This window comes from Panthera leo, chromosome E2 (assembly GCF_018350215.1).
Source record: "Panthera leo isolate Ple1 chromosome E2, P.leo_Ple1_pat1.1, whole genome shotgun sequence".
NCBI classification, from domain to species: Eukaryota; Metazoa; Chordata; class Mammalia; order Carnivora; family Felidae; genus Panthera; species Panthera leo.
Window position 1 is genome coordinate 60,456,685 of NC_056693.1, and position 65,011 is coordinate 60,521,695.

General features: G+C 65.0%; 6 protein-coding genes and 1 long non-coding RNA gene across 15 annotated transcripts in view; 3 read left to right on the plus strand and 4 right to left on the minus strand.

Moving 5' to 3' along the window:
• Positions 1 to 2,756: 2,756 nt before the first annotated feature.
• Positions 2,757 to 7,228, plus strand: CDT1 (chromatin licensing and DNA replication factor 1). The gene is made up of 10 exons (XM_042918845.1): positions 2,757 to 3,081; positions 3,640 to 3,735; positions 3,810 to 3,964; positions 4,473 to 4,670; positions 4,765 to 4,910; positions 5,075 to 5,175; positions 5,607 to 5,795; positions 6,047 to 6,187; positions 6,260 to 6,461; positions 6,897 to 7,228. The coding sequence occupies exons 1-10, from the start codon at positions 2,851 to 2,853 to the stop codon at positions 7,058 to 7,060; spliced, it is 1,623 nt and encodes a 540-aa protein (XP_042774779.1). The 5' UTR covers positions 2,757 to 2,850; the 3' UTR covers positions 7,061 to 7,228.
• Positions 7,229 to 7,657: 429 nt separating this feature from the next.
• Positions 7,658 to 10,242, minus strand: APRT (adenine phosphoribosyltransferase). Its single transcript, XM_042917923.1, has 5 exons — positions 10,061 to 10,242; positions 9,823 to 9,929; positions 8,602 to 8,735; positions 8,293 to 8,371; positions 7,658 to 8,047 (listed from the first exon to the last, which is right to left on the minus strand). The coding sequence occupies exons 1-5, from the start codon at positions 10,138 to 10,140 to the stop codon at positions 7,905 to 7,907; spliced, it is 543 nt and encodes a 180-aa protein (XP_042773857.1). The 5' UTR covers positions 10,141 to 10,242; the 3' UTR covers positions 7,658 to 7,904.
• Positions 10,243 to 10,648: 406 nt separating this feature from the next.
• GALNS (galactosamine (N-acetyl)-6-sulfatase) lies at positions 10,649 to 35,791 on the minus strand. 2 transcript variants are annotated; one of them, XM_042917922.1, is made up of 14 exons: positions 35,591 to 35,791; positions 31,176 to 31,299; positions 30,787 to 30,861; positions 29,806 to 29,908; positions 27,075 to 27,218; positions 26,108 to 26,174; positions 25,896 to 26,023; positions 25,436 to 25,575; positions 23,594 to 23,697; positions 20,409 to 20,545; positions 19,636 to 19,738; positions 15,447 to 15,568; positions 13,637 to 13,754; positions 10,649 to 11,469 (listed from the first exon to the last, which is right to left on the minus strand). In XM_042917922.1, exons 1-14 carry the CDS (start codon positions 35,729 to 35,731, stop codon positions 11,383 to 11,385), a joined length of 1,593 nt encoding a protein of 530 aa, XP_042773856.1. In that variant the 5' UTR covers positions 35,732 to 35,791; the 3' UTR covers positions 10,649 to 11,382. The 2 variants fall into 2 exon arrangements, with proteins under 2 accessions (XP_042773856.1, XP_042773855.1); XM_042917921.1 differs by lacking the exon at positions 10,649 to 11,469 and adding an exon at positions 11,476 to 12,292.
• On the plus strand, positions 35,785 to 39,775 carry TRAPPC2L (trafficking protein particle complex subunit 2L). Of its 3 annotated transcripts, none has more exons than XM_042917924.1 (5): positions 35,785 to 35,892; positions 37,350 to 37,522; positions 38,474 to 38,561; positions 38,700 to 38,779; positions 39,573 to 39,775. In XM_042917924.1, exons 1-5 carry the CDS (start codon positions 35,860 to 35,862, stop codon positions 39,616 to 39,618), a joined length of 420 nt encoding a protein of 139 aa, XP_042773858.1. In that variant the 5' UTR covers positions 35,785 to 35,859; the 3' UTR covers positions 39,619 to 39,775. The 3 variants fall into 3 exon arrangements, with proteins under 3 accessions (XP_042773858.1, XP_042773859.1, XP_042773860.1); XM_042917925.1 differs by having other exon boundaries at positions 35,804 to 35,892; positions 37,373 to 37,522; XM_042917926.1 differs by lacking the exon at positions 35,785 to 35,892 and having other exon boundaries at positions 37,435 to 37,520; positions 38,330 to 38,561.
• Positions 39,776 to 43,451: 3,676 nt separating this feature from the next.
• On the minus strand, positions 43,452 to 46,181 carry PABPN1L (PABPN1 like, cytoplasmic). Its single transcript, XM_042919906.1, has 7 exons — positions 45,933 to 46,181; positions 45,468 to 45,606; positions 45,098 to 45,165; positions 44,570 to 44,676; positions 44,347 to 44,434; positions 43,695 to 43,837; positions 43,452 to 43,491 (listed from the first exon to the last, which is right to left on the minus strand). The coding sequence occupies exons 1-7, from the start codon at positions 46,179 to 46,181 to the stop codon at positions 43,452 to 43,454; spliced, it is 834 nt and encodes a 277-aa protein (XP_042775840.1).
• Positions 43,773 to 48,974, plus strand: LOC122208641. The gene is made up of 3 exons (XR_006197310.1): positions 43,773 to 43,981; positions 48,016 to 48,062; positions 48,435 to 48,974. It is a non-coding gene; the product is annotated as an uncharacterized LOC122208641 (long non-coding RNA).
• A 5,003-nt stretch (positions 48,975 to 53,977) lies between these two features.
• Positions 53,978 to 65,011, minus strand: part of CBFA2T3 (CBFA2/RUNX1 partner transcriptional co-repressor 3) — an 81,735-nt gene continuing 70,701 nt past the window's right edge. For all 6 annotated transcript variants that reach the window (XM_042918591.1, XM_042918590.1, XM_042918592.1 and 3 more), the window contains 7 exons: positions 63,173 to 63,354; positions 62,306 to 62,532; positions 59,264 to 59,349; positions 58,474 to 58,672; positions 57,936 to 58,004; positions 56,450 to 56,640; positions 53,978 to 54,277 (listed from right to left, as the gene is read on the minus strand). In XM_042918591.1, the coding sequence (XP_042774525.1) occupies positions 53,978 to 54,277; positions 56,450 to 56,640; positions 57,936 to 58,004; positions 58,474 to 58,672; positions 59,264 to 59,349; positions 62,306 to 62,532; positions 63,173 to 63,354 (1,254 nt within the window). The remainder of the gene's footprint in view (positions 54,278 to 56,449; positions 56,641 to 57,935; positions 58,005 to 58,473; positions 58,673 to 59,263; positions 59,350 to 62,305; positions 62,533 to 63,172; positions 63,355 to 65,011) is intronic.

The following is a 65,011-nucleotide window of genomic DNA, read 5'->3' on the forward strand; positions in this document are numbered from 1 at the left end:
ACAGAAGGGTGAGCTCTCCCTGCAGAGTCTTGGGTCCCAGGAGAGGATCTGATTGGTTCAGCTGTGCACCTCTCGTCCAATCAGCTGTGACCGAAAGGTAGGGGTCATACCTTACAGAGGTGGCTGTGGACTGCATTATTGTAGGTGGGTGGGCAATTTCTTAAGAAGGAGCTGCCCCGAGCCTTAAGTCACCGCAAAAGGCCTAATCTCCGGTAATGACATTAAAAGTAACAGAGGCACAGCCAGACGCAGCGCCGTGGCATGGACACTGGCCACAGCACTGGAGGTGGTCCTCAGGCCCCTGCTGTATGGCATGCGTCCCTCCGGCTGCTGGCTGGCCTTTGAAGACCATGTGTCCCTTTGCTGCTGGCAGTGCATGCAGACAGCACTGTTCAGTCCCCAGACTCCCCCCTCACACGGGCAGACTCATTTTAGATTCACGTTCCTGATCCCACAACAGCCTGTGAAGGGTCCTTTAGGACGCAGCTATCCCCAGAGCCATTCGGGCCTCCCACGGCCTGCTTCTGCCTCTGCTTGTGCCCCAGGGAGCCGGCCAGAGCACAGCAAGGCCACGCATGTCCCTCCCAGGAGTTTCCCTGAGGAGAATGTGCCTGGGAGTGCGTGGCCGAGTCACGCAGCCATGTGGTGGCCAGGCAGGCAGGGAGTTCTCTCTTATGGGGGTGTTCCCGGATTTGTCACGAGCCTAGGGCCTGCCTCCCATCCCCTCACACAGCTCTCTTGGGAAGCACGAGCCTAGCCAGCACGCTGTGGTTCCAGGCGGGTGGGTAGGCAGGTGCAAGACAAATGAAATGCTGGCAGAAATTCCTAAGCATTTTGGAGGCTCTGGGAAGGCTCCTGCTTCTCAGCTTATCTACGGAGGGCAGGGACTGGGCCAAACCACCGGCTGGGAGCCAGATATCGGAGTCACTTGCGGTTAGATTCAGCTGCCTGTACCTCTCCAAGACCAGGATTGTTTACCTTCTAAACGTGAAACAGAGCATAGAGAACCACAGTGTATTTGGGAGAGAAGACAGTTCCCGCCCTCCTGATGAGCAGCTATGAGCAGAAATATTTACAAAGTCCCCTTATCACCATTGGTCTGAAAAAGAGGCTGTGCCTAGAATTCGTGATGCCATTACAGTCCCAGAATCCTACGCTCTCCCTCTAGAATGCATAGCAAGCTTACATTTGGAGTGTTCCCTTCTGACTGAGGTCAATTCTTTTTTTTTTATTTTTTTATTTTTTAAGTTTATTTATTTTCAGAGAGACCGTGTGAGCAGGGAGGGGCAGAGAGAAAGAGACATAGCATCCCAAGCAGGCTCCACACTGTCAGCACAGGGCCTGACGTGGGGCTCAAACTCACAAAACCGTGAGATCGTGACCTGAGCTGATACCAAGAGGTGGATGCTTGACTGACTGAGCCACCCAGGCACCCCTCAACTGAGGTCAGTTCTTGCCTCTAACCCCCAACCACTGTTTTGATTACAAAATCTATTTCACCAGGGCGCCTGGGTGGCTCAGTGGGTTAAGCATCCAACTTCGGTTCAGGTCATGATCTAGTGGTTCGTGGGTTCCAGTCCCCCACATCCGGCTCTGTGCTGACAGCTCAGAGCCTAGAGCCTGCTTCCAATTCTGTGTCTCCCTCTCTCTCTGCCCCTCCCCTGCTCACACTCTGTCTGTATGTCTCTTTCAAAAATAGATAAACATTAAAAAAAATTTTTTTTAATAATAAAAAAAAGAAAACTATCTTACAGGGCCACCGGGGTGGCTCAGTTAGTTCAGCGTCTAATTCATGGTTTCGGCTCAGATCATGATCTCGCGGTTTCGGTTTTGTGGATTCAAGCCTAGCATCCACTTGGGACTCTCTCTCCCCCTGCCTCTCCCCTGCTCGGTGCTCTCTCTCTCTCAAAATAAATAGTCTTAAAAACAAAACAAAACAAAACAAAACAAAACAAAACAAAACGACACGACACATATTTTAGGTGGTGGCCTAGAGCACAAATAGCAAAACGGAAATGGAACAGCACTTAGCCTTAAAAATGCTGGTTGCAACCCTGTCCGCGGATCCCTGGGTGGCCGATAACTTGCTACAGGCCGTCCACAAAGTATGAACCTGGGACATACGGGAAACGGTCGTTTCTGTTTTCCCAACGCTCGGCTCCTTACGGAAAGCCTGGAGAAGACGGAGGAACAAAGCCCCCAAGCCGGCGCTGGGCCTTCGGAGGACACCCCGCCGGCTGCGCCCTCGCGCCTCCCGGGCAGCGGGGTCTCCAGGACTCCAGACGACCGCGGCCGTAGGCTCTGGGGACTAACACGCCCTTTCTTGCCACTGATCCCGTTCTGAAAGCCGCTCTTCCTTTTAAAAACATGGCAGCGGGACTGACATACGATTCGCACCCAGAGCCGACGCAGGGGTCTTCGTGCGGGGGTCTGGCTGCCCCGGGGCGCCTCGCCGCGGAGGGCCAGTGTCGTCCAACGCGCACCGCTTGCAATTCAAGCAGGAAGTACGTAGCATGTCTCTCCGCTCCGGGACCGCACTGGCTCGACGACCGCCGCCGGCCGGGGAGGGTCGTCAAATCCCTAAGCCCTGCGGAGGCGGCCGGCTCTACGGCGCATGCGCGCTGCGGCCCGGCAAAAGAGCACCAGTGCGCATGCGCCCCGGCGAGTCCATTTCCCGGCCTCCCCCGCATCCCGTCCTGGCGCCGAAGGTTCCGCCCGCGGAGGGGCGGGGCCACGCGCGGCGGGAAAATCGGCGCGGAGCGCGGCCCCATTTCCGGCCCCGGACTGTACCCTGCTCGGTCTCGGTCCCGCCGGGTCCCCGGCCCCCGGCCCCCGGCCCCGGGTCCCACCATGGCACAGCCCCGTCTCACCGACTTCTTCGCGCGCCGCCGCCCCGGACCCCGCGCCGCGCCGCCGCGGGCCAAGCCGGCCTGGCGCACCCCGAGCCCCGCCAAGCCGGCACCCCCCACCCCGGCCCGGACCCCGGGAGGCAGCCGCAAGCGCGCCCGCCCGCCCGCCGAGCCCACGCGCGACCACCCCGCGCCGCCCGCGCGCAGGCGGCTGCGGCTACCGGCCGACACGGTGAGGCCGCGGCGGGGAGAGGGGGGAAACTGAGGCAGGCGCGGGGGGCGGGGTGAGTGGATGGGCACCGACGGGAGAAAACACTTGGAGGGGAGAGCCGGGAAACAGGGCGGGGTGGCCCCCAAAAAGACTTGCCCTGGAGGGAGGGCGCAGACCAGGGGGTTGCATGCACACGGTAAACCGAAGCCTCGAGAGGGAGGACTCGACCATTCGGAGAATGGGCCTGGAGCCGCTGAGGGAGACAGTGGAGAAAGCGCGGGGCCGGGTCACTTGAGACCCGGCAGGTGGGCCGGCCTGCTGGAGAGCACGTCAGTGGGGGTGGGGACAGAAGGCACTGGAGTTAGCAGGGCCGGAGGGCCCCAGCGCAGTGGGCGGCTGTGTGTCTAGCTTGCCAGCAAGGCTGGACAAGGGGTCAGGCCTGGCCCCTCTGACTTGACTCCAGCAGAAACTGTCATTGGTGCCCCCAGCAGCTGGTGTGTAGCCAGCTGAGGGAAGTAGGAAACCCTCTCTTACCGCAGGGTGTCCTCACTCGTTCTCCTTTGCGGTCCTGTCCACCAGGTCTCGAGCCCCAGTGCCCTGGCTGCCCCAGGCTCCCCAGAGGAGGCCACTCTCTCAGCAGGTCAGCTGTCCTGCTTGGCAGCCCAGGAGGACAAGGTGAGGCTGGCCCCGGGGGGGAGGGAGAGCGGTGTGGGGGTGACGGGTCAGCTGATGGCATCTTGTGTCCACAGGCCTCCTCAAAAGTCACACTTTCTGAGCTCAAGTCGTGCCTACAGCGGGCACGGGAGCTAGGGGCCCGGGCCCAGGAGCTGAAAGCAAGTGCCAAGAGGAAGGATGCTGGGGAACCACGCGTGCTGGAGGACCAGGGGCAGCCAGCAGGGCCATGGTGAGTCCTGGGTGGGCAGACAGGCACCCAGGGAAAGGCTAGGCAGGCGGGACAAGGCTGGGGGGGCTGCTCCCCTTCCAGTCCCTGCCACTCACTTGCTCTGCACCTCAGCCTCCATCCATAAGAGGGTGCCCGTTCTTGCCTCAGTGGCCCTTGTGACTTTGGAATGCCGTCTACAGCTGCCATTTGTTGGGTATTTGTCTCCTGCGCCCATGTCTGTCCTCCCCAGCTCCTGAGGTCATATGTGCCTCGTAGAGATAAGGAGCCAGGACTTCCCTAGGTGACCGGGCGAGATGTGAGGCCACGCTTTTCTGGTTCCAGGCCTAGTGCTGGTGACGGGAGACTGGGCGCGCCGGGGCTTTGGGACTGGTGTGTGGTGTGTCACGGGAACAGGGACGGTTTTCAGGCCCCGGCTCCGGGGTCTCCCTGGCCATTTGGCCTGCCTGCCGTTGGTGTTGGAGGGTGTGGGTCTGGTGCTTCTCCTGAGGTCTCGCTCCCCTCCTGGCAGTGGACAGAAGGCACCCGCCTACCAGCGCTTCCACGCCTTGGCCCAGCCGGGGCCCCCGGGGCTTGTGCTGCCCTACAAGTACCAGGTGCTGGCCGAGATGTTCCGCAGCATGGACACCATCGTGGGCATGCTCTACAACCGCTCCGAGACCGCGACCTTTGCCAAGGTTAAGCAGGGCGTCCAGGACATGATGCGCAAGTGAGTGGCCCGCAGAGGGTGGGGGCCTCACCCTGCCTGTACGGTCTGAGTGTGCCCTTCCCGGCGCGCTCTGACCCAGCACCTTGTCCCGCAGGCGCTTTGAGGAGCGCAACGTGGGCCAGATCAGAACCGTGTACCCCGCTTCTTACCGCTTCCGCCAGGAGCGCGATGTCCCCACCTTCAAGGATGGCGTCAAGAGGTCCGATTACCAGCTTACCATTGAGCCGCTGCTAGACCAGGGTGAGCGCGCTCTGACTGAGGTCACGCGTGTCCGAGCCTCGGTTTCCCCGCCAGTGACACTGCGTGGTTTTGGGCGTGGCGTGAGGTGTCGGAGACCAGCAGTCTGGGTCCTGGGTGACGGGGCGGGCCCGGGCTGGGGGCTCAGGCCTGAAGTCTTCCCGCAGAGGCTGGCAGCACGGCTCCCCAGCTCACGGCCTCGCACCTCCTGCGGCGCAGACAGGTCTTCGGCCAGAATCTGGTGGAGCGCGTCCGGGAGCACCACAGGGTGAGTGACTGGGGCGACCGGCTCCGTCCTCGGAGGAAGCACCTCCCCGGCAGGCCCTGGGCTGGGCCCCGAACCGTCCCTGTCATAGCTCCGTCTCACCCTGCAGGAGACGGGCCCTCGTGAGAGGCTGACTCTTCGAGTTCTCTTCACCCGTCTCTGTGGCTGCCTCGTGGGGTGGGTGCAGGGCTGGGCGAGAGCCCCGCTCCTGGTTCCCCAGTGGAGGGCCGGGAGCTCAGGGCTGCAGCCTCAGGCCCTGGGGGCGTGTGATGGGCTCAGTGCTGCTCTGTGCCGGGTGTCGTGCCCTTTGGCCCAGCTGAGCACCTGAGCCCAAGATGGCCCGACTGGGCGGGCTAGGAACGGAGCAGCCCTGCCCGGCCCCGCCCAATGCAGATGTGCCTGGGCTCACCTGGCACTCGCGTCTCCTCACACAGGCCTTCCTCGCCTCCCTGAGCCCGCCCATGGTGGTGCCTGAGGACCAGCTGACACGTTGGCACCCCCACTTCAATGTGGACGAAGTGCCTGACATCGAGCCGGCCGAGCTGCCCCAGCCCCCCACCACGGAGAAGCTGGCCACCGCCCAGGAGGTGCTGGCCCGTGCCCGTAGCCTGATGTCACCCAGGGTGAGGTCGCCTTAGGGCTTGCGGGGCGGGCACCTGACAGGATCCATGCTTGGCCCAGCGCCTCCGGGGTGGTGGGACGTGCCCTCCCCCCTTACGGAGCGCTGCCTACTTGGCAGGCTGCGCCCTGGGCACCGGCCACCTGCCGTGACGCTCAGGGCGAGCCTAGGCCGGCAGACAGTGACCTCCCTGGGGCCGGGCCGGGTTGGGGGGGGGGGGGGGGCCTTCTGATTCTCCCCTCTGAACTGCCTCAGATGGAAAAGGCCCTGAGCGACCTGGCTCTGCGTACGGCCAAGTCCGGCAGCCCCGGGTCCCCCGGCCCTGCCCCGCCGGCCGCCCCGCCTGCTGCCCCGCCTGCCGCCCTGAAGGGGGTGTCCCAGGACCTGCTGGAGCGGGTGAGTGTCCGGGGTCCTGGCAGGGGCCCGTGGGACCAGCTCCCCACTGACCGTTCTCGGGGCCTACCGCAGGTCCGCCGCAAGCAGGCGCAGAAGCAGCTGGCGCAGATGACGCGGCAGCCGGAGCAGGAGCGGCGGCTGCAGCGGCTGGAGCGCCTGCCTGAGCTGGCCCGCGTGCTGCGTGGCATCTTCGTGTCGGAGCGCAAGCCCGCCCTCACCATGGAGGTGGCCTGCGCCAGGATGGCAGGCAGCTACCGTGCGGCCCTGAGCCCTGGTGTGTGCAGGGGCGGGGCCGGGCCCTCCCTGTGCCCCCTCCCTGTGTTCCCCGCTCAGGATGAGGCTGGGCACGGTGTCCTCGAGCCCCCCACCCGGCCCCCAGACCCCCTCAGACAGCGCCGGGCCCCACGGAACTGTGGGTTCCCTCCAGGCTGCAGGGCGACCCCACACCCCCCCCTCCAGGCCCGGTGTTGGGCTCAGTGGGAGGGTCAGCTCCTCAGCAAGGCCGTTCTGTCACTGCCCTGGCCCGAGCCCTTTCACCTTCCCACCGTTGGGTCTGCTGCTTGGAGGCTTGGACAGGCCTGCCGGGGGGGGGGGGGGGGGAAGAGGGGGTGGTCCTAAGGCAGGCCCGCTGACTGGTCTGGACCCCCCCATAAGGGGTCAGTACCCACTCCCAGGCACACGGCCCTGCTCACATCCTGTCTGTCTGCAGGGGAGATGGAGAAGCACGTACAGCTGCTCTCTGAGCTGCTGCCCGACTGGCTCAGCCTCCATCGCATCCGCGCCGACACCTATGTCAAGCTGGACAAGGCTGCTGACCTGGCAGGTGTCCTCGCCCGGCTGGCCCACCTTGCCCGTGCCGAGGCGGCGCTGTGAGCCTCGCTGGCCTGGGCTTAGGTCCTTGGCCTGCCGTGTCTCTTTTATTCCCTTTAGGAACACAATGCACTTTTCTTCCCCTCCTAACTCCCCACCAGGGTCCCTGGCCAGTGCGGGTGGTGGGCCCACCCTCTTGCAGAATATTGTCATTAAACTGGTTTCTGTTGGTGACTGTCGTCGTTGGTGTCTTTGGGGGCGTGGCGGAGCGGGGTGGCTTTGCAGTTCTGCGCAAGCTTGGGTGAGGCGGTTGGCACAATGCCCCCGATATGTCCACATGGGAATCCCTGGTGACCCAGTAAGCTCGGTGTCACCGCTGGACCCGTACAAGAGGGAGGCGGACTGCAGGACCGGGGGATGCAGGGGGGACCCGGAGCCCGATTTTTCCTGGAACCTTCAGGAGCCAGCCCCTGACAGTGTCGTGGGCCACCCTGCTGGTGTGACTGACCACAGCAACTGAGAGGCCGTTTGGTCAGCACCTGCCTCCTGAGAGGCAGCTGGGAGCAGAGAGCCACAGGATGCCAGACACACGTCCGCCCAACCCGCCAAGTGGGATTCCCGCACCTCTTGGCCATAAAGATAAAGATAAAAAACAGCCACTCTAGCAAAGCACTTTATTCACTTCTTTTCAGTGTTCGTAGGTGGCCCTGCAGTGGCCGGGGCTCCGGCCTGAGCTACCGGCTCCAGGCCTCGGCACCTCCAGAACCTGCAGGAAGGGCCCCAGGTGGTAGAAAAGGGCAAGTGCAAAAGAGTTAAAAAGAAGTCCAGACGGGTGGCCGGCGCCCCCTGGCGGCCATCGGCCAGCCACGAGGCCGGAAGGCGTCTCCACCAGAGGGGGGAGGGTGGGTCAGTCGTACTGCAGAAGAGAGAAGACCGGCACGGCCCCCAGCTTCTCCCTGCCCTTCAGCGAGGTCAGCTCCACCAGGCTCACGCACTCCAGCACCTCCGCCCGCAGCTGGCCCAGCAGCTCACAGGCCGCACGCATGGTTCCTGAGTGGGTCGGCAGAGGGCACACGATGAGGCCCCACCCAGCCGGGGGGCGGGGAGGGGGAGGAGGTGGTGTGGGGACCAGGCTCCCACCTGCGCACACAGGGTCTCGCCGCTCACGCGTAAACTGTACAGTGCTGAGGCCCCAACCCACGTCTCACATGTGGTCTGAGCCACTTTCCTGCACCCCCAGCAGTCCTAGCGCCAGGCCCTGTGTGCCGGGGGCGGGGGGGGGGAAGGACCCTCACCCCCAGTGGCCAGCAGATCGTCCACGACAACCACCTTCTGCCCTGGCTCCAAGGCGTCTCTCTGGATTTCCAGCTCAGCCTGCAGATGGGAAGCAGGCACTCGGTCTGCACGTCTCCAGACGCGGCCCTGGTGTGCAGAGCCCGGGAGGTGGTGCCGACGAGAGCCCAACCCACCCAGCTGCCGCTTGGCTGCGTGAGCTAGGCTGGCGTCTCGGGCAGAGTTGGCATCAGCCGCGGCAGCGACACCCGACCCAGGGGATATCCTCAGGAAACCCAAGGGTCACGGGTGGCGGTGCCCAGCCCGCTCACCTTCCCGTATTCCAACGTGTATGAGGCGGACACCGTGGGGCCGGGCAGCTTCCCTCGCTTTCGGATGAGCACGCAGCCCAAGCCAAGCTCCTGGGCCAGGGAGGGGCCGAACAGAAAGCCTCGGGAGTCTAGGCCTGTTGGTCAGAGGTGGGGTGTCAGGGGTGGCTGTGTGGCACGGGAGCACGAGGGTCCCCAGGGGCAAGAAGCCCCTGGCTTTGTTGGCTCCAGCTAAAAGTCCTTGACTGAGCACCTACCTCTGTGCACAGGGCCTGCTGGGTGCTGCAGGGCAGGAGACGGGGACCCAGAAGCGGAAATAACTGTGTGGCCTCTGGGAATTTACCTGCCTTCTCCCCACAGCCCTGCCGCCAGCCTGTCACTGGGCTGCTAGTAACTAAGGAGCAGACTCAGACGGCTCTTGTCATTCTTGTGGCTCTTGTCATTCTTGCGGCAGCATCTGCCCTGGAGGGGCTGGCCCCGGGCTATCTCCTGCTACTCCCGAGGTCACTCACGGGGAAGTGCAGGCCCCACCCTCTAGGGGTGCAGCGAGGGAGGGCTTCCAAAGGAAGGAGCCCTCTGAAGGACACAGTCAAGTGAAAAGCCATGGTCCCGCAGGGCAGCGGGGAGCCATGGGCGGGCCGGGGCATGGCCTTGTCACGGAGACCTGGCCTGCTAGAGTCCTCCCTGAAGCCCCGTGCTGGGCAGAGGGCCTGGCCCACAGCTCAACACACAGACGGGCAACAAGAGTGTTCTTGGCCCAGTGGACTCTGGTCAGACACCCCTGGGGATACTCAGCCCGTAGCCCCACCAGTCCAGAACGGAGGACCAGGAAGTCGGCGAGAGGGAGGGGCACGGCAATGGGGTGACCTTGCCCTCAGCCGGCCACCACAAGGACGCGCCCACCCTCAGGCGGCCAAGTGCCGCTCAGCAGGTCCATCCTTACAACCTACTCGAGGGTCGGCAGCCAAGCACGGTGCGACGTTCAGCGTGTCCCCGACGGACGTCCCCCAAGCCTCTCCTAAGCTAACGTGGGTCGCCCCTCGGTCCGCGCCGCTCAGGGGGGAGGAACGCCCACGGTACCCTCAAGGAGCCTGGCACAGACCCGGCGACCTCTCCGGGCCTCTCGAGACACCCCAGGGCACAGCATCGGCGCCGGGGGCAGGCAGGAGGCCCGGGGAGGGTCCACCCGGGATTCGAGGACCCGCCCCTGCCCCCTCCACTTACCCACGATGTAGTCGATCTTGCCGCCGTGGGTCTCTTTCAGGTGGTTCGACAGGAGGCGGATGGACGCGCGGAAGGAGTCGGGGTCCTTCAGGACGGGCGAGATATCCCTGGCACGCGAGGGCAGGCCTGGTGACCCCCGGGGTCGGGTCCGGGCCCCGCACGGGGACGAAGTGCTCGCTGGCCTGGCCCCGCGCGGTCGCCCCCCCGCCCCGCCCCGCGCCCGACCCCGCCCCCGCACCTGAACAGCACGCCGGGCACGGGGAAGTCCGGGAAGCTGCGGATGCGCCGCGCCACCAACTGCAGGTCGGCGTCCGCCATCGCGGGGTGAGCGCGTGTCCGCGAGCGGCAGGGGTGCGCCGGCGGCTCTGCGCCTGCGCGAGCGGGCGGGGCGCCTACGCTAGGCGCCAGTGGGCGGGGCCGCCGTCGCCCGCAGGGACTACCGTATTCCACCGAATCTTGGGTGCCGCGTTGTTGCTCTAGCTCCCTGAACAGGCGCGCCCGGTCCGGCTCGTCGCCGCCGCCGCGCTCGCTCTCCTACCGCGCGGTGCGAGGGGCGGACGCGCGCGGCCACCAACATGCGGGGCCCAGCCCGAGCGTCCCCTGCAGGAGTACGCCGGTGGACGGGGACGGCGGCGGGGGTGCCGAGTCCTGGAGGGGACGGGCCGGCTCCGCCAGACCCTCCGGGAGCGCGCGGGAGTTGGGAGTGCCGGGGCCACCGAGAGTCCAGCCCCGGCATCAGCGACGGGGCGGGGCAGAGGGAAACCCACCCGCCCACTTCCGCAAAGGGTCAAATCCTTAGAAACCAAAAAAAAAAAAAAAAAAAAAAAAGGAAAAAGGCCTGTTAACTTTATTCTAGAACTTTTCACCATCATTTCCCAAGTCTTAGAACGGTACAGCTCTGGCATACAACGGCAGAGACGTGAAAACCCCACTAGAAGGCGGCTCCACACGCCTTCCGGGCGGGCAAGCTTGGCGTCCACACCCGCTCGCTGTCTCTCCGCACCGTGCCACAGCAGGTAACGGGTGGCTGGAAGGCAGGCACCCGCTCGCCATGCAGGGCACCAGGACAGCATCCCTAAGGTAGGTGTTAAAACGAAGGTGCTAGCATCCCTCTGTCCTCACCGGACCAGGGAGGCCTTCCCTGGCTGCTGCCAAACCCCCTTCCACATTCACAACTCCCTCCTAGTAGGATGGTGCCAGGGGCTCAAGCAGGAAGGGCATGGCCAACTTTGACAGTGGGACTCACACATGGGAGGGGACAGCTCCGCCTTTTGGATCCCGGGATGGAGGCAGGGCCCTGAGCGAGCGCATTCGGCTTTGGGGCTGGGCCGAGGCTGTGGGCTGCCGTGGCAAGCTGGGGTGGGCCAGGAGGAGGGCTGGGAGACTGCGGGCACGTGCAGGTCCTGCTGTCACCTGCAGGTAATGTCTGTCTGGCGCGGGCAGGGCAGAGAACAGTTGGGGCTCTTCCAGCTCAGGAGCCCTGAGGCCAGAGCCTTCCTCCCCGCGGGCATTTGCAGGGCCAGTAGGAGAGCCCAGGCCTGGCTGGAACACGAGCAGGTGCTAGTGGGGCCAGAAGCACTTCTCCGGGATGGACTCCGGGGGTGTCAGGCACTTCCCTAACTTTTCACAGCCTGGGGGCGCCCAATTCTGGCAAGGAGAATTAAGAGAGAACATTGAGTTATTCTTAACACTTCTAGGCTCAGTAGTGTCCCGACTCCTGCCCTGCCCCATCTCCTCCTTGGCCTCAGGCCCAGGGTATGGGCGGCCACAGGCCAGGTTGCCACCTGTCCCCGCCGTAGCGCCACATTTCAGGAAGGGCTAACAGAGGAGACTCCTTACAGCCTTAAGGTTCTCTACAGAAAGCCGTCACCTGGGGAAGAGCTGGCCTGTCTCAGCACAACGATTCAATGTGGCAACTTGGCCATGCATATTCACGTCCAGACTTTCTCTTTATGGCCATAGTTCTCCAGCAAGAGACACCCGCCAGAGAGGGAGGCTCCCTTGTTTTCCTGTGTCCTCCCACTGCCCATGGGGTGCTTCTGTGCCTTGGTAGGGAGACTCAGAATCATGCTGGGGGCACTCTTCTGAGAGGGGGCCCCAGAGGGTGTTACTGAATCAGAGATTCGATGGCAGGGAGAACCCCGGGGAAGTCCCCTCCTGCCCCAGATGGCATCACATGGCCCCTGGTTGCCCATGCAGGGTGCGGCCAGCCACCAGGACAGGGCAAGCTTTGGAGAAAGCAGCTCTTCTCAACCTTTGAGGCCGAGCAAAGCGACAGGGTGTGCAGAATGGAAAATCTGGGTGCAGACTGCCAGTCTGGGGTGCCAGGAGGAGCCAGCACCCACGATTCTTAAAGGCACCTTGGTGTCTCATGTGTACCAGGACAGCAGGCTCTACTCAAGGGCTGTGATAGACTGCACAGGACTGATCTTGTCAGAGGACACCACATCGAATCTTCGTCCCCACTGGCCTGACAGAGTGGAGGCAGGGCTGAGCTGGGGGTTGAGGGCAGAAGGCAGGACCTCCCCTCCGCCCAGGGTGTGGCGAGGGCCGAGGGCTTTGCACAGGCGTGTAGATCCGTGCAGTGTTCCAGGGGCAGTGCTCCCTTGGGAGTCTGGGGGCCACTGCACACTGCTCCAGTCTGTCTTCGGTTCACTTGTGAGGTGTGTGGGGCTGAGAGGGTCGCCCTCACCCCCAGTGCAGAGGCAGCCAGCTGCGACAGTGCCCCAGCCAGGTCCCTCCACCCCCAGGCGGTGGGAAAGGACGCTGCCACCCTAAGACCCAGTGTGCGTCCGCACAGCATTCCCCAGTGGACAGCATGTCGCGGGTGGGGGCAGCTGTCTTACACAGAAAGATTAAAGCTGGGGCTTGGAGTGGGCACCGTGGCTCCTCCGTGGGCGGGGCATGAGGGGGGCTCTCAGGCTCCTGGGACCCAAGGCTCCGTGGTGGTCCTGAGACGGGGACATTCCTGCCCCACTGCTATGACTTCAGAAGCCGGACAGCCCCTGGCGCCCTCGAGGGAAGGAGGCGGCCCTGCTGGCTCCTGCCCCGAGTGTCTTTCCTTGGGGAGCCTCAGGACACACAGCCCCAGATGGGGACAACAGCGACAAAACCACCCCTGCACTGACCCCGGCTGATGAGGCAGCCTTGTCCGCACTATGATCATTCTCGCCGCCAGGAAAGGTCGGCATGCTTTGTCACTGTCGGCCCCACCCTGCACTTTGACTCCCCCAACCCTGCTGGGCTCCAGGCCACAGCTTCCTCAAAATCACGTGGTAGGTCTGGGGAATGGGGTGCTTGGGAGGAGGAGCTGACAGCCTGGGAAGCCAGGCTAAGCCATCCCGATGGTGCTCTGTGGGTTTCGGGGTGCTGCCGACACCGGGACACTTGAATCGCCCATCTCTGTGGAGCAGGGCGTGCACAGACACGTTCCGTCACAGGGACAGGACTTGCAGGCGGGTCCCACGGGAGCCAAGGTCTGTCCCCGACAGGACCTCCAGGTCATCAGCCCGGCATGTCCCTGCCCCACACGAGTCTGGCGTCTCTGTCGTGCACAACAGTCACACCTGTGAGGCCCGAGCGGGAGCCACAGGGGGGCTCTGGCAGCCTCTGGAGACGTGCGGTCTGCCGGAGTCCTGCCACGTCTCCCAGGGATCGCCCGGCTGCTGGAACCCACGGCGGCCCCAGACGGCTCCGTGGGGGGGGGGGGGGGGGGGGGGGGGGGGGAGGACGGCGATGCCCTGGGGGGTGCAGACCTCACGGGGCCCTCGGGACACCCCCGGCACCGGCAGCCCGTGGCCTGCCAGCCCCTTACCATGACCGCCTGGTTGCACACGTTGAGCTGAGGCTGTCCGGGGACCAAGGCCTTCTGGTGCTGCTGGACGACCGGGGTGATCCCGCGAAGCGCATCCAGGTACTCTGTGCTGGCAAAGCTGGAGGGGAGAGCGCCAGGTCACAGAAGCAGGGAGGCCCGGGCAGGCCGGGGCAGGCCACCCAAGCAGGCCAGGAACGGGCCTGGGGACTGAAGGAGCCGTCCCTGCTGGAGCCACTGGCCCGCGGCAGGCGTGCACCTCGGGGAACCTTCCCTACAAACGAGGCTGCAGGCACAGCCAGGTGACAGTACAGCAGCCAGGACTCCTGCCCCACTCCGCCGGGCCCGAGCCTTGGCCGGCACCACCGAGGGCACCGCCAGGGTCACTGGCACCTCCGAGCAGACCCAGATCTAGCAGGCTCCTGGCACCTTCCCCACCTTCCTGGTCCCTTTGGCCCAGATCCGTGTACTGGGGGCAGACCCGCAAGCTTTTCAAAGCAGGTCTCCGTGATTCTGGCCAAACGCACTGAGAAGGATCGGCTTAAACCACGTTCGGCAGGCTCACTGGTCAGGTTACTCGGCACCGTGGTGCCAGCGCACGCGGGAAGCCCGGGAGGCCCCTCAGTCTGCCCGTGAGCCCTTCTGGGCCGGGCGGTGGCTCCAGGCTCTTCTTCCCAGAACTGTGTCCCACCCTGGGTCTGGGTCTCCTTGTCGGGAGCACGGGCACAAGGGCCTGAGGGGATGGTGCACACTGACGCACGTAACTTCCGGGTGACCGGGAGCCGGTCAAGGCCGCTGCAGGCGGAGCAGAGGTGGGGGGGGCGGCTCTTCCGGACGCTGGGCCCCGCCACCTGCTCCCGTGGTCCTGCTGCGTCTTGGCTCTGAAGTTACTTCCGGGGTCAGGAGTGGGGCTCAGACTGCTTGCTCCGAGCCTCCCCCCGGATGAGCCTGATCCTCGACCCCACCTGCACACGGCCCTGGGCTCCCGACCTCCCTGGCGTGTGGCAGCCGTGAGGGGCTCCCAGCTCCCACCAGTGAGTGTCCTGGAGCTACAGTAGCCGGTGGCCGCGGAAGGGGGCTTGACGACAGAAATCTCTTCCCTCCCAGTTCTGGGGGCTGGAGGCTGAGATACAGGCGGGACGTGCCCCCTCGGAGGCTCCAGGGGAGGGCCCTTCCTGCCTCGTCCAGCTCCCGGGGGCTCCGGGTGTCCCTTGGCTGTGGCCATATTCCCTCACCTCTGCTTTCATCTCCACGTGGCCTCTCCCGTGTCCGTGTCCCCTGTTCTGTCTCCCAGGGATACTCTCCCTGGATTTAGGGCCATCCTAATCCAGGGTGGTCTCGTTTTGACCCTCACCACGATCACCTCTATAGAGTCCCTCTTGCCAATAAGACCACGCAGGAGGTTCTGCCGCAGGTAGACGTGGGGCACGTGGTTTCACCCACGCCCTATCTGTTTCCTTCCCGTGATCCCAGATCTCTAAGCCGGACCAAGGTCCCAAGAAGCGTCTCATCCTGGAGTCTCACTGGGAGGAGGGCGGTCCTGGCCCGGAGGGTGAAGGGGCCCCGGGGTGGATCTTCCCGGGCCGGCGCTGCCCGTGCCCGGGCCCCCGACCCCCCACTGTTGCCATCCCAAAGGCAGCTCGGGTTAGGGGTCCCGTCACGGGGCCACGCGGACCGTGGGGGCGGGAGCCAGACAGCAGGGGGATGGGAGCACGGGGGGAGAGCAGAGCTCAGAGCGCGCGGCCCGCTGGTCAGTGCCTACACCTGCCGGCCCGGGGCCCCGGCAGCCCGAAGGCCTCCGCCCCTGGCTCACCTGAGGGGGTACCTCTCCCCCGGGTCTCGTCCCAGGTGGAAAATCAGGGGCAGCTTCGTGTGCTCCTCCTGCGTGTGGGTGGTGACTCCTGACACGTTCTGTCCGGGGCAGAAATCAACGCCCTGAAACGAGAGGCGGGGAGGGCGGGGACTGCTTTTTGTGCCTGCACGCGCGCTGGGGGCCCGGAAGGCAGTGGCCGCGAGCTCGGCAAGGCCGGCCGGTCCATCCCGTTCCGGCAGCAGCCGTGACCCGCGTGCCGCACCCCGGGACGCTCCACGAGGGGGTGCCGAGGGGACGAGCACGCGGGAGGGTGGCCGTCCTGTAGGGGCACCTTTCCACCACCGACGCTGGGCCTCAGGGCCGCTGAGCAATCAGGCCCGTTTTTGGCGGGAGGTGAATCTCTTTAGGGGCTCCTGCCTGGCTCAACTGGTAGCACATGAGACTCTTGAAATTGGGGTTGTGAGTCTGAGCCCCATGTTGGGTCTAGAGATTAGTTAAAAAACAAAATCTTAAAAAAAAATAAAGCGTTATCACTTAAAAAAACACACAAAATACTTTAGCCCGGCTCTTATCTTGACTGGCACGGATTCCCGGGGCAAAGCTCCCCCACCCTGTCTGCCTGGCAGACACAGCACCCGGCACTCAGCACCCTGAAGACTCCTTTGCCTCGTCAGCGTCAGGAGAAGCCAGGAGGAAACGCTCATAAGGCCCGTGGCGGCCCAGATGCCCAGGTGACAGGCAGGGACTGAAACAGACCACAGCAGACACGTGCGAGCACACCCGAAAAAGCCGCCAGCGTATGTCAAAGCTCAGGCGTGTGGCCCACGGCCCCCCAGACGGGCCCGGCCCCACACCCTCCCTCGGCCACCTCTGCCCCCACGGCTCCTTCTCAGGGGCAGCTTCTGACGTGCATCTGAAAGGGGATGTCACGGGGTGATGGGAGTCTGTCCACGTCCTGGGATGGCCCTGGGGCCCCCCCGAGAAGCTGCGGCCCAGTCTGCAGCTCTGTCCCCAAGGCTTACGGGCTGCCTCTCGGGACTCCTGGACTTGGGGACGGGAAAGGTCGGCTGTACCGTCCCGACGCACTGGTGACCTCAGGGTCCTGCAGGTAGCTGGACACGGGTCTTCGGCCAACACAGGACCGGTTTTACAGGGTCTGGAGAGGTGGCCGTGACGTGGCCATGACCTGTGCACGCTAACTCCACAACCAGGGGCTGGGGGACAGACACGTGAGCTCGCTTCTCAACCGTGAGCCGCCGGAAGGCTTTCTGCAGGCGCCAGCGCGGTGGACGGGCACGCACTCGGAGCCCGTGTCCGGAACAGGCAGCTGTCGTTGGAGCACTTAACACTCTGCTTTTCAATAAAGCAGAGAGGCCAGGAGCCCGTGAAATTCCACTCATCTGCACCGAGCTGACTCCTGAGTCAGTGGCTGGCAAGGGAAGGGCAATCTAAGTTGCCGAGGGCAACCGATTACAGATCCACGGATACCCAAGTGGGTTCCAGAGCGGGTGGCTCCTTGGCCTTCTGGATTCTGGGACAGTGACGGGGAACAGACACGGATTTAACCACGGGAGAATCCGCCACCCTCAGCACGAAAATGCAGGGCAGCTGTGGGGGAAGCACCGAGTCCAGACAGAACACCATTTACCATTTGGATGCAAATCAAAGAAGCTATTTAATTAAGATCCCGTTAATTAGTATAGGATCTCTCTCGTGACAGTTGTTCTGTGAGGGAGGCCTTGCCCTTGGGGCACTGCAGCCGGGGGCCCCTCCCCTCCTCAGAGCCCAGCGCAGCGCACAGAGCGGGGAGCAGGGCGCACTCCTCTACAGGCCTGCCCTTTGGAACCGTGCACTTCGGCTAGCCGTGTGCGATGCAGTCCGCAAGTGCAGAAGGTCACGTGCACACACGCGCCCTCCCTGCACACAGCTCTTCCCAGGGCCTCAGCCAACCTCTATGCTGGGGAGGTCACACACTTGTAGGGACAGTGGCACCTGGTCTGGCACTAGGAAGATGCTCCCCACCTCTCCCTCTCCTCCCCGCCCCCCTCCCTGCCCAGCCTCTAGACCTCCACCCTTCTCCCCCGAAGCCTGCCACGAGCCCCAGGACTGGGCGTACAGCCGGGAAGCCAGTAAGGTGGATGCACGTGACCCCCAAACCCAGGGACCACAGACCTGCAGGCCTCTCTCTCCCTCGGGCTGGGAGCCCAGGCCTGGCTGTGCGGCCCCAGCAGGGCGGGCACGTGGCCTCTGAACAAAGCTGTCCCACCGCGTGGGCCGCTGAAGTCCCCCTGGTGCTGGGGGGAGCGGGGAGGGCAGCCGGTGGCGGCAGGGGGCCCCTTCCTCTTGGGCCCTTTCCACCCTCACACGCTCCCTGGGCCACACTGACCCCTGCGGGGACAAGGGCCATCAGAACAGCCGTGCGGGCAGCCCCGATGGGTGAACCCACTGCCGCTACCCTGTGTAGCACGGGGGGTGGGGGAAGAGAATTTTGTGTGCCTGGTCTCCCAAGAACATGAAGCCGTGCAAACCAAACCAACCGGGGAGCTTCCACAAAAACCCTTAGAGCACTGTGGACGGGGGGAGGGGCGTGTGACTCACCAGCAGCAGGGCGGGCCCCCACCCGGTTATGCCAAAGCGGCCTCTCCTGACACTTTTGACCCCGCCGTAAATGGGGTCAAATCAGGACAGGCCACACAGGCTGCTCTGCCTGTAGGACCTCTGGACTTTTCCAACACCCTTTCTGAAAGAAGCTCCCGGCCCTTCTGGGTTTGGGCCTGGGCGGGAGCTGGAATGTGTCTCACTTGGGCCAGAGCGGACTGGATCCTGCCCCGAGAGGTGCCCCGAGCCTGCAGGGCCAGGGAGGGAGCCACAGGGAGGCCCGAGGGGCAGTTTCCCGGACAGCCTGGACTCTCCAGCAACCGGCAACAGGGCCCTAGAAAGCCCTGGGAAGCCAACGTGTGCCACGGGGGTGGGGGCAGGGAGAAGCTAGAGCACACAGCTAACCCCGAAGGTCCCCGCGTGGCCAGGCTCTGGGTCTTCGGGTGCTCCTGTGGCCTTTGAGACTCTGAGCAGCTAAGGGGTGAACCACACACAGCCCTGCCTGACGGCGGGGGAGGGTGTCAGGGGCTCGGCTGGGGGCAGGGAGAGTAGGGGCAGGGACCCTGGACGAATGGAGAGGAGGTGAGAGGCGGCCACAAGCTGGGAGAGCTGAATGGCTCAGTGCTGAGATCCCGTGCTGGGGGAGCTGGTGCTAAAACCAGGAGCCAAGGGACGGGGCTCTGTTATGCCCTGTGCCAACAGCGTTCTGCTACCACAGTGAGTCTGGAGGCCCGAGGACACTCCTCTGGGCTCACCCCCGGGGTCAGAGTCCAGAAGAGAAGCCCTGGCTCGCTCAGTCCAGCTGAGCTCACCTGGTGCCGATCCTCGCTTCTGAAGGCCAGTCGGGGACTTTGGCCAGGCCCCGGGCCACCCGGGAGGAGGCACACGCCGTCCTGGGCTCTGGCTGTCTGGCTGCGCGCGGTGGCCCCACAGCCACGGCCATGTGCCTCATCAGCCGGGCACCAGAGCCCTTACGCCCGCAACCGCGCCCTGACTTGCACACAGCGCCCTCGTATTCGGGTGTGTCGCTAACTCGTGCCCTTTTCCTTCCAAAAGGAAAGCCGTTCTTGTGCCTGGGATCCAGACGCTCCGGGGGGCGGGGGCAGCACCCTGAGTGCCTGGAAGAGGTGGGGGCTGAGGCCCAGGAGGGGCAGGACCAGGCAGCCGCCCGCACGCCGTCGGGGCAGACGTGGGGACACAGACGCTACGGCGGCCCGTTCAGGGGGGCCAGCGAGCACCTGGACAGGCGGGGGGAGGGGACAAGACGGGAAGTGCCGGGGGTGCCGGGGGAAGGCAACGCGGTTCACCTGGGTCCGAGCCCTCCGACCCGAGGCTTACTTAGCCCGTTCTGAGGACTCTTTCCCCCGGGCTCTGGGAGGCCTCAGAGAGGGTAGGGTGGCCAAGGAGGGGAGTCCGGGCTCCCGAGGAGCTGTCCTTATTGCCATGCCATGTCACCGCCAGCCCTGCTAACGGTGGGCCCACGGCGAGGCCTCTGGGGCCGGCCAGCAGCCGGCCCGCTTGGTCCCGAGGTGTCCTCCCAGGACGAGGTGGTGTGGAAAGCGGAGCCCACGGCCGCCCTAAGCCCCCTTACCTGTCCGAACTCCTCCCAGGAATTGGTCCAGGTCCAGAAGTGGGCCTTGTACTGGCCGAGGGTGACCGCCATCAGCGTGTCGCCACGGTAATAGAATATCGGCCTGTTTGGCAAGGGGGGTGGGGTGGGGACAGGAGGTCGGGTGACACGAGAAACTTGGAGGTGTGCAGTTATATCGAAATTTTACAGAAACCACCGTGCTGAGCTCAAACCGGGCACACGGGGGAGCAGGTCCACAAGGCTGCTGGGGGTGAGCCCCCAAGGTCGGCCACCTCGGTTCCGGGCCCTGGGAGAGACTCTGGCCCTCGTCTTGGGGCAGACAGCCTGCCGGGACCAGGACGTCTGGTGGCCCCTCCCCAGCAAGACGCGAGCTCTAGGGCCAGTGTCGCGTTGCAGAGAAGCTGAGCCTGGACACGAAGGACCCGACAGACGTGGGGCGCAGGACGGGACCGGGCTCCAGGGGTCCGGGTGCCCGGAGACTTGGGGAGAACAGTCTCTCCTCCCTCCCACAGCCTGAGGCACAAGTGCCAGCCATCACAGGCAGGAACGAGGGCCCTCCGCCCCGAGAGCCGACGTGGAAAACGCCCCGGCACCCTGGGTGCTAGGAACGGTCTCAGGAGGACCGGGGCTCCCGCGCCAGGACGCGTCCCGTCCACCAGACAGCAAGTCCCACCGGTGCCCTCACATCCTCCCTCTGCCGAGAGCCAGTGAGGCACGGAGTCCTGCTTTGTGCGGAACCTGGAGCTGGGGGGCAGCGCCCGGCTGGAACCCACCTGTCTGTCAGCCGGCCCCGCAGCACGGCAGGGAGGAGGTCCAGGCCGTCGATCGCCCTGTCGCTGGGCGGTGCCAGGCCTGCGAGGGACAGGCCGGTGGTGAAGAGGTCCATGAGGCTGCCCAGCTGGTGGCTCACCTGAAAGGGACGTGGCACAGGCGTGCTCAGGATGCCCTGCCCCGACCAGACGGCGCCAGGGGCAGCAAGGGGCACGCGGTCACAACCCTACGGAGCACGCACGCAGACAGCGGCCTTCCACGCCTGGTGCGCACTCGCACGGCCACATGCCCCGGCCCAGCACCTCGCCGCGGGTCCCGCCTTTTCAGCCCCTCCCGGAACCCCTCACGTCCTTGGGGGTCGGGCGGGTTCACGCGTGGCTGCCACACTCTCGCCCCTCGGGACCCTGCAAAGGAGGGAGGAGCCCTCTCGTTGGGAGAGTGGCTTTGGGAGATTAGGCCCCAACGGGGGCTCAAGCTGGCCCACGTGACCCTGGAGCGGGCCAAGGCCCTGTTCCAGGCCCATCCCGAGCCCTCACAGCTGCAGCGGCTACGAACGAGAACCAGACAGAAGCGAAAAGACGGTCTGGGGAGAGGCCAGCAGGTCCAGCAGGGCGCCGTCTGCCCTCTCGAGGCCGTCACCGTTATCTCAACACTGAACCACTGGGAACTTCCCAGATCAGGTCTGAGCACAAGTGGAAAAGAGACCCCCGAGGCCCAGAGCAGCAGGGAGGAGGGCGCCTGGCCAGGGCTGACGGGAGGGCGAGCGGACGGGACAGCAACCTTTCTTGCAGAGACTACGCTGGCCCTGAACGAACGGTCTAACTCCACACAAGCAGCAGGACGGGCCCGAGGAGAGGTGCGTCCTCAGAATCGGGGCGCCTGCTGGTCTCCACGGACGTGGCTCTGCCTCTTCTGGAGTCTCCCGGGGCTTTCCCATCGGTGGCCCCCGCTCTCCTCAAGCCCAATCTGGGGGTGACGGCTGGGTCCGTGGGGAGACCCGGGGGGTCTGCTGGCAGGTCTGGCGAGGCAGGCATCCCCCGTGCACACGCTGTTGGCGGGACTTTAGCCACCGCCTCCCGCGCCCCGGGGGACTGTCACCTCAGGGCTATCACGTGACATTGCCACGAGCAACTCCGTGTGGAAACTGAGCACACAGCCCGCGGCTGCTCGCGTCCCTGGTGCCGCTGCCCAGTGCGGGGGGAGCAGGACGGTCAGCGTTGGGTGCGAGCTGTGAAGGTTTGGTGCGAGGCCTGTGAGCCTCCCTGCAGAAGGGAGGAGAGGGCCACCGGCCTTATCTCGTTCCCGTGGCTTCTCTCCTTGGCCGCTTCTTTTAGGACACAACAAAGGAAAAGAAAGAACCCCAGATACCTTAACCGTCTGCGGAAAACGGGGAAGAGGGTGCCGTGCGGGTGGCACGATGGGAAAGACGGGGTGTCTGACGTCCTTAGGAGCACGGGAGAGCCGGGAGCACACAGAGAAGCTCTTTTGAAAAACAGAAACTCTCAACGTGCACAGAACGTCTTTGAGAAAACGCAGAAGGTCTGTTGCGGGCACGTGGCAGGAAGTCACGGACGCTTCTCCCAGCACTCCCGAGACTTCACTCCGGAAAAAAAGGCTGTAACTCGTCAAGTCGTGCTACCCGATGCGAAAGGGGGGCCGAGTAGCTGCAACCGCGGGCACAAACGACAGGGCGTCACCGCAAGCTGTCCGCTTCAATTCCAACACGTGCCACGGGCCAGTGCAGGGAGGGCCACACGGCTCTGTTAGGTACACTCTCCTCCGGGGAGCAGGGCCCAGACGGGTGAGAAGCCAGGCACGCGAGGGGTGGAGGGTGATCCCAAAGGCTGGAGCCTCCCCTTGGGCAGGGATCCCCGTGGACACTGTCCCCGAGAGGAGTGGCTGTGGGGAGCCACGGAGGGTGGGCTTTGTGCCCCACACCAGGGGTCTGCTCCCAGTTCTGCCACCTCCTAGCTGGGAGATCCTGACAAGTGACTTCCTCTTCTCGGCCACAGTGTGCTAACGTGTGGCACGGGAGGGGTGGTGATGAGGAGGAGGACGGTGACAGTAACGATGACGGCGATGGTGACGACGGTGGCAGTGGTGGTGATGAGAACAGGCAGGACACCACTCACCCCCCACCACGTCCACACCCCAATCCCCAGATCCCGTGAACACGCTTCCTTACGGGGCAGAGGGGAACCAAGGCTGCCAAGCAGCCGACCTGAAAACAGGGGCTGACCTTGGACCTCCAGGGAAGGCCAGTGTCACCACAGGGTCCTAACGGTGGACGGGGGCGGGAGGGCCAGAGTCAACGTGACGAGGGGACACTCGCCGGGCCATTGCTGGCTTGGGCGACGGAGGGAGGGGCCGTGGATGCCTCTAGAAGCCAGGAAAGTTGAGGAAACGGGTCCTCCCGGGAGCCTCCAGAAGGAAACGGGGCCCGTGACACCGATGCCGGCCCGTGAGGCCCGTGCTGGTCTCCCGACCCCCCGCCCGAGGGACGAGGCTGTCGTGTAGGCCACTAAGCCTGGCAGGTGTGACAGAAGCCACAGGTGTCACGGGAGGCCTCGTGGTGTTGCTGTGAGGGCGGACCCAAAACCAGCGCTGGGGCTCGTCAAAAGAGGAGGAAGGCCAGGTAAGACACGGGGACGTGCGTGTTTTCACAGGTCAGCCTGGACGCCCCCGGGGACAGGAGTCTGAACTGAAACGCCCAGGGACAGAGGGCGCTGCGCGTGGTTCTCAGCTGAAGGAGGAACGGAGCGGGTGCTCCGAGGAGAAGAGGCTGCCAGCGGGGACGGCAGGATGCACACCGGCCCGGCCACGAGGGGCCAGGCCACCAGGCTGCGGTCTGCCCTTGCACGCCGCACACACCGCCCAGCGGCTGCCGTCTCTCGGAGGGCCCGCGGAACCAGTGGCCCGGGAGACACGCTCTGGGGAGAAGCTTCCGCGGCCAGGTGTGGGTCTTAGAAACTCGGCGTGCCCTGAGCCCTCCAGGTGTGTGCGACACCCGTTAGCACGCTAAGGCTCTGATAAAGTCTGCTTCGCTCGGTGTAACTCAGGCCGGCCACGTTTGCCGACGGCAGCCGCCGCCGCCCGCCCCGCTCGCCCTCCTCCAGCCACCTCAGCCTTGGGAGGCGCCGGGAGTCTCGCCGCCGCGGAGGCCTGGGGGGTGGCCGCTCTGACTCACCTGGCCGGCAGGGATCCGCCCGGGCCACCACGCGATCGCAGGCTCCCTCACCCCACCTTCAAACGTGGTCTGCTTCCCGCACAGGAAAGGGCCGTTGCTACCACCTGGGGAGACAGGGGGCCGCCCATCAGACGCCTCCCCGGGTCCCCAGGGTGGCACACGGCCTGCTGGGCGCTCGCCTTCAGGCGGCGTCTCCCTGCCACGGCCCACCCCCTCCCCCCATCCTCCCGGCCCCTCGGGGCGATGCTGCCGAAACACGCAGGCACCTCCACACGGGACCGGCGCAGACTTCACAGCTCAAGTTCGAGGTCAGAACGCCTCAAAGCGGAACACCGTGTCCCCGGTGCTGAGCGACCGCTCAGATTCGGAACGTGAGCAGTGTTGTGACCAAGGGCCACGAAACGTGTTCCCCGAGAGCAGGTTACTGGGGTTTACGGTCACCTGCCAGGCGTGGGGCTTCTTAGCACCCCTGTGTGTGGGGCTGGGGTCTAGTTAAGACGCACCACCCCGAGTCCCGTGGGGGGTTCATCTGAGAAGTCCCCCTCTGAGCAGGTGGCCCCTGAACTGCACCTGTGGGAAGCGTCAGCGGCCGGCCAGCCCCAGAGCACAAAGGAAGGTCCCCAGCAGGACACGTGGAGGACCGCGGCTGCCAGCACGAGCTGCCCGGGGCTCCCTCAACCCTGGTCCCCCCTGAGATGCGGGAAAGTAAAATGGGGCAGTAACCCCTGGGGCTTGCTCCTACGCCGGACCCGAACCCCACCCCGTTGGTGAGGGCAGGTCTGGGGAGAGCAGCTGTGGAGGGAATGCAGGCACTGCGTGCACAGGCGTGCAGATCCCGGGACGGCGAGGAAGACGGGATGTGCTGTGTCTGGGGGGCTCACGGGGCTCAGAGTGCCCACGAGGGTCCACGGCTCACCCAGTCCTGCTCCTCGAGCTGTGCGAGGAGTACAAAGATTTGCGCTCGTATAAATACGCACGTGACCCATTCCGTAATTCGGGCACAAAGACGGGCCCGGGAGGCTGCTGGTCACAGCGAGGGCGGCCGGCAGGGAGGCTCTCCGGGATGCCGAGCCGGGTGGGGGCTGGCACCCCGCCCCCACCTCTGGGACCATCAGCTGTACGAGGGGAGCCTGCCCAAGGATGGAGCCCCTCCAGGGGCCATGGATGGCACCACGTGGCCCGCCTGGGGCCCCAGACCAGCCAGGCCGGACCCTCAACCGCTGCCGTCACCGAAACACGATTCCTTCTCAGCCTGCACCTGTCTGCCCCACGGACACCAGCTACAGGGTCCCTCAGCACCTCCCCACCCAGGCCTGTCCCCGGAGGGCTTCCCGATCCCTGCAGCCTTCCTTCCAGAGCCCCCTGAGTGACTCAGGGCCCTGCTGAGGCTCCGGTGTTTTAAAGGAAAATGGGACGAAGAGACGTGGCACGATGGGGGGGGGGGGGGGGGGGGGGCGGAGACCCTTACAGGACACCAGGGTGGAACATCCTTGCTCTACGAGACGGAGCAGCCCGAGAGCTCGCTGAGCAGCCCCAGGGGCCACAGCCCTGAGGAGGCCCCCTCACGGAGCCAAGCCAGCACTCCGGGGCAGGGGGCTCACCCCTGCCCTCCTAGACACCACCTCCTCCCCTGAGGCCTGGAGATGCCCCAGGCTTTCAGGGGCGGAGGGGGCGCCGTGAGACGTGGCGGGTGGCCCCTGCCGGTCTCCTGTGTGACTAGGCCCAGGCCAAGTGTGGCTCTCGGGCCTTGTCCCGTCGGTTCCCACTGGACGAGGGCCCCCAGGAGGGGTCCCTGACAGAGTCTCAGACATGCCGTGGGGGAGACGGTGTGAGAACACTGACCTTGTTTAGGAGAAGAAACGAGAGCGGCACCGTTGTCAGATGTGAAGAAGACAAACGTGTTTTCCGCGATCCTCAGGTTCTGGAGAAGCCCCAGGATTTTCCCGACACTGTCGTCGATCTCCCGGACAGCATCCCCGTACCTACGGGGAAAGAGGGCATCAGCAAGCAGCGAGGCCCTGACTTCCGGGACGGACAACACAACAGACTGGCTGAATTCAGAGAAAAGGGGGAGGAGAACTCCAGATCTCAGAGGCACCCCAGGACAGAGCCAACCAGACCACTGCAACCCTCCTTCCACGAAACCCGGGCCGAGGGACAGCGTCAAAGAAGCACAGGGCTTCAGTCTCTGTGAACGCTAATTAAAGACGCAACGGTACCGAGTGCCCCGTCCCTGGAGGTAATCAAGCACAGACGAACCCTCCAGCGGGGGGGGTCTGTGTCTCTATGACCAAGGACTCACCGCCCTCGCTGGCTGGTGCCCAAGAAAGGCCTAGAAGCATACACAGGCGCGTGAGTGGCGTCGATGGCCCAGTAGAGAAAGAAGGGGCGCTGAGCTGCCTGCTGCCTCTTAATGAAATCCAGGGCTTCCTGAGGAAAACACACCACCTTCCTGTGCCCTGGAGGCCTGCCCGCCCCCCACCCCGGAGCCTGCCCAGCCCGGGCTCCTATTACCTGCAAGTACAGCTGGGTGAGGTTGGCTTCTCCGGTCTTCACGTCAATTGGAAACTCCTCATAGTATCTGACAAGGACACAGACCCAGACGAGAACCAGACTTCAGCCCAGGGAAGCCTCCTCCTCCACGACCCCACAGGCGGTCACGGGCCTCATTCAAAACAAAGATGCGTCAAACGAGACCGGATTCTGGCACTGCTCCTGAGGCCACGGTGGCTCGAGGACGAGGCTCCCGGCGGCCCCCATCTGAGAGAAGGTCGGAGGGGGAGAGGACAGCAAAGGAGGGTCAATGGTCACCCGGGGCTGCTGACAGCTCACGGGGGCCGTGTCTGCACGGCACCAAGGACGTGCCGGAAACCGCCGAGCTGTGCGCTCTGAGCCACGCGACTGTCTCGATACACGGCCACTACAGGGGCAAGGACGTGACCTAGCTTTCTGGCCCACGATACGCAACGAGAATTTCCACCCAAAACACGACAGAATGAAAAAGGAAGGAAAATGAAGCCACGTGAAACCCAAGACAGACCAGGGCCTGACAGGCCAGAGCAGGGGTTCCTGGAGCAGAGCGCCCCCGGCAGGCTCTCAGGGAAGGGCCGAGCCCCATGGTGCCCCGGCACGCGGCCGCGGGCCAATCCGGGGCAGGCAGACAGCACGGCCGACGGGCTCGAACCAAGCCTCGGACACCGATGCGGCTGCGGGGCGGACGCACCTGCTCGGGGGGAGGCGCTCTGGTCGCCGTCACGGTTCTAACCTTTTCCGGGTTAAGCCCCTGCAGGTGTGGCTCGGGCAGCAACCCCAGGCCCCGAGTCCCTCAGCCCCGGGCAGAACCGCCAGCTGACAGAGCAGAGCCCGGGCACGCTGGCAAGCGGGTGGTCCCAGAACCTCCGTCCTGCCCCCACGGCAGCATGGGGGGCGGGCAGGGGCCGGGCGCCACCGTCCTCGGGGTCGGGGGGGAGGGACCCGTTACCTGCCGACCATCTCCCAGTCCCTGTACACAGGGATGTTGGGCCTGGCCCTGTTGTCATAAGGTCCAAAGTGACAGTTGGGGGATCCAAACCATTCATCGAATCCGTGCTTCAGGGGGTGGAACTGAGGCCTGTGGCCCAGATGCCTAGAAACAGGAACCCAGGACGCTTCAGGGACCCCTGCGCAGCGGTGCCCCAGAGTTCTGACCACAGACGACAACTCCTTGCCTTCACGGGACGTTTCGGGAAACAGGTGTGGCTCCCGTGCCCACTGGGAGCCCACGGGGGCTCTGCGCTAAGCCCCAGACACACCAGGACCTCTTCCTCCAGGAGGGCGCCAGGCCCACCCCCCACAACAGGCAACGGCAGAAGGCGCTGGCCACAGAGGGCGCCAGGCACAGCAGCGTGCCCGCGCGTGGCTCCAGGATGCCAGGAAGGGCTCTGGGAAGACGCAGGGTGGGACACCTCACGCCCACCCGGAACCACCCAGAACTCCAACCGCAGCCCCGCCTCCACACTCCAGCTTCTTCCAGCCTTTTCCTACTTGTCGGGACAGGTCTGTAGGTTCAGCCTCCCCGAGCGTGTGAGGAAGGCAGTGTCCCAGTAATTACCAACCTCTCGGGACACGGTCATCGATCGAGAGCCTCTTCTCCCGGTTACCGACAATCACGCCCCCAAAGATGGCCCGGCAGGCCCTGGGTGAACTGACTGCCGGGACCTGACCTCATCACACACTGGGGCAGGGCCAGGACCCGCCGGGGCTGCTCACTGAGCCAGCGCCCTGGCCCCAAACGCGGGTGGGTGTGCCCACAGGGGGACAACGGCCGAGTTTCTCCCCGGACCAGGCTCTGGACTGTAGGCATCAGGAGGAGGCGACCCCGCCCCACACGCTCATCCCTGACAACCCTCCCTCTTGGGGCACCGAATGTCAGGCTCTCCTGCCAACGGGAGGTGCCCATCGGAGGGGCCGGCAGTGCCTGAGCACGGCTAGACGCGTGTGGTGCACCCTGGCCACGTGCTCTTGGGGAGCAAGGCGACCCCACCGGGGAAGGGGGTCACATATGCTCTCGTGACCACGCGAGCTCGCGCACAGCGTCCCTGCAACAGAGGGTCCTTCCTCTGCTGCCCCCGGGGAGCCCTCCCCCTGCCCCGAAGGGCCGCGGTGGCTCGTGCGGATCCCAGGGCACGGTGAGCTCGCTACACGGCTCGGTCACCCGCTTGAGGAGGGTGCGGTGCGCTGGGGGAGGGCAGCCACACAGGGCCAGAGCCGAGGTGCCCGGCAACGGAGTCTAAGAAGATGCCAGGAAACGTGGGTCTCGGGGCCCGGCTCCCATGGCTAGCTCTAGAACACTCTGCCTCCGGAACGCCACACGGCGGGCGCCGACCTCACGCCTCTCTGCCGGGACCTCTCTGTTGGCAGAAACCTAAGCGCAGGCTCCGCGCTCCCTCCCGGCGCCTCCCGTCCTCCCGGGGCGCACCGCTACAGCGCCCCGTTACTTAACAGCGCCCTCCAGCCCCAGCGGGGAGCAGGCCACAGCGGCCGCCCGCGGCACCCCTGCCTGCCCGCCTGCGCCGGCTCGCGCGGCCTCTGCCTGACGGCAACACCCGCCCGAGGTCCTGTCCACGCGGAGCCGTCCGGCGACCACGCTCAGCCTGCGGTGGCAGCGCTCGCGGCCCCCTGGGCCCAGGGCGGCCCAAGCAGCCTCTCGCTCGAGTCCTGGCCGCACCCACCCCGGCACTTGGTCAAGCCGAGGAATTTGGACGAGGGGCGCCGGGAGGAAGGTCAGGGAAGTCCGGCCACGGCCGCCAATACCCAGTGTGGCCCTGTGACGGGCCCCCGCCCGGGAGGCCTGCGGGACGCGGGGTAGAGCTGCCGGGCTGGGCGCCGCCCAGACTCGGTCCCGCAGGCCTCGCTCCCGCCCTCTGCCAGTCTCCCCGGCACCACCAGGGGCCGTGCGGGCGACGGGGGCCCCACCGGCTCTGCCCCGCCACCGCCACCTGCTGGGAGCTCTGCTCCCGGTTGGACTCGGGAGCGAGAACGCGTTCCTTAGGCAGCTTCTGGAGCTCCTGCGTTTCCGACCCTTACTCTTCCGGTTTCCGTGGACCCCCCGTCGACGTGACCACCGTGTTTTGCACCCGGCAACCCCCCCCCCCCCAAGGGGCACAGACGAGGCGCCCGTCCCGGGCAGAGCAGTGCCAGCAAGTGCCAGAGGGGCCCTGGTGCAGCGGGGGGGCCACGAGGGCTGGAAAACCGGAGAGGCTCCCGGTAGGAAGCGGGCTTGCTCTTTCCCAAGAGCCCCGGAACTCGGGAAAGGAAGGAGAGAACACCTGGCCTCCACACCTACCCTCCAGGGCTGCGCACCCAGGGACCCCGGGCAGTGAGAAGCCGTTTAACCTGCTTCTGGCACGAACACGCACAGCAACGCGAGCCTCCAGGGTCCCATCGCCGGGTCCCGGCGGTCCCACACCGAGGGGCTGCCCGTCACCTCCCGCTGCCTCTTCACACCACCCACACACAGAGCACCTGTGCTTGCCGACATGGTGTCACCCGTGCCGGACGAGCCGCACTGACAGGCACCCCGGGGAGACGAGCAGGGGGCAGGGTGTGCGGCCGGGAAGGTGACGTGGGAGCGGGACAGCGGACTCCCGCTCCCACCCGAGGACCCGCCTCCCGGAAGCGTCTCGCCAGCATCCCTGGCGTGGGGCACGCTCCAGAGCAGGGTCAGGACTCACCACTTGCCCACAATCTTGCTGACGTAGCCGGCCCCCTTCAGCAGCTCGGGCAGGAGGAGCTCGTCGTCCGGGATGCCGCCCACGATCTCCTGGGGCGTGTAGGCTGCAGGGCAATACGGCGTGTGCTCCCCGGGCTCTCTATGCCCCTGTTTCCCCAGGGCCCCCCGAGATCCCCGCAGCACGACCGTCCAAGTCGCCCGGGTACGAGGAGCAGGGAGGGGTGCTGGGCCCGGCCGTCCTCGTCACAGCTGCAGCCGGAAAGAGACCGGCGGGCCCTCCACCGAGACCCTGAGAACACCGTCGCCCACTACCCCCCACCTTCCTCTTCAAACGCACGGTTTTGGGGGCGCCTGGGGGGCTCAAGTCGGTTAAGTGTCCGACTTTTGGTTTCGGCTCAGGTCACGATCTCACAGTTTGGGGGTTCAAGCCCTGTGCTGGGCTCTGCGCTGACAGCACGGAGCCGGCTTGGGAGTCTCCCTCTCTGCCCCTCCCCCGCTTGCACGTGCGTGCGCCCCCTCTCTCTCAGAATGAATAGGTAAACTCAAAAACAATGCAGTCTTAAATTTCTCTTGCTACTGTTTATTTTTGAGAGAGAGAGAAAAGGAGAGCGTGCACGTGTGAGCGGTGCAGGGGCAGAGAGAGGGGGAGACACACAATCCCAAGCAGGCTCCGGGCTCCGACCTGTCGGCACAGAGCGCGACGTGGGGCTCGAACTCACGGACTGTGAGACCGTGACCTGAGCCGAAGTCGGACGCTCAACCGCCTGAGTCCCCCAGGCGCCCCCAAAACGCACTATCCTGAGCGGAAGCACCACAACGGTCTGTTTCAAACGACGTGCTACATACAACCCGAACGGCACCTCCCAGCCCAGGTGACGGGCACCACTCCGCAGACGCAAGGTCACACGTGACCACGGTGACCAGCCCCGGCCCTCCTCCCCGGGCCCCCCGCGCCCGCAGATGCCGTCGGTGGGTAGCGTACCGTTTCTGGCCCGCCCGTTGGTGGTGTAGAAGCCGCTGCGGATGGGCAGGCGTCCGGTGAGCAGAGCCGCCCTGGCTGCGCGGGGAGAACAGAAACCGTGGCGAGCCCGGGTCCCACGCGAGCCCCACGGCCGGCCCCTCCGGCCCTCCTGCTCCTCCCGGGGCCGCACGTTAGGCCGTCTCTGCAGCCCGAGCGGCCGTCCCAGGAGGCCACGGGCGGCTTCTGCCTCCCAACCCCATGACGGCACGGGGCCCGGGCCCCAGGGGGAAAGGCCGCACCCGCCTGCCAGCCCTTGTGGCGCTCCGCTCGGAAGAAAGGCAGGAGCGGCGGAGCCAGGGCCGCCCGGGTGCCCGCCCCCGCCTCGTGCCCGCGGCCCAGCCCCGACTTACACGGCGAGCACAGCGGGTTGGCTGAGTAGAAGTTTGGGAAGAGCGTCCCCTCTGCGGCCATCCGGTCCAAATTTGGGGTCTCTCTGGAAGGTTCTCCGTTCACGCCCAGGTCGCCCCACCCCATCTGCAGGAGAGGGCACGGAGAGGTGGAACCACCTCCTTCCGTCTCGGGGGAGTCGCGACGGGAAAGCCGGAGCTGCCGTCGCCGCGCCCCACAGCCGCAGAGCTCACCGACCACACCCCAGCGCCCGGCGGCCTCCCGCTCGCGGGGCCGGCAGCTCAAAACACACATGTAGGCGCAGCGAGAAGCGAGAGCCCCCGAGCCTGCTGCGCAAAGCCAGGCCGAGGAAGAAGCGGCCAGGCTCCCCACCAAGCTCGCCACGGCGTGGCCCCACGCCCGCGCGGTTCCACTCCCGGGTCTACCCGGGGAACGGCCAGCTGGCGCCACACGCAACCACACGAATGACGCGAACGTCCACGGCGGCGCGATTCACGACGGCCCCAGAGCCTGTCACGTGCCGGGTGCACGTACGGAACGCGGCCCATCCACGCGGTCCCGGGTCGAACGTCAGGTCCACTCGGACCCCGCGCACGCCTCCTATTTGGAAACGCGGGTGTCGTCCGCTAAGATGTGGAATCGCTGGGGGGGGAGACGGGCCCCAAACTCAACGACTCCTGTCCAGACAGGAGATGCAGACACGGGGAAGCCGTGGGAGGAGAGAGGCTGAGGGCCGAGGCCACAAGCCGGGAAGGCCAGGGGCCACCGGAGCCGGAGGACAGGCAGGAGAGGCTCCTCCCGAGGCTCGGGGGAGCCAGTCCTGCTGCCACCCCAATTTCCCTCTGGCCTCCAGGACTCGGACAGAAAAGACAACTCTTTTTATTTATTTACTTACTTAGACAGAAAGAGAAAGTGCGTGCACATAAACATGGGCACTACTGGGGGAGGAACAGCGACGGGGAGAGAGAGGCTCCCAAGCAGGCTCCACGATGTTAGCATGGAGCCCGACGCGGGGCTCGATCTCTCCGACCCTGCGGTCGTTCCCAACATCTTCTAAACCCCTGGGGGTGCGCGCCCGCCCGGGACCTGCCCGCTTTCAGGCACACACTGAGGGACACCGACACAGACGTCCGTCCGTGGTCCTGGCCCTTGCCGGGTGCCACCCGGGAGAGCCGAGGAGGCCCCGTCACGCCTGCCCCCATCCCGCTCCCTGCACGGGGCCTCCCCAGCGAGGCTGACCCAGGCAAGCCACCTGAGCCATCAAGGCAGCGCACCCTGCAACCGGGCCTGGAGACACGGCTGGGGGCGGGGTGGGGGCGTGCTTCTGGATCCTGCTGGCCTGAAGCCACAGCGGCTGGGCCTATCCGGTTGGGAGAGCCAGAACTGCTATCCTCGCCTGAGTCACTCCGAGTGCGTGTCGTGTCATTATCATCAGCAGGTCCCAAGTAACCAATGTTGGCCGCCCAGAAGTCTGGAGGACTTCTGGCTGCCAAGCAACCCCAAGGCCACAAGGAGGAACCTGCACGAGAGAGGCCCAGTCCTGACCCTCCCGGCCGGCTGTGACGGTTTCCTGTTGCCCCACGGCGGGTGTCCGGGGGGTGGGGGGCTCCCCACGTAGTCCCCTCAAGCCAAAGCACCGCGGTGCCGGTCACGCACCACCACTTGGGACCTCTTGGGCCTGAAGCCACGCTTTCGACAAAACACAGTCACCCGTGCACATCTGGGCCCTCCAGCAGCCCCTCGAAAAGGCAGAACGAAACAGAAGTTAATGGATTTCGACCCAGCGTCCCCAAAACACGATCATTTCAAAACACTACGACATAAAATGCTACGGGCGCTGGCGAGGAGAGCGGGTACTGCCCGGGGACAGAAGGGGAGGGCAGGAATCCGAAAGGGTGAGCCTTCAGGAGAGTGTGGCCAGCCTAAGGGGCCTGCTCACACCAGCCTCCGGGGGGCCCGGCTCTGAGCGGCTGGCACACGCAGGGAGACACAGAGGGCGCGTGTGCAAGACTTGTTGTTCCCCAGGAAGCGGAGTTTCCGTCACAGCCATCGGGACGGGGTCTCCCGAGAGGCCACAACCTGCTTCGGGAGCAGCTGTCCCCTGAGCAAGTTCACACACTAAAGACCAGCACGTTCAGTGTCCCCGGAGGGCAGAACCACAGAAGCGTCTGGGATCTTTCTTCAGGACTGCTGAAGAACTCTTATTTTTTTTTTTTTTTTTAATAAAAAGAAATCACGATTTTAATAGGGAAAAGTTTTGAGAGATTTTACGCTCATTTTCTTGAGCTAAATCTCTGAAACCTGAATGTTTCCCGGCAGCTGCGTGAGGCCCGTGGCCCTGGTCCAAAGGTCCCGTGAGGGTCTCTGTCTGCCTTTTGGGGAAACTCCAATTTTTACTCGAACAACTTTATTTTTCAATTTTATTTACTTTGAGAGAAAGAGAGAGAGGGTGCACGCACGCACACGGGAGGGGCAGAGAGAGAATCCCAAGCAGGCTCTGCACTGTCAGCACAGAGCCCGACGCGGGGCTCAAACTCACGAACTGTGAGATCATGACCTGAGCCGAAACCACCAGCTGGACACTCAACCGACTGAGCCCCCCGGGCGCCCCTACTCGAAACACTTCTGACACTAACTCTGGGAGTTCTCCACACCAACTGCTTCTTCAGCTCCCGGGTGCCAACCACCCAGTCCTGCCCCACCTCCCAGGAGCTGGCATCAGACCCCACGGGTCAGGGGCTCAGTGCCACAGGCTGGCCCCACCGCAGACACCAGCTGCGTGTTCCAGGCCTCTGTACTTCTGACGGAACCCAAGGACTGGCTGCCACGTCTCACAGAGCCCAGGAACGCGTCGTATTTCCCGAGACCAGTTTGTCCTAAAGGGTGTGACTCAGGAACACCAGATGGGATGGACGGAACAGCCCAAGGGGAGCCTGGGTGGGCAGAAGCCTGCCTGCCCCCTGGTCAGGCCACCCTCCCGGCACCTCCATGGAGGTACCAGCCTGGAACCCCTCAGCTGCCACTGCTCGGGGTTTTCGCGGAGGGTTCGCTACAGGCCGTGACCGATTAAGTCACTGTCGTCAGGGATGGAACTCAAACTCCACCCCCTGGCCTTCCCTGGAGGTCAGGGCCAGGCTGAACGCTCCCCACACCAGCCTGGCCTCGGCCTCTCCGCGGCCGTCCTGAAGCTCTCCAAGGGCCGCAGCTGCCGGCCGACTCACACCGAAGCGGAGTCCTTCCGAGGGTTTGAGGAGCGCGAGTCACAAGAGGGACGGGGCCTGAGCGCTGTCGAGCACCCTGGGCCTGCCCTCTGTGCTCCCGCTTTTCCCTGACAACCCACTCTAAGTTCAGAGTCTCCACTCCCAGCTTCTGCAGATAGAGCAAGGTGACAAAGTCACAAGGGGACGCACCGACAGCTCAGCCTGCTGCCAAAAATCCTGCGAACCCCTGCAGGGCCGGCCCCCCAGAGTGGCCCGTGTGACCACGCCCCTGGGGCCGCACACACACCCGGCAGCTAACATCCTCCGCTCTCGAGCTCTCAAACCCACAAACGCCTGACCTGCGGCCACAAGTGTCTGCAAGCCGGGAGCGGCCCCAGGCAGGGCACACCCGGCAGGCCAAACACAGAGAAAGTGACTCTCAGGACAGGGGGCCGGGTCAGCTCTACACCCCTTCCCTGCCCCCGACACCCGAGGCGCTGGGGGAGGGGGAGATGGCAGCAGGATGTGAGGGGGGTGCTGAGAGCCGGTCTGGGCTGCCCCTCTGTCCTTCCAGAGCGGGAGGGCGGAAAAGAAGTCGTCCCCTGGCCGGCCTGGACTTGGCCACTTCAATTCGGCTTTACTGCAGTAAGACCACGGATGACAGGACCAGGTTCTAATCCCACCCCGGTGGGTGCCACAGGGCCTCCCCCACCTACAGCCTCACCTATAGCCCCACCTCCTGCCCTGGGGCAGCTACCTCCTCCCCCACAGCCCCCCGCCCACCTTCCCCACCCATTGTCTGCCCCACCTACGGTCCTCCCCTCAAGGGCCCTTGGCCCTTCCCACCTCTACGACCTCTCCCCAGACCCCTCCCACCTCCCCCACGGCCCTCCCCCCCCCCCCCCTCCCTCGGCCTAGCCATAGTCTTCCCCCCGACGGCCCTTCCCTCCACACTCCCCCTCGGCCTCCCCCACCTATGGCCCTCCCCCCACGGTCCTCCCCCCCCCCCCACACACACTCCCCCTCGCCCTCCCCCACCTATGGCCCTCCCCAGCCCACGGGCCTTTCCCCCACGGCCCTTCTCTCCTTCATGGCCCCCCCATCACCTCCCCCACGACACTCGCACGCTCTCTCGCCACCACGGCCCTCCCCCCACTCCCCCACGGCCCCTCCCACTCCGGGTCCTCCCCCGGAGCCTGATCGGCGGGTGCACTCACGTCGTCCATAAGCAGGAGCAGGATGTTGGGGGGCCGCCGGCCGTCCGCGGCCCCGAGCCCCGCGATGCTCAGCAGCAGCAGCACCAGCCGCCAGGTCGTCGCCGCGGCAACCGACGCCATAGCAACCGCGCCCGGCGCCATCGAGCCCCGGCCAGCGGCAGGAACCGACCGGCGCGCGGGCAGCTTTTCCGGCCGGGCGGCGGGGCGGGGCCAGGGAGAGCGCGTGACTGGCGGCCGGGTCACGTGACACGCCCGACCGGGCCTCCAAGATGGCGGTGTGCGTGGCGGTGATCGCCAAGGAGGTGCGTATGCGGGCGGGCCTGTCCCGCTCCTGCCCCGGGCGGGCGCCCGCCGAGAGGCTGCCTGCGGGGACGCGGCTGCGGGACCCCTGTCCGGGCCCCGCCCTCGCCCCCTCCCTGCCCAGAGGGCTCCGCGAGCACGGGCCTGGGGGGCTTCGCCGCGCCCCGGTGTGGTGGGGGCGGTGCGGGGACAGGTGCCGCCGAGACCCGCGTCCGCAGCGGCTGGAGTGTCAGCCCCGGGGCGGGCACGGCCCCGGACCCCCGCTTCCGTCCGCCCGTCAGTCCGCGGGCTCCGTTGACTCTCGCTCCCGAGCCTAGCTGCCCATCCTGCACATCCTGCTGCGCGGGGCGCTCGCGCTCGGCCGCATCTTCGCCCGCCCGCCCGCCCGCCAGCAGCCTTCTCTCCACACTGCAGCCACGGTGCTGTTTTAAAGCTAACCGGACCGTGTCACGCCCTGCCGGAAATCTCGCCAGTGGCGGCTTGTTGCCTTCGGAGAACGTCAGAATAATTTAGTCGCCTCATGCCCCTCTCCCCGAACCACTCCGACCCAACGGAATTACCTGCAGCTTTCTCACCTCTGGGCCTTTGCGCTTGGAACGCTCCTCCCTCTTTCCCATTGCTATCTTCGTACATTGGTCACCTTAGATCTCCTTTCCTCCAGAAGGCTGTTTCTGAATCCTCAGACGGCTGAACGGCCGTCCACGTGGTTTTATATTGTATTCTTCTGTGTTTCCAGAAGACCAGGCTTAGGAGGTGATCCTTAGGGAAGCTTTTCAAGGGCGGCCTTGTCTTAGCACATAGCGTGTTATTTGTTGGTGGGTTTGTTGACTGTTTCTCGCTAGATGTTAGTTAGTCCCGTTAGGGTAGAGAGAGCATTGTGTTTATTATATCTGTGCGGCACCAAGAGCAGGACAGAATCCGTGAATTGTGGCATGTGGGAGCCCGTGGAAGATCCGATTAACCCCTGGGGTTGGAATGGTAAGAATTGGTCGTGCAGAGGTGAAGGAAGGTTTGAGCTGAGCCTCGACAGCGTTTAGCGAGAGGGCACCTGAGTGCCTCTGCCCGGGTGGAGCGGTAGCAGTGAGGACGAATCGGGAAACAGCTAGTATTGTGGGCTGGGAGGACAGCACACTCCAGGACGGGGCCCCACACAGAAGGCCAGAGACTTCTCCAGGTGCCAGGGCTTGTAGTCGGGCTGTGCTCAAACCCAGTTCTTCTGCCCCTGCCCCCCGCTGATGATGCCCCATGCAGGCAACAGGGAAACCTCAGATTAGCCTGGGTTCCCCGAAGGCAGTGCCCACGGCAGCTCGGAGGGTTGCGCGATGGGTTTTAGAGAATGAGAGTATGTTCCTGTGACTCATTGGTTCTTGTCGTCCGTGTGCTCCGTGGCCGTGTCCTCGTGGTCTGTGCACACGGGGCGGACCCCCGTCACCTCAGTTGCCGACATCCTTTCTTGCAGAATTACCCTCTTTACATCCGCAGCGCCCCCACAGAGAATGAGCTGAAGTTCCACTACATGGTACACACGTCCCTGGACGTGGTGGATGAGAAGATCTCCGCGATGGGGAAGGCCTTGGTGGACCAGAGGGAGCTCTACCTGGGCCTGCTGTACCCCACAGAGGACTACAAGGTGTATCCTTCACACCTGGCGGGGGCTGGTCCCGTGGGCGGTCTCCCTACGGGGCTTCGCATCCAGAGATTCTGCCTCCGGCTTCCAGGTGTAACTGAAGAAAGCGAGAGCTCTCAACCAGCAGAGAATTAGGGCAGCTTGAGGCTAATTGGGACTTCACACCCTTTTTTACGTTAATGAGGAGGGTCACGTGGGAAGAGCTGGGCATGGATTCCCTGGAACTGAGTGGCAGTCTGCACCTGCCCTTTGTCCGGTTGGCAGAAGCAGCAGGAGCCCTCTTACTTAGCGCCTGTGAGGACTGCCTCCCGTGCCGTCTCAGTGGGGCCAGTGCTCCTGAGCAAGGACAGCAATTCTAGACTTGTCACCAGGCCCAGCCCCACGAGTCACCGTAAAGTTTCGACCAGTCCCTGGGGACAAACGGCATGACATCCGTGGAGTTCAGAGGTCGTTCCACGAGCAGTGCTGTAGCTTGCCCTCGATGACATCTGCCCGGGAGCCACCGTCCCACCAGGGGAAGTGGCCCGTCGCGGTGAGGGTGCCTTAGGCAGGGTCTGCCTGGTTCTTGGGCTTCTGCACTGGCACTTAGCGCTGCTGGGCCAGGAAGTGATGGAGAACGAAGTTGAGGTGCCCCAGGGTGTGGGCAGGGGGCCCCCCCGGAGCTCCCATCGGGAGAAGACTTAGCTGCCTGTCCTTCTCCTGTAAACACCAGAAGCTGCCCCAGGGAAGTGTGCGGTCCCCCCGGCATGGTCCGTGTGGTGCTTTCCCGGTGTTGTGGGGCAGGTCCGGTCCAGGGTCCTTCCTGATGCAAGGTTGTTCTATTTTGCCAAAGTGGCTTCGGAGCCGAGGGACGCGCACAGCTGGCCCTCTGCTCACACGCCGTCCACGGTGGTGCCGTTTTTCGTGCCGTCACAGAGTCTCTGTATTGAAAGAGTGTTCCCTGACCAGCCGTGCAGATACGGCTACGTGACCAACTCCAAGGTGAAGTTCGTCATGGTGGTGGACTCCTCCAACACGGCGCTGCGAGACAACGAGATCCGCAGTGTAAGTGCGCGGCGTCTCAGGACGTTCCTGGACTCGTGCGTTTTCTCTGTCTCGCTTTGTGTTCAAACGCCGAGAAGCCAGAATTGCGGCAGCCGCGGCGTGTGCGCGTGAACTAACACCCCTCTGATTGCTTCTCAGATGTTCCGGAAGCTGCACAATTCCTACACAGATGTGATGTGCAACCCTTTCTACAACCCTGGGGACCGCATTCAGTCCAGGTGAGCTGACTGCCGTGTGGACCGTGCCTTGCGAAAAGCTGCGATTCTGAACGTGCGGGAGGGAAGGTCGATTTCAGCCACGGGCCTCGTTCCTCTGAGGAGTGGTTCTGACGCAGCAGAACCTGGTTTTCCAGTAATCCCCGCGTGGATTCCGACATGTGAGAAGAGGATGGGGGAGCAGGCCAGGGCACACACCCTGCCCTCTTGGTTTCCCGCGTATGCCCTGTAAGTCCTGGGGCACCTGCGCGGAACCCACACACAAAGACTTGGTCTTCGATGTCAAACTGGGCCGGTTAGGAGATTGGGTCGCAGGTATGAGCCACACAGGTCTCAGGTCGATGCAGATGGGACATTAGCACGTCACAGAGATGCTTTATAAAGAAGCATTCAATGCACACGTTCCAGATCCGCCCCTGGGAATTCCCTGCGTTCCTAGACACGGTTCCTGGGGGGCTCCTCGGAGCCGTCAGGCGAGAGGACCCTGCAGAGACCCAAGCCGGGCCCTTCCCGTGGTGCCTCCCCTCAGCCCCGACACTGTGTCTCCCGGGCTGTGCGGGACAGGGACCGCCGTTAGCCGTCCTTGCTGTACCGTGGCCCCGTGAACCCACACCGCAGCCCCGCACCCCTTCCTGGAGCCCCAGCCAGGGCAGGGCCGTGAGGCAGGAGGAGGTGGGAGACTTCGGTTCTCATCGCCTGGCCTCGAGGCCGCGTTCACTGCACTTTGGAGGACTCCTCCGGTCCGGGGGTGCAGAGCCCGGTCCGCTTCTCCGAATCGGTCTATGTTTCTTTGCAGGGCCTTTGACAGCATGGTGACGTCTATGATGATACAAGTGTGTTGAGCGAGAACTCAGCGGCCGTTGCTTGAAGACAAGCACTGTGTACATAAGCCATCGTCCACATGGATGTTTATTATCCCGTGCCTGTTCCTGAGCGTCCCTGCTGCTGGGGGCAAGGCCTCGGGCACGGTGCGTGGAGACTAAAGGTCTTCTGAGATCACGTTTGGTGTTTTCCTTGTGTCAGCAGAGGCTCGGACGGAAGAGCGTGTAGCGCGGCACTTTGGAGGCTGGCGCAGAGGTCAGGGACCGGAGCCGGGACGAGGGGCGGGGAGAGCAGGGTGAGGGAGCCCACGGACCTTGGGGCCCTGCGGGGGCTGCAGCTGTGGGGCAGCGGAGACGGGAGCGACTCATGGCCGGCCTCCGCTGGCTGACCGGGTGGGGTGGTCTGTGGGGGCAGGCCTCCTGTGCCCAGGGCCAGCTCTAGAGGGGCTCCCGGAGAGCCCACACGTCCTCCCCTGGCTTCGGCTTTCTGGACTCGTGCCTGGCCTCAGGAGGGAGCTGCTCTCAGCTCGTCAACTGCCGCCTGCTTTCTGAGCACTGAGTGAGCGAGTCCGTGAGCCTCCCCCTGGGGGAGCGTGTGGCGGTCCCTAACGGTTGGCGGAGCCCCTGGTCACCTGCTGCCTCCGCAGGCCCCTGAGCAAGCCGGGGGGAGGGGGGGTATGCTTGAGGAGCAACCGATGTGATCGGATTTCTGCCACGTGCTTCCCCAGAAGCCTGCTCTGTCAAGTCCGGATGGCAGTCCTAACTAGTTGACTGTGACCGAGGGGACATTGCCATCCGGGATCAGGCGGCCCCGGCCCTGGCACCCTTCGTCATCTGGCAACAAGGACCCGCGGGGTCTGAGGCCCACCGCACGGTCTGCTCTGTGCTGTCGTCAGTGCCCTGGCTTCGAGCCGGGTGCCCCGGGCCGGCCGTGATCCCTCCCTCCCTCCCTCCTCAGTCGCTCTGGAGAAGGGGTCTGACGAGGAGCAGGGCCACCCGGACCCCCTGGGGAATGGCGGAGGCCGTTAGCACCGGGATGGGACCCGGAGGTGAGCCTTCCCTTCTAAGGAACGCGGGACTCGTTTTCCCAATTACAGAAGTAGAGGGAAAAAAGTCAACGGGTGTGTCTTAAAAACACAAGTGCCAGCCCAGCACCTTCCGCTGCAGGTGGAACCAGGGGATGGGGAGGAGGCCGGAGAAGCAGCCACAAGCAGCCGTTGGCTCTGAGCTTTTGGAGGTAGTTGCTCCTGCCTGCGTAGCGGCTGTGGTAGAGCCTGCAGGTAGCTGGCTTGCCTCCTTACGAACCAAGCCCCAGTGTTCTTGGGTACAGTTGACCGGACGGAAGAGATTTCCTACTGTCTGTAGCATTCCAGGACAGGTAGTTGTGGGATGTGAGTGGGTGGTGTCGGGAGGGACTTGCAGGAAGGATACTTTGAAGGGGGATTCAGCTAGCAGATGGAGTACGCTTCCTTCATCCTTTCCCTTCTTCCTGCCTGGAACTCAGACGTGATGGCTGGAGCTAAGGCAGCCATCTTGAGAGCATGAAGAAAAGATGCATCTCCTCAGGATGGAGAGCAGAAAGCTAGAAGGAACATGGTCTTTATTGACATGGCCCTGGATTACTTATAGTCAGCATTTCGTAGAGGAAAATAAACGATCTTGTTGAAGCTGCTGCTATTTGAGTTTATTCGTAGGTGCAGCCAGACCAACCCCTGTACCCACTTTACATTCAGGAGTTTTTGTGCACGTTGTTAGGCAGCATCCCCACTTGAAGTCTGAGAAAAGCAAGGGTCAGAAGTATCGTGTTAGCCCTTGTGCTGCCAATAGAACGGTCTCGGGGTGGTTTCATACCGTCTTTCTGCATCTCTGTACCTTGAGGCTGGCCTCCTTGTGGGCCACCTGCCTGCCTGTCCCGCTGCCCTAGAGCTGGGCCCCATCAGGTGCAGCTCCCAGTTGGCCCTTAGCCACCGTTCAGGTGATCTGTCTCTGTCCTTCGTTCTGCCCCGGACCAGACGGGGGCAGAGGGCGCCTGTGCCTCTCCGCGTCCTCCGGGCACAGCCACGCGAGTCTGCTCAGTGGCTCACTGCTTGGAGCCCTCGCCGCCTACGCAGCCACGACAGGAGTGCTCTCCGCCCTCCTTCCACCATGGTCTGCTTGGGCCTAAAACCCATGGGAAACGAGGGGCTCCGAGGCCCGCTCTCTCCTCAGAGTGGCCACACGGAAGGGATCAGCTGTGGCTAGAAGACCGCCGCGTGCATGATGGAGCGCGTCAGGACGGCGGCAGGTGCCCCTGGCCGAGGAGAGGGACGGCCCCTGGGTGCCCACCAGGTGGGGGCTGGTGTCATCTGCCCTTGCTACGTAAACTTCTCTGCCCAGGGCACCGGGGGGGGGAGGGGGGGGCATGCCTCCTGACCGCAAGTGGCCCAGGCCGCACAGACTCCAGGGCCGGTGTGGCCCTGGCCTGACATTCAGCCCCTCCTACCTACCTTCTCATGGGGGAGGGGCCGGGGGGGTGGGGTAGAGAACAGAGAAATGTACCCCCTCCCAGTTCCAGAGGCCAGAGTCGGATCTGGTGTCATCAGGGCCGATTCCTCCCGGAGGTTCTCAGGGAGGGTCTGGCCCATGCCTCCAGCTTCTGACGGCCACCAGCGATTCCTGGGGTTCCTCAGCTTGTACAGCACCACACTCCAACCTCTGCGGCTGTCTCCACACCAGGTCTGTGTGTGGCTCCTTGGACCGAGGGCCCACCCAGGTGATCTAGAATGACGTGGGCAGCTTTCACTTTATCACACCTGCAATGACCCTTTTTCCAAATGAGGTCACGTTCATAGGTTCTGGAAATTAGGATGTGGACATGTTTTTTTAGGGGCACATTATTCACCCCACTCAAGGGTCAGATTTGACCCCAGATCCCAGGGGTAGTGCGAACCTGGCCTAAGGCAGCCAGAGACAAATGTGGGTGGAGAGCCGAGAGGGGGCCTGCCCCGCCCCCAACTGCGGGCCGGGCACCCAGCAGCTCTGTTCCTGGCTTAAGGGATTGATAGGTCAAGCGCGGCAAGGGGGCCGAGTCCCTTTAGAAAAGCCCAGGGAGGGGTTCTTTGGCAGCGGCAGAACCAAGTGTGTTTGCTCTCCCAGCCCCGCAAGGGGTAGAGAACATGCGGCGCCCTCCCGAGCGGCCCGGGTGTGTCTACACAGAGGGGCCACAGTCAGAGCGCCCCGCGCGGGAAACCCCTTCCGCTTCCCCGACCTCTGAGCAGGGCCGGGCCTGTGCCCGGCCTCCAACGTGCGCGCCCGCCCTCGGCGCCTCACGGATGCCTGCCACCTACTGCGGGGGGCGCGCCCTGCGGGCCACCGGGCCTGGTGGCTCCGGCTCCCGGGTGGCACGGGCCAGGGTACGGGGCGGTGAAGTGGGATAGAGCCCGGCCTCGGACCCATCCCCCGCCTTTGGCGGTCAGACCCGCACCTGCGCCCGAGGAGGCGAATAAAGGCAAGGCCTGTTGTGTGCTTTTAAAAATTATTCAAATTTAATTTACTCCTTGCCATTAAGACACGTTTCTACTTTTCTTTAAAACGACTTAGCCCCGAGCTGACTCAGCGCCGCCTGCCGGAGGCTCTGCCCAGCGCCTTCCAAAGCCCCGAGTAGCCCTCCGCGCCAGCCGCAGCCCCCACCCCCGTGCCCTGCTTCGTGCGAGAGACGGTTTTGGCTCCGGCTGCGGGGTCTGGGCCGCGGGGGGAGGCCCTGGACCGTGAAGGGGACAGAGCAGTTACTCTGCGCTGAATAAACGGCCCCGCCCAGAGCGCGGCCCTTTACTCTTGACCCACCCCAGCCCCACTCTCAAAACCGGATCCTCCCTTCAATACGGTGAATACCAAGGTGAAAACCGTCCACGGCCCCTGCATAGAGAGAAGCGGAGGTGAGCTCGGCCCCCAGCCACGGCTTCTCCTCCCAGGCCCCGCCCGCCGGCTCCTCTCGGCCCCGCCCACTGACCGCATCCCGGTCCGGCCCACAGGTCCCCTTCCCCGGGCCCCGCCCACCGGCCCCGCCTCGGCCGCGGGCCCCTCCCGGGCCCCGCCCCCCGCCCGCGGCCCCCGCCCACCGGTTCCGCCCCCGAGGTCTGAAGCGGGCCCCGCCCTGGAGGCTGCTGCGGGGGAACGGTCCTCCTCTGGCGCCTGGCTGTCCTCGGAAGCCCCCGCGGTCGGTAGAGCTGATCCCCGGCAAGTTGGTCCTTTTGGGCAGCACCTGAAACCAAAGTCTGAGTCCCTCTGAGACCCCTGTCCTTGGACCCTTCTCCGCCGCGCGGCCTGAATCCAGCCCAGGCCAGAGCCCGGGGCTGACGCTGCCTCCAGGAAACCCCGGATTTCTCTGCTGGAGGCTCGCAGGCAGGTGTGCACAGGCCCCCAGCGCCCGCCAGCCCTTGCGGCGGTAATTCCAAACCCACAGCTAACCTGCTCCCTGCCAACCTTCTCAAAATCACCGCTTAGACCTGAAGTGTCCAGCCACAGACGTGGTCAGGTGACGTGCCCCTGTCAGCCCAGCATCTCGCAAAGGTCCAGCTGGGGAAGGGGACCTCCCAATGCCACATCCAGTCCGGAAGCAACCGCCGCCCCTGCAGCCAGGCCGATAGGCCCAGAGACACTTGGGGATTGGAGAAGGGTCGTCTTGGCTTCCCTGTGCTTGCGTTTTCCTGGTTCCTCGGGGATTAACGGGTTAAAGTGAAGAAGCTCACAGCAGAGTTTTAGGGGACGCACCTTGATGACTCGGCCTCGGAAGATGCTCTTGTCCAACGCCACCGCGGCCTGGGCTGAGCTCTCGGCAGCAAACTCTACGTAGGCGTAGCTGGGGTGGGTGGGCATGGCGGGTGAGGGCCACCCCGAGGTACCCAGGCTCCCCAGGACCCCAGGGCGCCCGGCCCCTCCGGGGGCCTCCTCCCTGAGCCCCCTCCCCCACCCCCATGGCCTGCCTGGCACTGACCCCTTGGGGTGTCCGGAGAACTTGTCGCATAGGATGGTGACCCGGTGAACCTCCCCGCAGGAGTTGAAGTAGGCTTCGAGCTCCTCAGCTGTGCCCCCATAGTCCACCTGCCACAGGTACGGGCCCCTGGGGTGGGGAGGCCTCACCCTCCTGGGGTCTCCCACAGCACGTTTTCTTGGTAGCAGTGGTCTCTGTCCCCCACCCCTGTTGGGGATGGACCGGAGACAGAGACGTACGCCCCCCGTGTGTTGGGCGGACCCCCGGGTTTATTTGGCCTGTCCAGAGAGCACGTGGCTTTTAAAAGTGGAATCTGTTGCCAATGATTGGCCGAGCGGAGATTTCAGGTGGAAACCCTGACTCCCAGGTCATGCTGGGAAAGCAGGATGTGAGGACACAGGGCCCAGGTTCCCTCTGGGGGGCAGCCCTCTGGCTTCTCTCCTCCTGGACCTGTGTCCCTTCCTTTAACCCCACGGCCAGGAGGAGGTGGCAAACCCCAAGAGGCCCCATGTTGCCCCCTCCCTGACTCACATTCCCCACATAGACGGATCTGTGGTCGGACTCCAGCTGCTCCGTGGGGGGCCCGGGGCAGGCGCAACCTACAGAGAGGGGGGCCTCAGGACAGCGGGTCTCCCTGCCGGCAAGAGGGGGCGCTCCCGGCAGACGCCTCACATTTGTGGCTCATTCCTCACTGCTTGTGGGAAGAGGGTCACCCCTTGGGACTGTTCCTGCAGGGCCGCTGCCCGGCCCGACGCAGAGACCCTCAGACCCTCGCCGTGAGCTGGCACTAGGCCTGTAGCACAGCCCGCCCAGACTACAGAGAGGAGGGGCTCAGAGCCGCGGGCCCGACGACTGGTGGCCCACCGCCAGGGGAGGGGCTGGCCGGCCCCCTGGCTCCTACCTGCCTCGGGGCTCAGCAGCTGCCTGGCCGGTGTGGCCCGGGCGCCCTCCTCCCGTCCCGCCTGGCCCTGCGCCCCAGGCGGCTCCGGTCCTTGGGCCTGTTCCATGGCCCACAGCTTCACTTTGATGGCCTCCAGCTCCTGCCAGCAGGACCCCACACTGAGCCCAGAGGCAGGGTGGCCCCTGGGCTCCTCTTGGGGGCAGGGGGGAGCAGGCCTGACCGTGCCCGGCCTCAGGGTCCCTGGCTCCTCAGGGACAGGCTGGGGGGGGAGGGGTCCTGGAACGGGACTGGGAAGGCCATGTGGACTCGGGCCCTGCCATCCTACCCAGCCTTGCAGGGGTGGGCAGCCCCCCTACCCTCTTCTAGGCAGGGGGACAGTGGCCCGGGAGAGGCCCGAGCTGCAGCCGTGGGTCCCCTTGAATCCAGGTCCTGGCCAGCCTCCGCTGGGCTCCACGTGGGTGTTACCTGGTCGGGTTCCGGGTACTCGGCCAGCTCCTCCCCCTCCAAGAGAGACAGGGGGAAGCCTGCATCTTCGGGGTCATTCTCCGCTTCCCCCGGCTCCCCCTCCTTCCTGTCCCCACCCCCTGGCTCCAGAGGGGGCTTCTCGGCCCTGCCCCAGGCCCCCCAGCCCTGGGCCTCAGGGTCCGAGGAAGCCCTTTGCAGCCAGGCCTGGGTCGGGGGTGGGAAGAGAGCGTGGCTGAGGAAGGGCCACATGGGCGGGTCGAGGGGCAGGCGGACGAGGCCTCCCTGGCCGCTCACCTCCACGCTAGCACCTGCCCTCACCCGCCCAGGGTTTTAAGCCCCTCACCGGGCCAGCTGCTCCCACTAGAGCGCTTAAAAGGCTTCCCGCAGGGCTGAACTTCCAGCCCCCGCTTCTGGGCCAGCCCCTTCTCCCTCACCCGGGCCGATGCCCCCCGTGGGGGAGAGAAGAGGGCTCCGCCTGCAAGGGCTTGCCACGCTCACTGCACCTGCTCAGGCTAGCGGGCCACAGGAAGGAGGCACGTAGGAGAAGGGGTGCTTCCGGGAGGAGATGTGTTTGGGCCAGCCTAGAGGGACTGGTGGGGCAGAGCTAGGGCAGAGGACGGCCTGGGCATGGGGCCTGGCGTGAGCAAAGACCTGGGGCAGGGAGGGCAGGGCGTGTGCCACAGGGCAGGGCCCGGCCCCTCCTCTTGACCCGCCATCGATTCCCCGCGGACGCTCCCCTCTCGCACCCCTCTCTGGGCCAGCTTGTGGGTGGGAGCCGCTCACAGGAGGCCCGAGTCCCGTCCTGGCCACAGGGCCTAAGGGCTGAACCCTGGGCAGATCTGGGGTGGACACTGGAGGCCCGAAGGCTGCTCGTCTTCCTTCTGTGAGGCTTCTGCTTCTCAGTTCTCGCCCCTGGAGGGCGGCCGTGGGCCTCTGTCCCCAAGTGCCCCGCTCTCCATCTGTCCTCGCTGAGCGGCCCCTCTGGCCTCAGCCTGGCTCAGCCGTGTGGAGCTCCTGGTTGGTGTTTTCCAGCTTCGTGCCGTGTTTGTGGGGGCCTCCTCTGGCCACGTTTGCCCGGCCCAGAGCCCCCCTCCAGGCCTTAGCTGGGAGGTCCACGCGGGGCAAACCGGGGTCTCCTCCCGGGGAGCTGGGAACTGGGGGAGAGGCGCAGCTTACACGGAGCGGGTCTGTGCGGCCCCGGAGCCGGGACAGCCTCTCTGCCCAGCTGGGCGGGGGTGTGGGAGCACTGGTGGCTGCGGCTGTAGCCCTCGGAAGCAGCAGGCCCCCGCCTCCCGGGCCCGAGCCCCCTTCCCTCGCTCGCCTGGCTCTGCTCTCTCACTTCCGGGGCAGGGTCTGTAGGCCTGGGGCACGTGAGACCTGCTGTGGTCCTGCATGCACGGGGGCACCTTGCGCGCCACACCCGCTCTATTTCCGGCTGCACACAGCCACGTGCACTTACAGGGGCAGGACTCCAGGGGGCCCCATCGCTACTGCACGGCTGTTTCCAGGAAGCCTTCCTGATTCCTCCTCCTTTCTCTCTCGGCCATGGCGCCAGGCCTCCCCCTCGGTCTGTACGTCACACCCCCCTGGGTCTCCCCCGGCAGGCCACAGTGCCTGAAGGGCAGTATCCACCTCTGTGCTGAGGACGGGACCTCCGCCCAAAGCTGGCTGGGAGAGGACGGAAACGTGGCCACTGCCCGCCTCTGTCCCGTAACTCAAGGCAGTCGGGTCCTCTCCCTCCTTGCAGGTCCGGGGCCCCGGGGAGGGCCCCTGGCCCGGGCCCTTCCCTCCACCTCCACGTGGGAGGCAGAACACCACAGTGGCCGTGTGCGAGCCAAGAGCCGGCTGGGCTCAGGCCGGGCCCCCGGCCAGCCTCCCTCTGAGCTCAGGTCTCTGCAATGGAAAAACGCTGTCACCCTGCTCTCGGCTGAAGTTGCTGACACACCAGGCCCAGCTGGGGTTCCCGCCAGCCGCCTGGCGTGGAGACAGGCTTGCCCCCAGGCTGGCCTTTCCAATGACGCCTTTCAGAATACATCATGTTCCAAGCCTGGGCCCGAGTATTAATAACACCCCTTCCTTCCAGAAGCCGCCAGCAAACCGGGAGTGCCGAGTCCTGGGCATCCGACTCTGGTGAGGACCTGACCTGGGAGCCAGGACACCGTGGCTGTGACACCCTGGCTCCTCGGGGTCAAGGTGTCCCTCTCCTCGGTGTCCACCCTGAGGGTCTTGTGGGGGGGAGCCGAGGTCATCCAGATCACCTAGCGGACACAGCCTTTGAAAGTTCACCCCACGTGCAAACACATGGGAGGCTGTGGGTGAACCCAGCCAGGAGGCCCATTCCCATTCAGCCCCGACTCAGGTCACCCATTTGCCCGCCCCCAGAGGGCAGGGCCTTGCCGCTCGCACACGGCTCCCAGGGAGCCCCCGGGACGTCTCCGGTGAATGAACAGCTGGAACGAGGAGAGGCACAGCCCGTGATGGCAAACGTTGGCTTTATTACAGACACGGATAACGGACGCGACCCGAATCGTGACGTCTTGCAGCACCCAGGTCAGACAAAGCACGTCAGGGGACACGCGACGGGGACGGCATGCCACGGGTCCCGCGGTGCTGGGGAAAACCCGCTACAGGGAGACGCACCGACGCCCGGTCCGACTCCTTTTGGGGAGTTAAAAAAAGAAGAGAAAAATCCATCCAGTCCCCCTGAGGCTGCGGGTGGCCCGCCCTGGCCCGTGAAGACCAGCCTGGCTGGGCTCCTCTGTCCAGGTGGACAGGCGCCCCCGCCTCCGTCCCAACAACAGGCTCTGCTTTGAGTCCAGATGTCGCGTTGCTGCCACAAGGGGGTCCTTGGGGTGGTACTCCAGGGGCCGGCTGAGCGGAAGAAGGAATAGAAAGCATGCAAGATGGAGTCTTCCAGAACCGTGGGAGCGGACAGGTGCCGTTGCAGACGCCGGGCCTCCCCGGGCCTCCTCCGGACGGGCGGAGGAGTAGATGTGCCCCAGCCTGGCTCCCTGGCTCCTTCTCCTGCAGATTTGCTAGCAGGACCACCTGCGGTCCCAGCCCCGTCTGGGAAAACGCCCCTTGTGGCACGGGGGCCTCTAGTGTCCGGGAGAATACCACCCCCCCCGCCGTCGGCCAAGTTCAGCTTGGGCAGGGTCTGTTCCTCCATCTCTCCGGAGCTCTAAATGGCCAGTCTGCAGAGTCTGCTACCCCGGGATGGGAGGCGGGAGTGGGACGTGGGCAGAGCCAGCCTCGAGCACCTGGGGAGGGGAAGAGCTGCAGGAGCGCCGGGCACTCTCTTCCCCCACCCTCTCCTTTGCTGAGGCCACCTCCTCTAGGCAGTGACCCCCGGAGACAAGGACAGGAGAGGGCGGCCTGCCCCACCATGTTGGGGTCCTGCCAGGGAATGTGCTCACCCTGACCGGTGGCCCTGGTCACAGGGCCCCTGAGCAGGTGTGTGGGCCACCTCCCAATGAGCACTCCTGGCCCACGGCCGCCACACTTGCCAGGCGGGCCCAGGCCGGCCAAAGCTACCGCTGGGACATTGGTCCAATCTACTCACAACGCTCGCAGTACTGCCTTATGTGTCGCTGCAGCAGGCCGGGACCAATGGTTGAGGTGCTGGGGGAGGCCGGCCGTGCCCACGGGCAGACTCCTTTAGGGCAGTCAAGGTCACGGGAAATCCAAAATGCCCTCGTAGCTTTGGAACACCGAGGGACTTGGTGATGCTGCTCTGGGTTCGGTGGATGGAGAGGTGAACGGGGCGGATGGTCTGAGGCACGGCTGTGTGGTTAGATTGGAGAACAGACAGATAACGTGTGTGGTGTGTATAGGGGTGACTGGTGGAGAGGCAGGTGGTGATCGGGTGGAAGTATGAATGGGGGAGGGTGGACTCGAGTGACAGCTGGGACACAGCGATGGATGGACACGCGGATGGGCGGGTATTTGGCTGAACGGGTGAGTAGGTGGGTGGGCGAGTGGGTTGGGAGATGGATGGATGGATGGGTGGCTTGATAGGTGTACGGGCGGGTAGATGGGTGGGTGGGTGGGTGGGGGGATGGATAGATGAAGGAAGGAAGGAAGGATGGATGGGCGAATGGGCGGGTAGATGGGTGGGTGGGGGGATGGATAGATGAAGGAAGGAAGGAAGGAAGGATGGATAGGCGAATGGGCGGGTAGATGGGTGGGTGGGTGGGCAGAGGGATAGGTGATGGATGGAAGGGAGGGAGGGAGGGAGGGAGGGAGGATGGATAGGTGGGTGGACAGAGAGGTGGGTGGCTGGGTGGGCAGAGGGATAGGTGATGGATGGAAGGGAGGGAGGGAGGGAGGGAGGGGGGATGGATAGGTGGGTGGACGGAGAGGTGGGTGGCTGGGTGGGCAGAGGGATAGGTGATGGATGGATGGATGAATGTGTTGGCCGATGGCCAGATGGCCGGATTGGTCAGAAGAGTGAGCTGGGGAAAGAAAAGAATCAGGAAACAATTGTAGGTTGGCTGCGGGGACGGGAAGAATAATGGCCAGACATGCCGGCTAGAGCAGGCTGGAACGGTGAAGGAGCTTTGGTGACATTTTGAGGATACGTTTGGGAAAGCTGGCAAACAGGAGCAGGGCGGGGCCTGTCCTGATCCCTTTCCACCACTGTCACTGGGATGAAACCAAACCCTAACCCTCCTGGCCCCTCTCCTGTTCGTCTCCTTCTGCCACTGAACCTCTAGGGGCTTTGATGAGGGGCCCCGCCTGGGGGGCCCCGGGGAAGCCCCTTGCCTGGGCGTCTAGCTCCTCTTGTCCTACGGCCCTGACCCTCCCGGACCCCCAAGGCTTCCCTTCGGTCCTGGTGAGCTGTGGGGATGGAGACCCTCCATTCAGATGGAGCCTGGGGGAGGGGGTGCCCACCTGCTTACACGTGGGATAGGAGGCACTGTCACCCCCCCAGACATCACCTGGGGATGGTGACATATCCTAGGATGGGAAACAAGGAGATGGAGGAGGGGGTGGGAAAGGTCGGGGGGTCACACTGGGGGGTGGCAGACAGGGTCTAGGGTGCCAGCATCCACTCTGTTGTCCCCTCCCCCCCCATCCGTCTATCGTACGTGGCTCGGCGCTGTGGCCTGGAGTCCTGGCTGCCACCTTGCCTGCCCGCCTCAGTCTGCCTTCCTGTGGCAGCTTTGGTCTCAGAACAGCAGAGGTGCCGTTTTGGTTTGATTTGGGTGGAAGGAGGCTGTATGAGAAGCGGCATCTCCCTGAGCCGCTGGGTCACCCGCGTGTCGTGTCTAACCCTGGCGGTGGCTGGCGGGAAGGAGCCCCTCGCACGCTGCGCTGTTGGCCCATGGTTTATAAGCTCGGGAAGCGGCAGGGCAGGACAGCCGCTGAGCAGAGAGCAGGAGGCTAGACCTGCTTGTGTGCGGGTCCCCTCTTGGCATAAGAGAGGCAGGGGCACAGCCGTGCCCTGGTCCCAGCCCGACCCCCAGTGCAGAAACTCCGCCTGCCCTCCTCCTCCCCAAAGCCGGCCATCCGTGTTTGGTTCCGCGGCGAGGTCTTTGGCTGAACGCGGCCTGAGCACAGTGACCCACGGGAACACCAGCTCCCAGAGCAGAGAGGGTGGGAGGGGCTGTCCCGTCTCGGACCCTCAGCCTGTGGTGTGGCTGGGACACCACCGGCTGCCAACGTGCTGCTTTCTCTGATGTGTCTGCTGATCCCCAAAGGGCGACCTCGTGAGGGGAAGGGGAACAGGCTGGCTCCTCCATACCTCACCCCAGTCCTGGTGTCAGGGACATGCGTCAACGGGGCCTTAGATCTGCCCAGCCAGACCCCCCACGTGCCCGGGACAGAGGCGCTTCTGACACGGCCACTCACCAGCACAACCTCGGGCCTCCAAGGGGCACAGCCGAAACCACCATTTGAATAGGTCCACACCCGCGCGAGAGAGACAGAGGCCTGGAAACATACGGCAGGCTTCCACCGGCTCATCCAGAGCCCCAATCCCAAACTGGTCCTTGCTTTTCTGAAACCCACGAAAGCAAACCTCTGAGAGGTTCGCAGACCCGTGGCCGGAGCCTGGGGAAATTTCCGGAGGAAGAGATGGGTCTATCGCGACTTTCAGAACTGGGTTCTGCCGTGAGGCGGGGCTCGGGGCGGCGCCCGGTCCGAGGCAGCCGCGCGGAACCCCTTCTCTGCGCACCGAACGAGGGATTCTTACAACTCTGAAAACACAACAGCAAACAAGCCCACTGCTCCCCGCAGGAACACGGTTCCAGTTTCTTTGAGAATCTACTTCCTAAACCTCACATGCTTCCGTGGTTTCTCTTTTTTATTTGGCAAACATCCCTTTGTAATTACCGTCGCCGTGAACATCATCATTGGGACCTCTGCGAGGACTATGTACATTCACATTAACGCATTACACCGCTGACTTGCCTCTGGGCGGGGCGCCCAGGAACCCCGACTTCAGCAGCTGCTCACGCCCCGTACTGCCCTCCAGTCCCGGGAATTCCTCACGGCGACGCAGGCCGGATCGTGGGCCGCATCTGCTCTTTTCCTCCCGGGGAGTACACGTGAGGCTCTCCTCACTCCTTCGTTGCCTCCTTGAGATCATCGGGGCGGCTGAGTGGGGGGAGGGGACAGGGCCGGGGGGTCCGAGAGACCACCTCCCCAGGGAGCAGCTGGACAGGGACGCGGGGTTATATACAGCTGACCGAGAGTCCGGCAGGCGCGGTGAGGGCAGACCGTTCCCGTCTGCGGCTTTTCTCCTATGTCTGCGACAGTGTGAAGAGAGGGGAGCAGGTGCGGCGGCTGCGGGGCCGGGGGCTGGGGCGGGGAGGGGGGGCGGTGGGACGGCCTCGTGGGGCGGGAGGAGAGGTAGAGGAGGAGACGCGGAGAAGCAGGAGTCCGAAGGCCCAGTTGCTGTCTCCTGGTGCTTCGAAAAGCAGTCAAGAATCAACCCGAGAGATTGTCACCGTTTCGTTTCGGAACTCTTCTCTCCTGGGAAGGACACGTTAGTGCTTTCTCACAAGTGGGAAACATGCAACGTGATGAAGATTCACGGAGGGCGTGAGGACAGACGGGGGCGTCCCCCGCACGCGTGTCCAGCCGAGGCCCTGCCGTCGTGGAAAAGAGACACGTTGCTTCTTGCCGGGCGACGCCCTCCAGACCCCGAGCGCCCACACCCCAGACACGGAATCAGAGCGAGAGAACGGGACGACAGATGAACAAATCCAGGAGTGGGGTAAAACCGTGGGAAAGGTACTTTGGCAGTGACGAAAACATTTTGGATTTGGACGTTTTGTGTTTGCTTTTTGGGTTTCCTTTGGAGCAGAGGTGTGTCCGGCGTCCTTGGCTGGCTAGCTGGCAAGGTAGTTGACAGGTGCGCTTCCCTCCCTGTTTTTCGAAAACCTTTTTGGATTTCTACTTAAAGCCAAAGAGTTTGACATTAAAAGAAAAAAAATAACCTGAAAGCAAACCATGTTTCTCGAGTCGGAAATCGAAATTCTTCTTACCGTCTTCACCGCACTGGCCGCACGCCCCCGGGGCGGCCTCCGTGTCGCGGCGGCTCAGACCTCCAGCTGTAACACGACAATTTTCTGTTCCCCGTTTTAACCGGGAAGGGGACAAGACCCCCATTTTCTGGGTCCGTTTCTGAGTAGTTCTGTTCCACAAAACCCCCCAAAATTCTTCACCGAAAACATAAGCCACCCAACAACTAGATTTTGTTCATTAAAGAGACAGTGTGTGAAAGTCAGACAGAAGAACGGAGGGCACGAGGGCGGCAGGCAGAGCTGGCGTGGGCACGCCGGCCGCCCTGCCGTCTAAAGCTTGGCGGGAGGTCTCTGAGGACGCTCGAGGTCGCGGCGGGGGGGCCGCCAGGTTGCTGAGGAAGTTGCGTTGATGCAGTTTTCGTCGGTTCTGTTTTCTTTTGGAGAGAAGCAGTAGCAGCAGCGGCTCCGGCCGGCTCCCAGGGCCCCAGGGTCGGGGGCGGCGGCCGGGCGGGGCCGGAGGGCGCGGTGGCCGCGGGGGGTGGGGGTGGGGGGCCGGGCGGCGGGGTCTGCGGGTCAGCGGGGCGCGGCGTCCAGGGGTCCGGGCGGGCCGGGGGAGCCGGGGCGGGAGGGCCCCGCGGAGCTGGCCTCGCTGGGGCTGGCGGCGCCCGCGGGCAGGCAGGGGCCCAGGCCGGCGGTGGCGTCGGGCTGTCCGGGCCCCGGGTCGGCCACGGCGGCCACGGGGCCCTGCAGGCTCTGGCCGCACACGTGGTGGTGCTTCTCCCAGTCCTTGTGCTGGCAGAAGGAGCCGCAGTAGCGCGCCGCGTTGCAGCCGCTGCACGTCTCACTGGCCTTGCGCCCGCAGTTCCAGCAGCTCTGGGGGAGGGGGACACGGTCAGGGGGGGCCGCGGGGCGTGCCTGGGGCCGAATCCCCAAGGCAGCCTGGCCGGCCGCAGACCGGGGTAAGCACGCACCGCGAACAACCCCACCGGGACCCGGCCACGTGTCACGGGGACCCTGCCACGGGGTCACGGGGACGCGGCCACGGCGTCACGGGGATGCGGCCACGACATTATGGGGACCCGGCCACGGCGTCACGGGGACGCGGCCATGGAGTCACGGGGACGTGGCCACGGCGTCATGGGGACGCAGCCATGGAGTCACGGGGACGTGGCCACAGCATCATGGAGACCTGGCCACGGGGTCACGGGGACATGGCCACGGCATCATGGAGACCTGGCCACGGGGTCACGGGGACGTGGCCACGGCATCATGGAGACCTGGCCACGGGGTCACGGGGACGTGGCCACGGCATCATGGAGACCTGGCCACGGGGTCACGGGGACGCGGCCATGGAGTCATGGGGACGTGGCCACGGCATCATGGAGACCTGGCCACGGGGTCACGGGGACGCGTCCATGGAGTCATGGGGACGTGGCCACGGCATCATGGAGACCTGGCTACGGGGTCACGGGGATGCGGCCACGGCATCATGGAGACCTGGCCACGGGGTCACGGGGACGCGGCCATGGAGTCATGGGGACGTGGCCACGGCATCATGGAGACCTGGCCACGGGGTCACGGGGACGCGGCCATGGAGTCATGGGGACGTGGCCACGGCATCATGGAGACCTGGCTACGGGGTCACGGGGACGTGGCCACGGCATCATGGAGACCTGGCCACGGGGTCACGGGGACGCGGCCATGGAGTCATGGGGACGTGGCCACGGCATTGTGGAGACCTGGCCACGGGGTCACGGGGACGTGGCCATGGCATCGTGGGGACCTGGCCACGTATCATGGGGTGACAAGAGAAAAGCCTGACCTCACCACAGCTTGTGGGCGGCCCCCAGTGGACATGGCCACTTGGCTGGGCCCTCCTGGGGGGTGGGCTCCCACCACGGAGGCACACATCTCCGGCCCACTCCAGACAGGGTTATGCTGAGTTTGCGGGACCATGGGGTCCTCGCGAGGGAAGGCAGCCACAGCAACCCCCCCCCCCCCCCCCGCTCCTCTCTTCCAGGAAGCCCTCCTGGCCTCACCTGGGCTCTGACCACAGAACGCGGCAGCCCCGGCCAAAGACTGCCAGGCTCCAACGTGGGGGGTGCACGGCCAGGCCTGCCTCGCGCACACCCGCCCGGGCCACTGGGCCTCTGCTCCCTTTCTGTGGACGGGCGGTAACCTCAACCACCCGCCCGGGACAAAGGCCCACTGTCTCGCTAGCCGCCGAAGCCTCTTGGCGCTCTCCGCTCGGCCGCGTCGGCCTCCTTGTGGTCCTCACTCTGCCAGCCGTGCCCCCGGCCTCTGTCTTTGCTGCTCCCTCCTCGGGGTGGCAATTTCCCCCCAGATCCCTGCCTGCCTGGCTCACCTCCTCCGGGACTCCGTTCCCACGTCACTGCTACGGCGTGGCGTCTTCCCTGGCACCTGCCCCCGGGAGGCCTGCCTGTTCTGACCCGCCTGCTTCTCCGGAGCTCAGGCCGTCTGCTGGAGCAGCCGGAGCAGACACGGGGGCCGACCCTCCAGGCTGGCCCAAGCACACCCGTACCGTGGTGTTTTCGAGACGTGTCCTGTCCCAAAGGACAGTTCTAGAACTCCCTCCCGGCCACGCCTTCCCCCCTTCCCTAACTTCCCTGACATCGAGTCCTTTTCGGACCAGGAGGAAAGGGCCTCCCTGCACCTGCCCGACCCCAGCCAGCCTCCGGATGCCGGGGGCACCAGCGCGACGAGGTCTCTCACGTCCCCACTGCGCGGGCTGTAGCCGAGGATGCCCTGTAAGTGCCACGTGGGGTCTCCACGCCCCTCGCGGCCGCCGCTTTCACAGGTCACTGCGAGCACGGGCTTCAGCGTCTCCTGGCCGAGGTTTGAGTCCCAGGCTGAACGGCCTGTGACTTCCTAGGGCGCAGCCTAGAGCCAGCCACCTACCCCCTGGAGCCCTCAGCGTCCACATCTGCCCAGGGGACCCGCCTCACCCGCCGCCCGAGGTCACGAGGCTGGGAGGCGATGGAGTGGGGCCTCAGGGTCTGGAACCTGGAGGCTGGGCGGCCCTACCTCGCTGGAGTCCTCCTGCTGGTTGATGACAGTCAGGGCGTCTTCTGAGGCCTGCCGCCGGGCCTCTGCCAGGGCCCTCTCCATCTTGGCGCGCTCAGTGCTGATGAGCTCGTGGGCCTTTCGCTCCGCGTCCGACACCGCCTTCTGCAGCTCCGACATCGCCTGCCGCTTCACCTCATTCACGGCCTCTTCTGCAAAGGAGGTGCGGGCCGTGGTCACGTGGCCCGGCCCAACTGCTCCCCGAGGCCTCGCGCCGTGGGCGGGGCCCGTGCCCCAGCGACGGGGCAGGCGAGTGCGGGCGTGGTCGCGGGGGCATCTCCCAGGCCCGATCTATCCCGTGGTTCCAAACCTCAGGGTGCGGTGGTACCGCCCTGGAGGGCAGGGGCCGAGCCCACCCGTGACCTGGATTCAGCGGGCTTGGGGAAGGCCCGAGGACCTGTGTTCCTAACGGGTTCCAAGCGATGCTGATGCCAGGTCTCGGCACCCGCTTTGAGAACCACAGCTGTACCTCCGCCCCACCAACAGTCGGGTTCCCCTGTGGCCCATCTAGAAGCAGTCTGGGGGTACCCCGTCCAGGCCTCTGCATCGTTGTCACTCCCAAAGCCCTCTGTCACCACCCCCACTCGCCGCCTGCGGCCTGCTCGCGTCCGCAGAGAAGCCTGCTGTTCAGAGCTGAGCCAGAGCACCTGTTTGGATTACACTGTGCTCTGTGCTCCCGAACCCTGGGAACTACTCACAGCTGCTCACGCCTGCCTCAGTTTACCTGGCAGTGCCTCTCACGCCTGCCTGCCTCTCACGCCTGCCTCAGTTTACCGGCAGTGCCCTTCTCGCAGCAGTGTGGGGAGGGTGGGGTGGGATTAGCGGGGCTCTCCTGTGCACACTCGTTGTGGTGAGCTGCCGGCCCCCCGGGTCACCAGACGGAGGCAGAGGGGACAGGCCGAGGGAAGTGAGGACCCCACCCTCCCGTCCAGGCCTGTGCCCTGCCCTGCCTTGCTCTGGGCAGCTGCTGCCTGTCTGTGGCCCTTCAGCCTCCAGTTCTGGGTGGGGACGCTCCACTTGCCTTGCATTCCAGACCCTGAGACTTTCTCCCTCGTCCTGATAGTTCACGGTGAATCCATCCACTAATCAAAACGTATGGGGGGGGGGGGGGCGTGCGCTCCTCTCCACTGCCACCACCTCTGCTGAGCTCCCCCCTTCTTTCTCAAGCTGGCCACTGGCTCCCAAAGTCTGTCCCCACGAGGCGATGTGCTCAGCGCCATGGTCACAGGCACTCCCTCGGCACCTCTCACGTGTGTGTGTGTGTGTGTGTGTGTGTGTGTGTGTGCACGTGTGCGCGTGCAGAACCCAGGGACCCGTGCTATTCTGCCACGCGGCTTGCTCGCACGCCTGCAGATGGAGAGTGGACAGGTGTCCTACCCGGAATACTAAATGCACTCCACCCCCTCCCGCAGGGTCGGACCCCACTCCCCAGGCCGACCCCACTCACCAGCCTTCCTCCAGATCTCCTCGGGCATGTAGCCAGAGAGGGTCCTAGGCATGAACTCCCGGTGGGCGTCTGAAACACAGGGGGTGCCAGCATTATGCACAGAACGGGGCCACACCCAGCTGGGTAAGGGGGGCCTGGTGTGTGTCCTTGGGGGGGGGGTCCCCGAGGTGCCCGTGGCCAGAAACCCCGTATCAGTTGCTGGTGTGGGGCAGGGCTATGTCGGGATGGAGGTGCTCTGAGCTGAAGCAGCTTGGATCCAGCTGGACCTGGGCTTTCTCGGATCTGTCTTGGTTTCCGTGGTCGTCATCCACAGAGCGACTGGAGACCCTCGGGGGCCCCTGGCTGCTGGCACCCTGAGTCTAGGCTTCCCGCGAGTCAGGCAGCATCTTTATGCAGAGCACAAAAAGCACGTCCCTTTGCAGGGAAACTCCTGGGCTGTGCTTTACTGCAGCGAGTGCCAGAATGGGGGCGCTGGCCTCGGTCTTCGGCGCCCCTGCGGTGCACCCCCTGGTCCCCCTGTCACCCGCTCAGCACGCACCTAGCTGAGACCCCTCTGCACCCACGGAGCTGTTGAGGGGCCGGGCGGTGGCAGGCACGGGGCCCTTCTTGGCGTCCTCGGTGTCGCTGTAGCGTCGGATCCAGTGGTTGATCTCCTCGCGGTCCGCCTCTTGGCACTGACGCAGCACGGTGAGTGACCGTCGAGTCTTCTCAGCCATGTCCATGATGCAGTTCAGCAGCTGCGGGCGGGCGGTGGCCGTGAGCACGCAGGCTGGGTGTGGCCGCTCAGTGTGGGCGACGGTCAGGGACCTTTCGCACCCCGGGCCTGGGCCAGCCCACTGTCCGCGAGGGCTGGCCGCAGCGCGCTCCCGGCAACAGTGCGAAAATCTGCCTCCGCTGCCTGGAAAGGCACCAAGCACGGGGGGTGGGAGGGAAGACCAGGCTCTCGGGGAGGTCTGTTCCAACACAGGGGCTGGGGGCTCTCCTTTCAACCGTTGGGGCTGTGCTCTGCCCTGGGGACCACACCTGCCTGGGCTCCCTCCCCACGAAGGCAGCAGGGGAGAGATGACCCCGAAAACGATGTTGAAGGGGTCCCAACGCCAGGCCAAAGCCCCTCTCTCCCAGAGACAGACATGCTCTGCAGGGGCAGAGAAGGGATGGTTCTGAGGGGCTGCCCAGAGCAGAGGGTGGGCTGAGGCAGGCAGGCACAGGCCGAAGCCAAGCCGGCACTGAGCCTGCCACCCCCCAGCCCCCGCAGCACCGGAGTCCCACGGGCTGGGCGGAACTCCAGGAATAGGGGTGGTACCGTGGCCTCGGGCCCGGACACTCACGTTGTTCAGGTGCTTCCACTCCTCTGCCCACTCCCGCTCCGTGAGGCGGTGGTCGATCACTTCCTCCTGCCGGGACCCGTGTACCGCTGTAGGGTGGTGTGGACACTCAGGCCCTGCTCCTTGTCCCAGGCCCCAGGCCTTCTCTCCATCCTTCAGGCTCCGCCCTGTGCCCCAGGCCCCGCCCACATCCTCCAGGCTCCGCCCTGTGCCCCAAGCCCTGCCCAAGTCCTCCAGGCTCCGCCCCATGCCCCACACCCCAGGGCTTCTCTCCATCCCTCAGGCTCTGCCCCGTGCCCCTCCCCTGTCCTCCAGGCCCCAACCTGTGCCCACCAGGTACAGCTCCTTGCTCCCCAGGCCACGCCACTCATCCCAGGCACTGCCCCGGGCCCGCTAGGTCATGTGTCGTGCTCCCCAGGCCCAGTGCGTGGGCTTTGCCCACCTCAGGAAAGTGGAGAGGGGGAGGAAGGGGGCCCTGGGCACTGACCCTCTGCCCACTGCCTTTAGGGGGAGGTCAAGAACAGGTCTGGCCTCTAGTCAATGCTTGGGAGGAAGAGACGGGTTCCTATCCCTCAGTCGATGCCTGGCCACCCCTCCCCCACCTCCCTGCATCCAAATCCAGCATCTTTCGATTTTCCGGCCCCTGCTGCCCATGGTAGCTGCCCCAGGCTTCACTTCGATGGCCTTGCCGCTTCTCAGAAGCCCCCAGGGGCTCACTAGTGGCTCACAGCTCATGCTGTACCCGTTCCTCTCAGCCAGCTGGACTTCTATACATCCCTCAAAGCCCAGGTCCCAGGCCCTCTCCTCAGCAACCCTGAGCCCTTCAGAATTCATTCAGCCCCACGCATATCCGTTCGTCAAACAATCCTGGAGGCTTCCTTGTTTATTCTTAGTCCCCCCAGCTGGCTGTGTCAGTCCCCAGGGCAGGGCTGCCGTGTCTCCTGGGCCGAGCTCCAGCTGGGCAAGAGGCTTGCTCTGGTTCAGCGGCTGGGTCCAAGTGTGGTCCCCTGGGAGGCAGTGGGGTCTGGGAAACCAGAAGCCCCAACACTCGTTCCCCGTGGGACCCCAGGCCCCTCCCCTCACCACTCTGTGCCTCAGTTTCCCTGCCCTGCCTGCCTCCTGGGGCCGCGAGAAGGCTTTCAGGAAGTGCCCAGGACGGGAGGGCCCCAGGTACCCAGCAGGGCTCTGTGCCAAGCGCTTCGCCCCTTGTCGGCCTCCAGGGGGAGTTCTGTGGTCATTCCCATCCTCCGGATGAGAACACCGAGGCTGCTCAGGGGATGTGCTTGCTCAAGGTCACCCAAGGTCAGCCCAAGCCACAACAGTGCCCTCAGCTGCTGGCTGGTACAGCTCCAGAGACTGAAACAATGGGGTGCCCTCCCCGCCAAGCCCGGTGATGAGAAAGAAAACAACTCGGAACTGAGGAATTCATGCCAAGGCAACAGTGTCTGATCGTCCTCACGTGATTTTTTTGACACATCAGATGCTCTCAGCCCCACGCTGGTGGTGCCTCAAGCCTATGCTGGGTGGCCCGGGGCTGGCCAGGGCTTCCCGGGCTGAGGTCTCTCTATTTAAGCCTTTTCCAGGCCCTGGCGGTCTCCTAGCCCCCCAAACGTGCCGGGCCACCTCGCGCTGCAGGAGGAGCGAGAGGCAGCGGCCACGGCCACCGTCCGCCACCCTGCCCCGCCACCCGCGGACCCCGGGGCCTGCGCCAACGCCCCAACCAAAATAGTGGCTGAGATCTGCCTGACAGCTGGCGTTTATTTTTGCATTAGCAGAAGCGGGTGGGAATTAGCACCTGCCCGACCCGGCCGCAGGGAGCCAGACGCTGTCACCTGCTGCCTGGGCCCAGGCCCTGGACGCTTCCGCAGGGTGGGGGCGGGGAGACGGCCTTGTACAGGGCAAGGCCTCTGCTGACCCAGCCTCTGGGCCCCCACGGGTGCCCTGGGGCTCGCAGGAGCGGCTGTTTCCAGCCTCCTACCCGCCCCCCACCCCCCGCCCCCACCGGGAGCCCCTTGGCTGTGGGCCGGTCCCATTCATCTGAGTCCCCAGCACAGAGGAGGGTCAGAAGATCAGACAGGCGCGGCTAGAAGGCTTTGGGCACGTGAATTATGCTCTCTGGGCCTCCTCATCTGTGCTCTGGGCCTGTGGATGCGTCACACACACAAGCAGCAGGGCGTGCTGCCTCCCGTAACGGATAAAGAATACGACGCAGGCACAGGTCGCAGGACTGGCCTCACTCCCAGGCCTCACCGTGCCAGGCCCTGTGGCAAGTCCCTCCGACCCTGCGGTGCGGACTCCCGCTGGATCAGCTGACAGAGGAAGGGACTGAGGCAGAGAGGACACAGGACCCGGCGGGGACGCACAGCGGGGACCCGGTGGAGGTCCGATCCCTCTGTCCCCCGACAGCCCGGCTCCCCCGGCTCCTTCCTCCAAGCACACGGCTCACCCACCGTGACGGGGCGCTCACGCTCGGTGTCGTCAGGCTCGTCGTCACCCTGCTCGGACGGCAGGGTGGGGTGTGTGCAGTCGGTGGTGCTCAACGAGGGCTCATGGGCCTTTTTGCTTTCTCTGGGGTGCCCCGGAGGCCGGAGCCACAGTGCCCGTGACTTGGGAGACTCCCCACGTGCCCACCCTACCTCACAGTGGTCTCTTCCCGGCTGGCCGCGCCGGGCCCCGCTGCACCCCGAGAGCCCGCGTGCCCCCTGGCTCTGTACCTGCCCCTCCTCTGGGCGACAGAGGCCCCCCCCCCCACCCCACGGCCCTGAGGGTGGGGGACGTCAGACCCCATGACAGAGGTCAGGGAAGGATGGCCCTCCCTAAGGGTCACAGCCCAGCCAGGGTGGGGTTTCCCTCTGGGCCCCAGGGCCCCCACCCCATCAAATCTTTTCTCCACACCCGTTTCCTCAGCATCCTTCCTGGACAGACAAGGTCAGGATGTCAGCGAGCCTCCCCCACGCCGCCGCGCACATCACAGCCCTCTGCTCCCCCAGCCACACGCAGGCGCGAGTGTGCAAGCACACACGTGTGCCCCCCAGCACCGCTCACCAAGCTGCCGATGGCGCTCCCGCAGCTCCCGGGGCTCGTGATGGCGGTAGGGGTCACGGAAGTGGTGGGCCATGGCCATGTCCTCCAGGCGGTAGTGTGGCGGCGGCGGCGTGGGCTGGGGTGGCCCGTGGCTGGGGCTGTAGCGCTGGGCGGGGCTCAGGGTGCACGGCCGTTTGCTGACGTGGTCGGGGTGCAGCGGGTCACGGTCTGACCCATTCTCTTTGGTCCTGACCGGAAGAGCGGGCGGGGGCGGGGGGTCACGGACCATGAGCCGTGGACAACAGCCCAGGCCGGGGGGGTGAGAGGGAGACAGGCGTGGGCACAGAGAGAGCCTTGCCCAGCCCCCGCCCCTGCTGTCCCTCCTCTGGGTCTCGTTTCAGACTCCACTCCCCCCGCCCCCCCCCCACCCCACCTCCGCTGGTGGGTGGCCTCCTGGGGCCAGGGGTCAAGAACTGGCGCCCGAGTTGGGGAGCAAGGACGTGGACAGGCACGCTCCGACAGGTCTGTGACTGGCACCGAGGGCCAGTCCTGGGGACACTCGGTCCACATCCGGCCCGAAAGGAGGAGCCAGGCAATTTGTGCCACACGAACTGCCTCCTGCCCCCTCCCCGGTCCTCCCAGGGGGCCATCCGAGTCCTCGGGATGCCTCGCCCCAGCCCCGTGCGGTGGCCTGGCAGGTGAGGCTCAGCGGTCTCAGCCACTAGCCACAGGCCACGGAACGCAGCAGTGTCGGCCCGTGTTCGGTCGGCCCTGCTGCTGGGTGCCCGCTGAGCTGGGGGACCAGAGGCAGCTCTGGAGAGGCAGCCCCCCGACCCCGACCTCCCTCCTGGCCACAGGATGCCCCGTCCCCCCCACCCCCGCATGTACCGGTCAGGCGTCCTTCTCTTGCCATTCTCGTTGACCTCCAGAAGGAGCTCCGAGGAGTCGATGGGGGAGGAGGCGTTGGCGTCCAGCAGGAGCTGCTCGTGCTGGGCCAGGTACTGGGCGGGGGTCTGCTTGGCCAGGCGGGCACAGTGCAGGAGCTCCCTCTGCAGCAGGGGAAGGTTAGCCTGCAAGGGGAGAGGCGGCCGCACTCGCTGCTGACCGAGGCCGAGGCAGCAGTGTGCTCCCGTGCGAGGCGGGGAGGCCGACGGCCAGCCGCGCCTGGTGCCCTCGGGCGAGTTGCACAACCTCTCTGAGCCTTGTGTTCCTCCACTGCTGTCTGGGAACGTGGGTGGGACTGCGCCCCAAAGCACACAGTGATCTGAGGTGCGGTGGCACCCCCCAAGCCCAGACCCTGGACCCCCGGGCTGGGTTTTCTCCCCTTCCCCAAGCTTCCTCCCCCAGCGGCATCTGCAGAGGGCAAGGAGGGGCTCCTCACCAGGACTCCTTGCCTTCTCCCATGGAAGCAGGCACCCGATTACCCACGGCGCGGAGGGAAAGCCGAGGCTGAGAGAGGAAGAAGGCAGCCCCCACAGCTCACTCTAAAGGCAGGGGCCCCTGCTCTCCCCGCTCCTGTGGGCTCCCGGCCCCGCCTCGAGCAGTGTGGAACCCAGACCATGCACACGAGCAGTCACAGGTGTCACCTCCCGCGGTCCTGCCAACCACGGGTGGACAGACACGACAACACGGTGCCACGTTTACTGGGAAGGACAATACGGCACGGGAGAACGACAGTCCAGGGTGGGGCCCCACGCCCCCGCCACCCCCACGCGTGTGCTGGGCACAGGCGGCCCCTTCCCCACAGGGCTGTGGGGGGCAGGGGCGGCGGGTGGGGCTGGACGGGGGCCCAGCGGCAGGCTGCTTGGGAGAGCCAGAAGTTCCAAGTATTTGTAAATAGATCTAACTCCCCGACTTTCTCCTGCATTTCCGACCCGCCACGGCTTCTCCCGCCTCTGCCTCCCTGGCCCCGTCAGCGCATCGGCCCGGACCCGATCAAGCAGCCGGCTGCTGGGCCTGTTTTTCTATTTGGATAGCTGAACGGGGGCCAGCCCGCCATCTGTCGAACACGTTAGGAGCGTGAGCTGGGAAAGGAGGTCCCGGGAGGTCTGAAGACGCCAAACATCCTCCCCTCCCTTGCCAGCAACCCCCCCCCCCCACCACCGCCGCCCGACCGGCCTCCCCTTGGCTGGCTCAGCAGGGTGGGGACCGCACGGGCACCGGCTGCTCGCTGTGAGGGCAGTGGAAACATCTGGACTCCTGGCTGGCCGGGGCCAGCTGGGAGCCTGGGGTTGCGGGCGGAGGGCCGGCAGGGCGGGGCAGCAACCCCCACCTCTGCAGAGCCCCGCCGTGTAGCCACGCACGGTGTCGGGCTGAGCAGAGGGTTCCGGGGTCTTGGGTCCTTGGTGGGGGTGGGGGGAGGGGAACCCCAGGCCAGAAGCAACCGGTGCAGGCTGTGGAGCCCCTGGTCTCAGAGACCCTGGGGGAGGAGTCCCCATTCCGTTCCCAGGGCCCGGGGTGCAAGGGGAGGCCTCTACGCCAAGACCCGGGCAGACCTGGCCACAGAAGCCCTGTGGACACGGGCCCTGAACTACCTTGTCCACAGACGGGAACCCAGGCCAAAGGGAAATCGGTGTGGCCGGGGGTCCGCTGAGCCGATGACTCCCCGGTAACGAAGGGTTAGGGTTCGTCCCCTGCTCTGCCAAGTCCGTCATCCGATGTCCACACAGCCCGCGTGCTGTGGGCCCGGCGGCCAGCCCACACGGGCTCTGTTGGGTGACTCTGGGC

What these genes read in the sequence shown, in the direction of transcription:
- CDT1 (XM_042918845.1), top strand. Translation starts at nt 2,851, where the DNA reads ATGGCACAGCCCCGTCTCACCGACTTCTTCGCGCGCCGCCGCCCCGGA. An exon ending in GTCCAGGACATGATGCGCAA is followed by an intron (nt 4,671 to 4,764) that starts GTGAGTGGCCCG and finishes CTTGTCCCGCAG; the next exon opens with GCGCTTTGAGGAGCGCAACG. An exon ending in GCGTCCGGGAGCACCACAGG is followed by an intron (nt 5,176 to 5,606) that starts GTGAGTGACTGG and finishes CTCCTCACACAG; the next exon opens with GCCTTCCTCGCCTCCCTGAG.
- PABPN1L (XM_042919906.1), bottom strand. Translation starts at nt 46,181, where the DNA reads ATGTGGCCCTTCCTCAGCCACGCTCTCTTCCCACCCCCGACCCAGGCC. An exon ending in AGTACCCGGAACCCGACCAG is followed by an intron (nt 45,607 to 45,932) that starts GTAACACCCACG and finishes TCCTGCTGGCAG; the next exon opens with GAGCTGGAGGCCATCAAAGT. An exon ending in TCCGAGGCCGAGTCATCAAG is followed by an intron (nt 43,838 to 44,346) that starts GTGCGTCCCCTA and finishes CTTTGGTTTCAG; the next exon opens with GTGCTGCCCAAAAGGACCAA.
- TRAPPC2L (XM_042917926.1), top strand. Translation starts at nt 37,435, where the DNA reads ATGAGAAGATCTCCGCGATGGGGAAGGCCTTGGTGGACCAGAGGGAGC. An exon ending in ACCCCACAGAGGACTACAAG is followed by an intron (nt 37,521 to 38,329) that starts GTGTATCCTTCA and finishes TCCTGATGCAAG; the next exon opens with GTTGTTCTATTTTGCCAAAG. An exon ending in GAGACAACGAGATCCGCAGT is followed by an intron (nt 38,562 to 38,699) that starts GTAAGTGCGCGG and finishes ATTGCTTCTCAG; the next exon opens with ATGTTCCGGAAGCTGCACAA.
- APRT (XM_042917923.1), bottom strand. Translation starts at nt 10,140, where the DNA reads ATGGCGGACGCCGACCTGCAGTTGGTGGCGCGGCGCATCCGCAGCTTC. An exon ending in GTGCCCGGCGTGCTGTTCAG is followed by an intron (nt 9,930 to 10,060) that starts GTGCGGGGGCGG and finishes CTCGCGTGCCAG; the next exon opens with GGATATCTCGCCCGTCCTGA. An exon ending in CGATCTGCTGGCCACTGGGG is followed by an intron (nt 8,048 to 8,292) that starts GTGAGGGTCCTT and finishes CGACCCACTCAG; the next exon opens with GAACCATGCGTGCGGCCTGT.
- GALNS (XM_042917921.1), bottom strand. Translation starts at nt 35,731, where the DNA reads ATGGCGCCGGGCGCGGTTGCTATGGCGTCGGTTGCCGCGGCGACGACC. An exon ending in CGGGGCCGGCTGACAGACAG is followed by an intron (nt 19,739 to 20,408) that starts GTGGGTTCCAGC and finishes CTTGCCAAACAG; the next exon opens with GCCGATATTCTATTACCGTG. An exon ending in GGGGAGAGGTACCCCCTCAG is followed by an intron (nt 13,755 to 15,446) that starts GTGAGCCAGGGG and finishes TCTCCCCTCCAG; the next exon opens with CTTTGCCAGCACAGAGTACC.